This window comes from Elgaria multicarinata, chromosome 10, assembly GCF_023053635.1.
Source record: "Elgaria multicarinata webbii isolate HBS135686 ecotype San Diego chromosome 10, rElgMul1.1.pri, whole genome shotgun sequence".
In the NCBI taxonomy this organism is placed as follows: Eukaryota; Metazoa; Chordata; class Lepidosauria; order Squamata; family Anguidae; genus Elgaria; species Elgaria multicarinata.
Genome location: NC_086180.1, coordinates 22,646,470 through 22,699,981, shown reverse-complemented (window position 1 = coordinate 22,699,981; position 53,512 = coordinate 22,646,470). Strand labels below are relative to the sequence as shown.

Sequence of the window (53,512 nt, the reverse complement as noted above, 5' to 3'; positions counted from 1 at the left end):
TGGCCAGGGATTTGTTTGCCAGACAGTCCAGCAATGTCAGTGTTCATAAAGGTATCAAAGCATGAAAAACTACCCCAAATATATATACTTACTAGGTGATTTGGTTGGCAAACATGTGTTTTCTAAGCTACGGATGGTTTGAGCCTTCCGCATCTATCACCGTAGTTTTGCAAAGTGCATAAAATTCAGGAATGGCCTAAAGATTGCATTAAAAATATATATAAAAAGTCCTCTGTTTTAATCTACAAGGCTCTCAGTTTTTGGTTTTGGTATAATAATGCAAAGAAGCAGCCAAGAGACCAGATAGCTATTCTCTTCTATATTTATGACAGAAGCTTCTCAATTGCTTCAAGGAGGTCAGTGGTGGAGCTGAGCCTTCCTATGTCCAACAGGTGATTCTTCCCTTGAGAGAAAAGTAAATCAGCATTTTCCTCTTGTCCTTTTACTGGCTCAGCTTGCCCTTCAGAGAGAGTGGTCTCTGAGGTAGGAACAATGACAATTTGTGGGATGATAGGGCTTATGAAGGAGTCCAAGCTTCCGTTTATTGGGTTTTCTTGAGCTTCCACTTGAGAAGTGTCTGTACTCTCCCCGGTGCTATTATTCAAGCCAAGCGGAAGAGAAGATGTTCTTAAAGAACTGCTCATGAGAAGCAGTTCTGAGGTGTTTGCTCCGAGGGAACTCCCAAGCGAATTCTCTAGACTGAGGGAGGACAATGCCAGCTATAGGGAAGAATGAAAATATATATATATCAACAATCCATACTCAATCATCTCCAGCAAAAATCACAGTTCTCCTAGAAGAGTGGCCTCAGTCAACTTCAGTCAGCAGTGACAGTCCCTAAATCATAGGCTCCAGGATTTTATGGGGCCAGTGAATTTGCAACTGGCTGTGATGGCACAACTGTCGCTTAAAGAAGGACTATCCAAGCTAGATTTATTGTGCACTATGTGTGCACCAGCCACAATGTCATTGCCTGAAGTTTCCATGTATGAAGAGGAAGCCTTCTGAGAATGACACTGAACTGTGGCCAACTGGCCATCAGTCCTCTTTTGCATCAGCAAGGGATGCACAGAGTACTCACCATCTTCAGTTTCAGGAAGGTGGCAGCTGCCAGTCTCCCACTCTCAGTGAGAAACAGGAGTTTCTTTTTCATCTTCCTCCTCAAAGACAAGATATTTTAAATTTTTTTAAAAAAAGAAAGATGTGGGTCCCACCATTTTGTATCAATTCCCAAAGTGGGATTTGAAGCGGATGGAGGTAATGTAACTACTGCGTCTATGTAGAAGAGAAATGGTGACGAGGAAAACACACAGAGAAAATGACTCTTGGATTCACCCCTACAACCTTAGCTGTATGGAGCAGGATTTGATTTGCGTGTTAGACGTTTGTTTTGTTCTTTGGGGCAAAACAGGAAAAAGCCAAGTTGAAATGGATTAGAAGAAACAAATTTCAACACAACATTTATGGACCTATAAGGCGTAAGGTAGGGTTAGGGATGTCAGAGAAAACTACACTTGATTCACACGCGTTCAGATTTCAGTGAATCTGACCTATGGATTCTGCAGTGGACAGCCTTTTCCAAGTTGCATGGAGTCCATGCACTTGTAGAGCATTTAAAATAATGGGGCAGGGAGGAATTCATTTGCAAACAGGAACAAGATTCTCATACATTCTTAAAAACAAAACTGGAATGAAAGGCACCTGACAATCTGTGAAACACAGAAGGAACAAATTTTAAAACTCTAGGAAAGGGTGATCATGTGGCAATGATTCTGGATTGTCTGTAGAGGATTTGCTGCTGAAACATTATGATAAGGAGCAATGGAAACTGTTGTGCTTTTAACCTTTTCTCCAGTTGGTAGATTGGAGGTATCTGCCTTTATGAGCAACCCACTCTTCTCGTCTTCTGCTTTTGATGAAAGAGAGTTACTCTGATGGGGTTGCAGTTTCTTATGGACTGGCTCCACAGGGTCAAGCTCCACATCACCCCATGCCTAAAAAGGAAATTGGGATGGATCCATTTGTTAAAGTTAAAAATATTTTGCCTTTCAGCTATGGATATAAAAAACACACACGTTTGCACTAAGTTTGAACAAGTGGCCATGAACTAGTGACTATGGGTGCATAGAATCTCCTTGTAGCAGTCAGCCAGACTTACTCCAAAATAAGTGGGCACAGGATTGTAAGTGGAGTTTATTCATTATGGAGTGGGGAACCTATGACGCTCCTGATATTGGTCAGTGTGGCTGGGGCTGATGGGAATTGGAGGCGATCAATATCTAGAGGACCACAGGTTCCCCATCCCTTGTTTATTGGAATCGGGTAAGTGAACAATAGACAACGTTGATGTTATTAAACATTATCCACAGAGCTGAAAGGGAATTTGTTTCAAGGGAATTCAAGAGCGCCTTACTATGTTTTATGATCATCATTTGCTCAATGTTAAAGTCTTTGTGGTGAAGAATATAAGAAGCAAACGGAGGGGAGTGTGAAATAATAGAAAGAAAGGCAAGGGGGCAGTTAAGTACATCACTGTTCAAAAAGTTTTCCGACTTTGTGTTTAAAGCATCCCATGCTATGCCCACTGCAATTTATAAATGCTTAGCACTTTCAGAGCGTAAAGTACATAGCAATCCATTTCTCACCAATTTTCCAAAGAAACCGATGAGGGTTAGTTCAGATAAATGTCTCTGCCTAGATTTCTGTGTATGCTTCTCCATCTACATGCATGGATGTCTTCCTGCCAGACAGGAGTCCCCATTAATTTAAGCAGGAGAACATGAGCTTCATGTGGAAAGGGATAAATGCAGAAATCACCCCTCTCCATTGAAGTGAATGGAGAAGATGCTCCTGGACGGAAATGGTTTTGGATAAAACACTGGATAAGGACGGACACTGATCCTGGGACTGGGGAACCCCTTTCCTATGAAGGACTGTTAACCCATGATAGAAGTCAATCGGGGGCTGCAGCCAAAGGTGGTGAACACAGATCATATAGTGGGCAGAGCCAGCGCCAAAAGTGAAGCACTGCAGGATCACATGGTGCTCTCTCTCTCTCTCTGCCACCCCATCTCTCTCCCACTCCCACATGGGTACCATTCCACATTAAATTAGTCTGACGGCCACATATTTCCCATTCCAGTTATGCACTCTTACTTGGGAGTAAATCAAATTGAACTCAGTGGCTCTGACTTCTAGGTAAAGATGCAGAAGACTGGACTATAAGGGTGTTTACAGCAAATTAAACATTAGGCCATGTGCATCTCCTGGATGTTGCGCTTGAATGCTGCCTTATGTCCAGGATGGAGTCTCTTCAGTTCAAGAAAACATTTTAGAGCAGGCAGATGCCTCATTTACATTGTGGAACAAAGCTCCAGAGATCATAGAATCATAGAATCGCAGAGTTGGAAGGGGCCTACAAGGCCATCAAGTCCAACCCCCTGCTCAATGCAGGAATCCACCCTAAAGCATCCCCGACAGATGCTTGTCCAGCTGCCTCTTGAAGGCCTCTAGTGTGGGAGATCTTGGCAAGATGTCCTGATCCCTTTTATGTGATCATTCTCCCTTAAGCAGACACAGTTGAAAAGTTATAACAAGAGTACAAACTTGGTTTCATTTCATATTTCTGTTATTTCAATACATATTGGTATAGTTTTGCCTCAACTGATGTATTTAAATTCCAGGATTCAGGAGCTTTGACTGCAACCATTCACATTATAATCGTGCACTCAGCTATGGGTAAAGTCATTGAACTCAACCCAGTGCAGAACTGCAGTCTTAGTTCACAATGTGGGGAAGTTATTTAAAAAAGACATTTATTATTTATAAACTATCCATAATTTTAATATCTCTCAAAGTGTATTTTTGGGTAGTCTCCTCTGCTTGATGGAGAAGGTTTTGTTTAATTGCTTTTCATGTACCCTTCCACCTGTTTTTAAAGTGATAGCTATTTTTAAACATCGGCCTTTTCTTCCTTAATAAAACTGCACTGTGATATTTTACCAGTTACTGGGTAAAGGCCATGTAGTGTTTCTGGCAGAATCCAGCTGTGCAGAGTACTGATTGGATGGCTCTCGTTGCAGTCACATGGCCATCCTCTGCCACTCCCCCCCCCCATGTTTCAAATAAAATCACCACCACTCTGGACTGGCTTTTTAAAAAGAGCAAAATAAATGTTTAACCAGAAAGATATGCCAGGCATCTGACTATTAAAAACAAAAGGTGTGTCTGTGCGTGCATGTGCATGCATATTTATGACAAAGAAAATCAGCACTAGATTATGTAAGAAGACCCTTGCTGGATCAGACCAAAGGTCTATCTAGTCCAGTATTCTGTAGTCAACCAGATGCGTATGAGAAGCTCACAAGCAGGACACCAGGGCAACAGCTTTCTTCCACTGTTGTTCCCAGCAACTGGTATCAGAGGCACACTGCCTCTGATACTGGAGGTAATATACAGCCATCATGTAGCCACATCCTTCATAAGTTTGCCTTTCCCCCTTTTAATGTCATCTTGAGGCAGCAACTTCCATAATTTAACTATGTATTGCATGAAGTACTTCCTCTTGTCTGTCCTGAATCTCCCACCATTCAGCTTCCTTGGATTATCATGGGTTCATTATTATGAGAGATGGGAGATGACAACACTTCTTCTTTTCCAATTTCTTCACACCTGACACAACGCAACAGCCCTTGTGGATAAGTTAAGTCACAGTGGGCTGTCGTGCCATGTGAACTACCTCTATGCCTTACAGCTGAAAAATTTTCTCAAGCGCCTATAGGTAGGTATGTTTCTATGCACCTTCAGCTAAGACAAAGCATGTGACCATGTGAGCTTGCTATCTTTAATGTGTGAAGCAATGATGTTAAAAACAAAGAAACCTGACTTTTAAACTGCAACATCTGTTCATTATGAATAACAAGCTATAATACCTACCCTGTAGGATTGACAAGGTATAAAGGCTGGAAATTTTCCATGCAATTTTCTGATAACAACAAATCTTATATACAAGAATAGTTGTGATTCACAAAACAATTTTTCAAAGAATGTAACTTAGTTTCTGGGTGTTGCTCCTCTTTCCTATTTTAACTTGTTTATTTTGAATTGTTATAGCTTCTGATGAAGGACTCATAGTCCGAAACGTTGAGCACCTTTGGATAGAAATAATTTTTTTAATACAAATTCTCTAAGCACCAGAGCTATTGGTGCTATCTTTTGCGCCCATGCTATTTGGTGCATTTCCCCCCTCACAGACACACCCATGTGAGCTTAAGCCATTTGGCTCCAGAAGGAAAGGAAAGACATAAAAGCCTAATTTCTACCAAGATTGGCTTGTCACTCTGATTTATATATTTTGTTAAAGATTGTACAGTACAATACTTTCTGAATCCACACATCAACTTTTGCATCCTATGCTCAATACAGCAAGTTCCTGAAGATAGCTAGCTGGTGCCTAAATGGAGAAACAATATTTAGTTTAAATTGCATTTGGTTTACTTCCTCATATGAAATGACCCTATACTTCCACAATGACCTGGTTTGTGCATAAAATTGACGCATGGTATGGGTTGTTGTATTCTGGATTGTCATGGTGTGTGAACACGGCTGTGCTAACAAAGCATGGTTTGTTTGTTTGTTTGTTTATTAAATTTATATACCGCCCCATAGCTGAAGCTCTCTGGGCGGTTTACAAAAGTTAAAAACAGTGAACATTAAAAAGTATACAAAATTTAAAACCATCAAAAATATAAAAACAACAGTATAAAACAGTATCCATTTTAAACAAACTTGGGGTCCATTAAAAACAAACAAACTTAGCATATGTTGTTAAATGCTGTTAAATGCCTGGGAGAAGTGAAACATCTTGACTTGGCACCGAAAAGATAACAATGTTGGCGCCAGGTGAGCCTCATTGGGGAGATAATTCCATAACTGGTGGGCCACCACTGAAAAGGCCCTCTCCCTTGTTGCCATCCTCTGAGCTTCCCTCGGAGTAGGCACTCGGAGGAGGACCTTAGATGTTGAGCACAGTGTATGGGTAGGTTCATGAACAAACCAGAAACAGAACCCATGATTTGTTCATGAGTTGTGGACTTGCTGTCATGATTCTAAACCCTCCTGCCAAGATGTGAGACAATAAAGAGGTCTGCCATGCAATCCACAAAGCTTTATTCAGTACATAGACATTTCTTCACACCTGAAGGAAGTGTGAATGCTAGGAGCTATCCTCTAAGCTTAATTAGCCTAACAAAGCAAGGCAGTTGCCTATCAACTAAATGGACAGTTTCCTGCAGTACCCAACAAGCTTTACCCCTCCCTCAAGGCGGCTCTTCAAGTTGTAATCTCTGGCAAGTAGCTAACTTAACGGACCACCTTCCACCTCCTCTAAAGTCTGCCCACATGACCCTGCAGCGGACTCTGGGATCTGTCAGTCCTGATGTTCCCTCCCCATCAGAAAGAGACTGAGTTCCTACAGGCCACTTGGGCCTCTTGTTTGATAAACTCTTGGGAAGATTCCTCTTTGACTCCTGGAAAAGCTTGAAGAATTTCCTCCCCCGCTTCCTGTCTTACCTGGTCTTCTTCAGCCTCCAGGGACACACCAGCGAGTCTGAGCCTGATATTCTGAGTTGTTTCCGTTTTGGTTGGTCAATATTACATGTAAACCCAGAACAGTGGATTGTTTCACCAGGCTACAAAGTTGATGATAACCCCTCCTCCCAAGCTGGCAGTGCTATAGCATAGCAAAAGCTTTTAAGATACAGGGAGGGAGCACGCGAAGGAGGAAAACTACAAAGGGATTGAGAAAACAAAGCCTGTTGTATCTGATAGTCAGTGGAATGTGCCCAGTATACACCATGGCAGATTGTGGGTAAATTAATTAACTCACGATTTGCTGTGGTGTGTGTAAACAGGCCCAACATGATCTGGAAGATTGTCACCCATACCACCATGGAAACAAAACTTACTGTTCCTCCAGTAGAAATGGAAGAAACACAACTGCTCTTGTTCCTGGAAGCAAAAGAGTGACGGCTTGACACAGAAGCCCTGAATGATGACTCGTTGACAGAACTTGTCGAAAGATCACTTTTTGATACCCGTATAAGAAATCTCAAGCAAGGAACAGCACTTCGAATGGTTCTCCTGAAAAGCAGGAGGAAAAATAAAAAGTGTTTCAAATGTGAAACAGACAAGACAACCCAGAGAATATGTGATCTTGGCAAGACAGCTTGCAGAAATAACAACAACAACTACTACAATTTAGCATCTTGTATGTATATGGTGATTTACAAACAACAGGTCCCAACATCAAGGGGCCCTACAACCTAAAACATATACAGGGAAACAGCAAAGGAAGAGGGAAGAATATGTGATTACTTCAATTACACATACTTGGGCTTAATTGTAGTAGGGCATGGGGAATAAGGTGTTGTGCCAATGGCTTCATGAAAAGGTGAGCTGCAAGGAGGAACTTAAAGATAATAAGGGAGGTGATCACACAGAGGCATTCTGAGAGCCATTTTGGGTCTCATAAGGGTCAACAGCCTTCGAATTCAAGAATAAAAAAGCCCTTCAGTGGGTGGAAGACACCTTCTGCATGTGGGAAAGGACCTTTAGAACCAACCTAATATTTATATTTTTGTTGCAAGTGTCCCAATTCTTCAAAGAACAGAGAAGGGCAAAAATTTAAGTCTGCAGTTCTACAGCTAATGGTGTGCTTAATTTCCACAGAAAGCTGTGAGACTTCAGCGCTACGGGCAACCTGGCTGCATTCTAAGACAATAAATACAGAAGCAGGTCAAGCATTTAGGACATTTCAGGCTCTCACAATTCAAATATCAAATAGAGATGTCTTGAACACAATGAAATTTATGTGGCTGCCGTAATTCATGCTACAGCATCGAGTAACTTCTACATGCAGTATGAGTAGGGTGACCATATGAAAAAGAGGACAAGGCTCCTATATCTTTAACAGTTGTATAGAAAAGGGAATTTCAGCAGGTGTCATTTGTATATATGGAGAACCTGGTGAAATTCCCTCTTCATCACAATGGTTAAAGGTGCAGGAGCTATACTAGAGTGGCCACCTGCACCTTTAACTGTTGTGATGAAAAGGAAATTTCTCCAGGTTCCCAATATATACAAATGACACCTGCTGAAATTTCCTTTTCAATACAACTGTTAAAGATTCAGGAGCCCTGTCCTCCTTTTCATAGGGTCACCTTAAATATGAGGTTTGGGTAGTCTGACCCAACAGTTCTGCTATTCCACTGGATCCTGTGATAGCATAAGTCTGGTGCTATGCCAGTTTAAGTACTCAAAGCTGGTATGGCTTTCAGCTCCACTTGTGCAAGGGGACTGAAGCATGTTTACAAATGTGTAAGCTAAATTTAACTCTTTGGGATTTACTTAATGGTAAATGCCTTTGGATTGCACTATTCGGTTGCATTCTATAGCCCTCCAGCTGGCCTAAATTGTGCATAGGATGGAGATGTAAGTATTTGTTTCTCAAATTCAAGAAATGTTAGTATACTACAAAAATCTGTATCCCTCACCAGAGGTAGCTTTCTTCCCAGACAAACTTCAACTAATTCTGACCCATTTGCTGACAAAGCTAAAATCACACAGATGGTTTACACTGCCACCAAGTGGTCACATATCTTTAATATTTTTTTTAAAGTATGTCCTTTTGCTTAAGAAATATCAAGGATACCAGCTGCACAATCCAAAACAAGAGTTCTGGATGCTTGAGTTCAATTGTGGGATATTATTTGAACCTTATTATTTGTAAAATATAGTTTCTGAAAAACTTTGTCAGAAAATTCATCTCTCTCTCCCCTTCTCCCTCCCTGTGTTAACACATAACAGGTCATCCTTCCTATTAAAAATGGATAGGAGGGATAAATTAAGTGTTTGTTTGCACAACCTAGACTATTAAAATCTACAATCTAGATTATAATCTAGATTTTGTAGGTTATTTACAAACAATCCCTAAAACACCTCCTCCTTTTTCATTACAATAATCATCACAACCAAATAAGGAGAAAGAATAAAAGGAAATGAACAATCAACAGAACGATCTGGCTTTTGTCACAGCACTCTAGCCTGATGGGAAATAGGTTCTGTTCCACTGCATGCTAAATTTTCACAATTGTTTTCATCTTAGCCTTGGAGATAAACTTGATGTAGACAGTAAGCGAATGAACTCAACACCGATCAGAGATTAATAGACCTGAGACAAAATGGAATCAATTATGGCATGCATAATAGAGAGGCTGGCATTGCATATCCCTGCAAGGCATTTGTCAACGGCCAGAGGGAATTCTTGGAAATAAGGTTTATTTTGATACACACACAAAACCAAAGTATCCTCCCTTCAACTATGAACTGCCGCAGTGCTGTTATAATCTTCAGACACAATTATCATGTAGCAATGATCTTGGGACTCAAGAGCTGTCAGTTGCTATCAGTGGATGCACGAGCTCTCTCTTTTCAATGTGAATATGTTTTTGTTCTTCCTGCTCAATTCTTTACTGCTTCAAGGACACCTATGTAAGTGGTCCCTATGGAAAGCTGTAATGCATACAAACTATTGCTGAATACCAGGCGAGAGTCAGACTTATCATGAAAAGAATATGCCCCTTTTCAGTGGTTGCATGTTTTAAGCTAGGCCTGGTTGATTAGGAATAATACACTTCAAAGAAAAGCAACAAAAATTGACACCAAGTTCTGCAAATTATGCAGATTAAGCAGATATGCATATATTTAATTGTTTTACATAACGGCTTCTGCTAGTCATGGCAAAGAGTAAATAATTATGCATGCCACTGAAGCATTGTCCGCTGCTCACCTACTCACATCATCTGCACAGGGCAGAAGAGACTCTTGACAAATGCGTTATAGTGTTCCTCTCATTCCGCTCATAAAGATACCAACTGCAAAATATTTTAACAGAATCCAGCATAAGGCACAGGAAAGGCACTTTCTGGATACACAGAAGCCCTTTCACATAAAGCAGGGAGCTTCAGTTTGCTGGATCTTGACTCTACAAATGTATTCATGTTACTTGTTAATCCAACCTTGGTTAGTGAACTGAAGGCGGAATGGTATCATGCAGAAGCAAAAGGATTCAAAGCAAGAGGTTTCAAAGAAATAGTGGTGCAGGTAGGTGAACAAATACATATTTAACCCACATATCCTCTGCATATGCAGGAGCACTCCGAGCCTTAAAGCATCATGCTCCCATTTACAAGAACATCCAGGGACTCAGAGCCTATTATGGTTCCATGGAGCAAACTGTTGTCCTTCCCAATACCTCCTGGCAGCAGAATGAAATACCATGCAGATGATACAAAGGCTTCTAGGCCTTGGTATGTACTGAAGATATCACCAATGTGTGCCAGCCCATAGGGTAGGGGTGTATAACCCCTGACCAGAGGGCCTACTCCGACTCACCAGGGTTCCCAATCTAGCCAATGCTGCTCTCTGGGTTCACCATGTCCCTTTCCTGACATCTGCCCACTTGCGGCTTGATTTTGTATCAGGACTGGCAACCCAATTATTTATTATTGATTTATTCATTTCATTTAATTGAAATGAATTCCAACTCTACTATTCTATGATTCTGTGTTTTCCATTCTGGCCCAATAGCTGAAGCTCTCTGTTCACAACAATCGACAAGATAAAATACCGTTGCCACCCAGCGACTGCCACTTTCCTCCCTGCCCCCCTTTCCCTGTTTTTAAATAGCTGGAACATGATCTGGTATGTTTTCCATGTACTAGCACCCTTGGGTCTTTCCGGAGACCTTTGGAGCAAGCTGAAAATGTGTGTGTATGTGGGGAAAAAGATCGAATTCCCGTAACCCCATTAACTCAGCTCACTTCCTTCCCATTAGTGCTTCTCCATCCACTCCCATCTCACTCCTTCACGAGCTTAAACGGCAGCCTCAGAAACTCTTATTTTCTGTGAGGCTTGAACACTTCTGAATGGGGAGGGGGATAATCAGGGTGAGCTTTACTTTACTGGAGATTATTCTACTTTACTTGTGAGTAAAGATACTATCGCCATGCAATGGGGGGGAATTGCCTTGCTTCTGAGTAAACAGGCAGTCACTGCACATTTGAGGAGGGGAAGAAGTAGCTTGTTCCGTCCTAGTTGTGAGCTGGCATGCAGCTGCCATGGATTCTGAGTAACTAAGCATAGTACTGAGCTGCTCCCTGTTGCTGTCTTACTTCTGAGTAAACATGCCTAAAAGTGAGCTCGCAAAACCAAAACATAACATAGATGGGTAGAACTAAAATAAAAATTAATTCGAAAGACCTTTGTCCCCTTTGACTGTAGCCCTTCAATGTAGGCCCTGACCATCTCTGGAACATGGACCACAAGACCCTTCCAAGATTATCCTGCAGAATGAGTTTATCCACTTCTATTTATTACTATGAATGCTGCTTAAATTCATGTGAACACATGAAGCCAAATGGAAGATTTAAGTGAAGTGATTCAAGTGAAGGTTTTTTCTTGACCATCCAAATTCATTTAAAACCATACCTATTTCCATATAAAATTACTATCACAAGTGTGCATTCACCGTACCTGTATCTTGGGTGAATGATTGCATAGATTATGGGATTGTAGATTGCAGAAGCTTTGGCGATGACGGCAGGCACAGATTTAGAATATGGAGTTAAGGTCCTGGCATAGCTAGAAATAAGAAAAACAGAACCAGAAAACTATTTTTAATGTACATTTTCATTAGCTAAGCACAAAACTGTTTGGATTTTTCCTGATGTATGTGAGGCAGCAATGTTTTGACAAACATCTTTCGGGTGGGGGGGAAACATATTTCTTAAGTATATATTTTTTAGATCAAACCTCAGGTTTTCTGAGGAAAGGTTGATTACTTCAGTGGGAGGAAATCACGTCCAGCATCAAAGCCCAGACTTCAAGACTCTCATCACCTGCTGTTTTTCAGCTAATGTGTGTATTTTAGATGCCTTTAATTATCCTAAATGGCACATCATTTTCATGAATAGGGCAGGTGCCAAACAAACATTGGAAGAGTTTTATGTTGTGAATATTGGGATTTTGAACCAAAATATGATGGTTATCCACAAGTGATTATCTGTATGCAAACAGAAGGGTGTGTGGGTGCCAAACCACGCATGCATTATTCATCTGAAATGTGTAGTAGAATAGTGCACCAGGCTCCATTTTCTCTGCAGAAATATTTCAAGGGGGGGGGGGAATCACCTCTAACTAGGTGTTTATTTTAGCTTCTGTATATAGATGTTACTCCTTGCAGATGACAGCATGTATTACAGTTAAGTCTCATTCACAGAGCAAGCAAGAGAGAAACATGTTTTCACATCTCTCAAGGGAGTTGAAGTTCCAGGCTAGATTGATTCTCCACCCCCACCCCTCATCTTGATCTGCTCTTGACTGAACTGACTTCACTGGCAGCCTGCCACTTACCCTGCCCACGCAATCAGAGTAACGCAAGCGTATGGAGACCACGACAAAACAAACACTACAATGGCCACAAAAGCAATTTTTGCTAGCTTCCATTCACTCTTCATGGAATGGGAGACAGAGGATTTCCTATTATAGGTTGATCCTAATTTCTGGACGTTCCTGTGATAGAAACAGAAGGAGATATTTCAATGAGCGAGATTGTGTTCATCCACATCTGGTGTCAGCATCCAGTATGGTGGGGCAAATGCCAGGGCCTATGGGCCTTAGAGGGCCCACGCCGGCTGATGCCAACCTCTCCCTCTTTAATTTTCATTTAAATGTTTAATGGTTCAGCATTGTCAAGAGAAGGGGCTGCAGGCTCCAATAACTTCCTTATTCCCATTGCCTCTGGGACCCACCCCTTCAGGGTCAGGGCCCTGAGGCATTGAGGATAAGAAAGATAAAGGCAGTAGCAGCTGAAGCTGCTTCATTCAGCACTTCTCTCTGGAGTGCTGGGCTGAAGGAATTATCAGTCAGCCAGAGCTGCATGCTTTCAACTCTGTTGCCCCCATCTCCATAACTGCCCACCTCCTGTCTTCATATGCCCTCTAGTAAGCTCTGTAGGGGCACATGAGGGATGTTCTAGTGGTCCCAGTGGAGGGCACCTTGCGTATTTCACCATCAAGCCTATAATTGCCCTTGTATTCAACATGTGACTGACATTGCTAACAATATACACAAAGGACATTGTTTCTCTTACAGCTCTTTAGAAAGAGAAAGAGAACATGCATGTGTATTCTCTAAATTTGAAATCAGTTTCTTCCCTATCCTTTTAAATATACTGATCTCATCCCTCCCCTGTGAGGTGGCTAATGGCGGTAGTAGTTTTGGATGTTATATCAACGCAAGCGTGTTGGGACAGACAGGGCAGGAAAGGAAGTGTCATTGATTTGCACTTCCTATTCTCCACATTCTTTGCAATATTTAAAGTTAAACTTTTGCATCCTCCTTCATGATGAGAAGTTCAATGTCCAACACATATTGCACTATGAGGAGAGATACCAAAGTTCCAATTGGACATTACAAAAGCTGCATGCAAAAGAAGACGAAGCGAACATGACATTATTTACATTATTTCAATCTAGTTTTATGAAGCTTGAATTTCTGCCAGATCATGCCTCTAGATAATGGTTCAATGAAAAATATCACCTAATTTACCCTGCATCTTCATTCTCTTGGATCAACACAATAATTACCCAGCTGGCTATTGCAAACCTTTGTTTGAAAAATGTTACTGAGTTAAGAGCCAAACATTATCAAGGAAAGGCCAAAAAAGACAAGGAGTGTTCACAAAAACAGACATTTCCTTTTATGTGTCATCTTATCTCATTAAGCAAGTCTTGGATAGAGGCGAAATCTCCAATTTAGGTAACACATGATCACCTATGAAAATATATTTGACTTCCGGACAAAGAAATATGTTTCAGCGCTCTGCTTACCTGCCAGTACTCCTAATTGCCAGAAACATGAATATATAGCAATGGAAGATTACGATCAGAGGGATGAAGAACACACAGCAACATAACATCATGGTATAACTTCTGTTTGCTGGAGAATAGGTTACATAATCCCATGTACAAGAGATCATCAAACCCTCTGGTATATAGGAGCCTAAGAACAATTAGCATACTCATTAAACAGCGCATAAATAAGGATTGACATAGGAGCCTGTCAGTTAAGAAGAAAATGGCAACACTACATAGGAAACAGTGTGCTAGTCTGTTGCAATAAACACAGTTTGTCTTGCAACACCTTAAATGTTAATTCATTTATTGTGGCATAAGCTTGTGTGAGCCAGAGGCTACTTTTATACTGTAGTTTAACTAAATATAACTGTCTCAGTCTTCCCAAAAATTTTAACAGTTTAAAATTGAAAACTACTGTATAACAGTAATGCTAAAATAAAAGGAGAACTAAAGGTTTCAACCAGCATGGCTAGTGATCAGGAATGCTGGCAAGACATCAAGTTGAGGAAGGATGAACAATGCTTTTAGCTATCTTGTGCTATAATGTACTGCAACCTGATCTTATGCATTTTACTCAGAAGTAAAGGTCAATAGAAGATGCTCCCAAGAAAGTGTGTCTAGGGCTCATTTCTCACTGATATGGGCTCCATCATTTCAGTCAGAAGGTTGGGGGGCTTTTGTGTTTGAATGTTCTTCCAGATCAGTGTCCCTGAAAGGCTAGATGAATTCTTTCCTCTAACATCTAGTTTTCTATGCGCAGGGTTTCTGTTTATTTTAAATTCAGGAGCATTTATTTATATATGAACCTATACAAATATTAAGGTCATGTCCTCTGGCTTGTTACTAGAGGTTATATTGACAGTACCTTTTCACTAGTGGCCACCATAAATGCATAATTCATTTCCCAGTGATCTATGCCACATCCCCTTTATATCAGTTATGAGACTGGATATGAAAAAGTTTTGGACTGATTTTTAAATTGGTTTTGATGTTTTGTTAACTGCTGTGTTTTTAATTAGTGCATGTCTTACTGTAACATTGTTGTTGTTTTGTTCTAGCATGTGTGAGTTGGCTTGCAAGAACTTGTTCTTTAAGCAAGGATATAAATAATCTAAGTGTGCAAACTATGGTCCCTGGAGGTGTCCTAAAGGTCAGAATAGCGGCTCACCGCCGCTACGTTCAGAGGGAGCAGGGATGTCTAAGGGTGGTGGTGGTAGCAGATGACATCAGTGTCTGCCGCCAGTGCTTTGTCCCTATGTGCCCTGGCATTAGTTAAGAAGATAAGAAGCACCATGCTGGATCAGACTGAGGGTCTATCTAGTCCAGCACTCCATTCACACAGTGGACAGAGTGGTCGAACAGTGACCAACAAAGCAGGACATGGTACAACAGCACCCTCCCACCCATGTTCCCCAGCAACTGGTGCACACAGGCTCACTGCCTTGGATACTGGAGCAAGCCATCACTTGCAATCTGTGGTAGATACCACATATAGGCTTACACTGGGAGGAGCAGAACTGGGGTTGTTGACCTAATTGCTATACAGCTCAAGTCTTATCCTGGAACATGCTATATGAATTATACTGGCTAAAGCAAGTAAGTAGCCCGCCACCCAGGTGGGCGTATCTTATTAAGAATAAATGTATTATGCACAGATAATCAAAAAACTGTCAGTCTTCCTTGAAATTCTTCAAACATTCATACTAAATTCTTCCTGGGGTAGCAAGAAATGCTGTAGAAACAATGATGGCAAAGAGCAGAGATACAGTTAACTACTTTTACTCATACAAAATTGATAACCTTTATTAATAAGGTTTATCTGCATGTAGCAGCAGGTAATGCCATTTTAATTAAGAGTCTTTCAGGGCTACTATATCAGGGTAATTTCTTCTAAATGGAATCATAAATCACTTATTCAGGTTTCTATCAATTCTATCAAAGTTACACAGCAGTAGCAATTTCAAATAGCTTATAAAATATTCCAAAACTGTAAGTAGATTTTGTTCAGTGGAGGTTTGTCTAAAAAACTTGGTTCAATTCCTTATTTAGCTATGGATAACTTGCTTCTGTAAATGGATGTTATTATACAAATATATCTCATAGGGTTATTGGAGGGGAAGTAAAATGAAATTGTGAAGCATATTGCATATTAAAAAGTGCCTTGCAGTAATTTTTCATGGTATAAATGAGCTTAATTCTCATCCTTACATAAATAAGCTTTCAGACAGCTAGTAGAGCAACAGTCTCAAGTAATGTTCCCTTTATCACTACCTGCACATAGATATACTGTACATGCTGTTTTTTCTACAACAATGTGAACCTAAGTTCCTCCTTTTGCCCCAGACCTTCACAGTTTGCTTGACAGGTGTACCGGCAAGCTCATTGAACAGGCTCTGTAGTGTGTCTTCCCCCTTCACCCATGCCTGGAGCTGGGCTGTCCAGTTTTCCCCCTAATTTTTAAAGTGCTTTATGTATATTCATTAAATTCAGAAGGGAAAGGAAAGAATGATTTCGATGATTCAATGGTTTACAGGAGGTCTGGGCAATTTTGCCCCGCCCCCCGACCTACTGGAAAAAAGGGGGGAGTCTGTTTCTAAGGCTCTGTAGCAGCTACGGAGGCTTAGAATAGATAAATTTAGCTTCAAAAATGTAACCTCCATAGCGCTTTGCAGCAGAATTTTGGTGCCAACTATATCTTACTCCCCTTTTTCTGGGAAAAATACTAATGGGGCAACAAGGGCTACACTAGGGGGGCAGCAGAGGTCACATGCTTTCTGTGGGCTGTGTTTTGCCCACTGAACTACAGCCAATCAGTGCTGCGCACAGTGGCTTCTGATGCAGACAGGAAGATTGTGTTTCTCTTGAGTTTCATCTGGGAAGAGAATGGGCTTGTTCAGACAATACACTATGCCATGGTTAGGCCCTTAACCCTTTTGCAGGAAATGGTTAGAGAACATGTTAAACCGTGGTTATGTATCCACCATGGTTAGGAATGGTTCACATGACATACTAAGCCATAACGTTTAGCTCAAAATGTTTATCCGCTGCAGCTAAGTGTGTCATCTGAACATGGTCACTACCGTATTTCTTCGATTGTAAGACGCACACTAATTTCAGTACCACCAACAGAAAAAAAATCCCTAAGAAACACCCGCGATTCTAAGACGCACCCTATTTTTAGAGATGTTTACATGGGGAAAAAAGTGCGTCTTAGAATCGAAGAAATAGGGTATTATACATCTCATCAAAATATAGTGAGTGCAGTTCAATTGCAGGCTCCCTACTAAAATAATGGTCATCAGGATGTTCCCTCGTTTTTCTAAAGGGTTTCATACCAGGACCTCGAATAACTACAAAAATCATTGGCAGACTCAGCAATACAGACTTCAAATTTTATGCTTTCCTAATGTCTAAAGGTAAAGCAAAAAGAAGAATAAACCTTCTTCAACTGCTGTTTACAAATAACAGAGACACTGCAGAAAATCCCTTCTTTTAACCCAGCACCAGATGTTTACATACTGAAAGAAAGACAGAATTAATGAGGCTCTATGTAAACTCTGCTGTTGGGGCCTGTATTCAGAACTGGGCCTTAGTCATTAAATGCCTCACAAGACAACCCTGATGACATTTCTCTTAATCTTGCCAATGTTTAGTAATGTTATTGGATACCTTGATTAAAATATCTTGTATGTGGATACACAAGAAGCTAAGCACTGGAAAAAAGTTCAGTTTAAGGCTAAAAATAAGATGCCAATACTAATTAGGAAAACATCAATAGATAAGACAGAATACTTATCTAAAGACATTAAGTGCAGTTCTAGTTAACTTCGTTTTTACTGCATATAAAATGAGGTATCTGAAGCTTTTAAGTGTCACAAAATCCTCTTTGCTTGATGAAATCAATTCAGTTAATGTGTATATATGCACTAATCTCAGTACAATTTAGAATATTCAAAAGGAAGAGCTGTGTTTTTAAAAACAAGCCAGGAAAGGAATTTACAATTTAACTGGAGCTTTTTTCTTGTTCCTTTGACCCACATTACTAATTATTACCACTTATCCATCACAAATTATCCATCTCCATTTTGGAAAGCAGAGAAAAATCAAATCAAAGTGTAACATTTGATTCTGGTTCTTATAATATTACACTGGCCTGGTTTGCACATAACACAAACCCATGATTTGTTTTCTCAATCCCTGGTTGCTTCTTTCCATCCTACCTCACCTGAATCCCAAATGCTTTTGCGATACAGTACTACAGTTTTTTGACCACTGCCTCTGTAGCCTAGTGAACCATGGTTCTGGGTTCACATGTAACAACAACCCATGGTTTAAACAACCCAGTCTTTATAACCCAACAAGAAATTATGGGTTCTTTTTCTGAGTTGTTTGTGGCTAACAAACCATGTTTTTTTGTTAGCTTGGCCGCTTTCACACATCATGATAACCCAGAATTCAACAACCCATACCATGGATTAGCATTATGTTTGAACCAGGCCACTGAAATAGTGATCTATAGCTTTCTAGCAGAAAATCCCACCCCCGCCATACAAAACACGCACACACACTTTTATGTTTATACCACATCACTCTATGGCAAGGACAATTCAAAGTGGCTTCCTAATAAAAATGTATATTTTCAAAAAAATTCTAACAACAAAACCAAAACAAACAGGAATGACCAATAATTGATTCTATTGATATAGCAGCTGTCTTAATGGGAAACATAGGGAATAACTACAGCTGACTGATGATGCCTTCCCTCCTTTGACAGGATAGGTATTTACACAGACCTGTTAGTCAAGAAGCCAATTTGTTCACGCTGAACATACCTGGAAAATGAGAATACTCCCACTACAATAGAAATAGAATTACCATTGACAATAAGGTCCTAGAAACATTAATTTAGGGTGCATTTGCTAACGTCACTAGGCTATTCCTGTCTAAGGAAGCAAAAACAATGTACACAATATAGCATACATGGTGTAAAAAGTAAAAAGAAAGAGAGTAAGTAACATACTCCACCCAAACAGTGGGCACACACTCCATCCCAGTGAGTAGAGCCAAACAAAGACAAGGATTATGCACGAGCGCTTCTTTGAAGTCCTTTTTATGGACTGCAGAGGCTTAGTAATAACACAGTAGCGATCAACTGAAATAGCTAATAAGGTCATCATCGAGGTTATTCCAAAAAGTGCCCCACAAAAAGCATACAAGTTACAACCTAAAGCAGAAAAAAGAAGACATAATATTTTTAGTTTTCAAAATAGGAAAAGTGAGGAAAGACAAAAACAGAACAGACCATATGTATCCTTTCAGATCTGACATGCTAAGGGGTTATTTGGATATAGTGGTGAGCAGACACTATGGCCTTAGCTAGACCTAAGGTTTATCCCGGGATCGTCCCTGCCTGCTCCCGGGATATCCTGTGTGTCATTTACATGAACAGGGATGACCCTGGGACAATCCCGGGATAAACCTTAGGTCTAGCTAAGGCCTATTTCTTGTGATTCCCTTTTCACATAATATTCTTTGGTTTATGGTTACATTCCTCCTGCTTAAGAAGGTGATACCAAACCACTTTGGGTAAGGTCAGAGCACCACTTTAAAGCTTGCCGACTACGGCCATATTCAGATGATAATATCTTGGCTTAAGCTGAGATAATCAGGATACTTTTACCTCCACTTGTAGCCCCTTCATGTGAGCTGTGATTGAACCAGGATGGCTGTAATTAACTATAGTTTCCCAATTTAACAGGGAACTATGGTTATCACCTTGAGAACAAGACAGAATATTAAACAATGGTTTGAAGTCGTTCAAATTAAGCCACTGTATTTAAAATAATATAAAGCACGAGTGTGCGGACTTCAGGCTTATAATTTTACTTGTTTTTTTTTTATATATATAGAACCCCATGATCCACTGACTACAGCCAGGTGCAAAATACATACACTTTGAATTAAAGAGAGTCTCTGAGCACATTGTGGTACTTTTTTTTCATTACCAGCACTGAACTGAGATTAACAGTCCTTTCACAGTCTATTCCTGGTTACCCCAAGTATCAGCAGCCTAATTAAGGTAGGAAACGTAATTTTGTTACTATTATTAAATAATTGGAAGTCGCAAATCCTTGCCAACCTATTGCAAATCACGCAGAAATCTACCTGTAAATTCCAACATACCTTCTACCTGCCTCCAGACATATAAAATTAAACAAAGATATATTTAAACAGCAAAGTATTCTGTACCTTAGTACGGACTGCAACTGAGCTCACTTTGTTAATGGAAAAATGCCGCAAAGAAAATCCAATACAATTAAAGTTACATTTTTCCTGGAATGTTGCCTAGTGTATAATGATCTTAACCATTTTTTTTTAAAAAAACATGTTAAATATTCTGAAGAGAGATTACTAAACCACAGCTTTGATATATCACGAATATAGAAATTATTGATATTGTTGCATTTCTTGACAGTTTTAAAAATAATGAAGATAAAAAGCAGCCAGTACTGTTTATTTTCTGGTTCAGAAGAGACACAACTTACTTTTATTTAATCTAAAATGTGTAAGAGACAACAAGTTGTTTCTCAGAGTCTATGGAGTATCATATAAATGGCATATAGAAGAAATAGCTAAGAGTTTGAATAATTTGGTATGGATAATTGCAATGTTGATTCTAAAGAAGGACAGAATTCTTATAGCCAGTCTATATATGCAGCATTATGTTAAAACAGGGATAGCACTGACTACCTAGCAGGCATACATGATAAATTAGTATGTAGTAATGCTTACAGATGGAAAATTTGGGGGAATTTTGAAGCTACGGGGAAAAACTTTCCCCGTTTTACATGGAGGATGGATAAATCGGTTGATTTGTCAGCAGAATAGGGAGCTCTCTTATACAACTTTCTGTCTAAGACAATCCAGTCACCAGACTTGATGGATGGTGTCAGTCCAGGGCCTGAGAGATCTTCACTGCCTAGGTAGATGCTGCAACCCACAGTTCAGGGGCTTGCCATATGTGGCAGCCACACACAGATCCCAAGACTATGAAGTCTGGGTAGGTTCCCATCTGGCCTATAGGATTCTTCTGCTGTTACTTCTGATCTGAAATTGGAGACAAGATAGCATTTAAAAGCCCAACATTTGAGCTGCCTTTTGCAAGCATGAAAGCTATTGCATAGAACTGAGCTGCTGTTTGTACGCATGGAATCTAGCACTGGGCTTACTCCTGAGTAGGTATGCATACCTACAAAGAATTGAACAGTATTTTGTATGCTTGGTAGGGAAAAAAAATCCAAAGTGGGAACCATTGCAACTGCCCTTGCCACTTCGCTTTCCTGTTGTTGTCCTCATACCATGCCCTTAGCCCTGCCCACTGCGGGAATGTGACCCCTGAGGCCCTTTCCAAATTGGAATTCAGCTCTCAGATTGAAAAAAAAAATCATCATCCTTCTGTGTATATTAAAAGCATTCTTTATAACCAAGGTGGTGGTGGGGAAACAATCCTGCACCTGGCTTAGTAAAAAGGAAAACTTTTATCCATCATCATTGATGGTAACTGGTCTTACACAATTAAGTAGGTGTGTGATCTTTGTGTATTTCTTAATGCTAGTGTTAATTCTATTCATTCAAAAGAAGCAACAGAAAGGAGGAACTGAATTTACAGGCACAAGAGGCAAGGTGTTCAGTATCTCTTGAACAGGACCTGTTTGTCAGCAACCTTGTCATGCCCACAGTTAACTTCATGCCCAAGACAAGTTTCATACAATGGGGAGAAGCTCAAATGCAAATCAGTACTGGAAAAGTACCTATTTCTCCAAGTATCCATTCTTTGTGCATGCTGTTGAGAAAGCAGATGGGAGCCTGAGTTGCAGACATCAGGAAATCACTTACTGCTAAATTCATTATGAAATAGTTTGCTGGAGTCCTCAGCCTCTTGTTGCTTAATGAGCATTATCATGATGTTTAACATGGAGAAGAGAAAGAAAAATTCTCAGTTAATTTCTCTTTAGTTATAATACAATTCATAAACTGAATTGACTCTTTAAGCTGTAGTTTTAGCGTTTGTCAGAACAAAATGTGTATATAAACCTTTTGAAATGAAAGCTGCAAAAGAGAAAATAATTAAGGGACCAGTTTCTTCTCATTTTACAAGTGGCTCCAAGATGTTTTGGATTAATGAATATCAGTATTTTCTACTAACTTTCAGTTGTGAGATCATTTTTTATTCCTTCCTTTTTGTAAATTAGGCTTGTAAATAGCCAGTCACCTGTAACAAGTATGTATTGTCTGTAGGCAGTCAGGCAGAAAACGTTTACTGAAGTTGTCTTTTCTTTCGGCCACAAATGCATGGACATGCTGGTATAATCATGTATTAAGATTAATAAAGAGGATAAAGTTTACGATCTACTTAAGCCAAGCTTATGTGACTAGTTTCTACAGAAAAACATCACCACAATATAAACCCCACTGAATTTATTTCCCTATATACATCCCACTCCCACTCCTATAAGATGGTCAATAAAACTTACAAGAACAAAATTGAAAATGCAATCTTCCCTGTGTCCAAGTCAATTATCAATGAATTCATATGTATAATGGATGTCCTCCTGTAGAGGCTTGGAATAGACAGTGGGCTCATCTACACCAAGCAGATATTCCACTATGAAAGTGGTATGAAAGCAGTATATAAAATGCAAGATCCACACTTCTGCTTTATAGTGGTATTGAAGTGCACTGACAACTGTTGGGGCCCATTGACATCTACCATATACCGCTTTCATACCACTTTCATAGTGTTATATCCTGCTTGGTGTAGTTGTGTCATGGGCCCCACCAGTTGTCAGTGCACTTCATTACCACTATAAAGCAGTAGTGTAGATCCTGCAGTGCACTTTAATATCACTGTAAAGCAGTAGTGTGGCTCTTGCATTTTCATACCACTTTCATAGTGGAATATCCTGCTTGGTGTAGATGAGCCCTATCTCCATGAAGCAAAACAGCGTAACAGTGATTTTATATAAACTCTATTCCATGCTTCTGCTTTAAATTCAGAGTAGCAATAATTTTATGTTAGTTTCGGCTTATAATTTTATGCTAGTTTCACAGCAAATTCCATTTCCCCCCGTAGCCTGGGTTATGTCTCACCCCATGTATAGATAGGTGCATAAGTGGCATGACCATTTCTAGTAAGAAAGAGAAATAAATAAATAAATAAATAAATAAATAAATAAATAAAATACCATGCATCCCCTGCTTTTCGTGTGATATGTCTATGTCTAAAGTAGAACTGAATGGAAATTTACACCTTTGCATGTGTGCCTGTACGTAACTTTGGGAAAAATAGGGAGAAAACAATAAAACTACCCAGGTATGTTGTAGTCATGTATGAATCTATATTTACATTTTGAAGTATTAGTGTACTATGTAGTTACAGTTGAAATAATAGAACTACCGATGGATTTCACATTAGTATTCCTATGTAGTTCCTCAAGTTCCCATTGATGAAAACTGAAATGGCAAAGGTGATCTCCTCCCAGAAATTTAAAAACCAAATGAAACTAATATTTGTCCAACTGTGACCTTAGCTAGACCTAAGGATTATCCCAGGCAAATGGAGGGGTCATCCCTGCCTGCTCCCAGTATCCCCTGTGTGTCATTTGGATGTATAGGGATGATCCCAGGATGATCCCGGAATATAGGCCTGGTCTAGCCATGGACTGTGACTTTGGGCTCATCTACACCAAGCAGGATTTTCCACTATAAAAGCAGTATATAAAAGGCAGGAGCCACACTACTGCTTTATAGAGGTATTGAAGTGCATTGATAACTGTTGGGGCCCATGACACATGCCATATACCACTTTCATAGTGTTATATCCTGCTTGGTATAGATGTGTCATGGCCCCCAATAGTTTCAGTGCAATTCAGTTCCTCTATAAAGCAGTAGTATAGATCCTGCAGTGCACTTCAATACCACTATAAATCTGTGGTGTGTCTCCTGCCTTTTATATACCGCTTTCACAGTGGAATATCCTGCTTGGTGTAGATGAGCCCCTAGTTTCTTGTGCATTTTTTCCTCGTAGCAAATCTGTGCCAATCACCTTTTTCTGCCAGTACCAGAAAATTGGGTAAGCTCTGAATCACAGCTTTACAGTTACTGGCATGATATGTTAGTCTTTGGAGTTTATAGATCTTGAAGTGTTAGTGGGCAAAGGCAAAATGGATTGACTAAGGAGGTAGGAAAAAGAAATATAAAATCTAATACTGCTTCTTTGGGTCACTAGGTCAAAGCAATCCCTATTTAGCATGACCAAAAGTCATTATTATCTGACTGCTGTTCAGTGATCCATTTGGAATTACTCAGCAATTTCAGTTCACCTAGAACTCAAAAACACTGCTGGCAACATCCATGGAATGTTCATCAGAATATCAGGGCACTGAGTATGAAATCCTTTATGTCCAAAAGACTGGCCATCCATAAACAAACTTAGGGTGCAATCTTATGCACGTTTAGACAGAAAATGTCCTACAACTCTCAGCATTCTGTTGAGTGCAGTGTTATTTTATTTCAAGTCCAATAGTTTTTGTATAGTCAGAACTGTCAATTTTCATTGAATTTATCAAAATCCATGACCCACAATGAAGAGTTAATGGCTATAACTTAAGTGAACTACAAATCTGCTGGTATAGAAAATGAGAATAAAGCTTTAGTTAGCAGCTGGTCAAAAAAGGTTAAAATTGTAATGGCACAATGCCCTTTACCCTACACTGTCTGTACTAATTTATTTCAGTAGGAAGAAGTGAAACGTAAACATTCAGACTGTATTTTTTCTTATGCCTGGTATGAACTAGTATTAAACAGGCATGCAAAGTTCATCAGCAATACGATTTCCCAGTAAAGGGTACTCTGATAATACTGTATACAAGTAACTCTATCTTATGTCAGGTTTCCCAGAAGAAAACATATTAACTCAGAATGACTGCCTCTGCAAACTGCAATGCTCAGGTATATTTCCAAATGCCTGTCTTCTCATGGCTCTTTTAAAATTTAACCTGGAAAATCAGTGTTCTGAATCACATGGAGAGCCTTCATCAGGGGAAGCCGCTGTCTCCAATTTCAGTGAATTTATTCAATCAGAACTAGCCAGAACTCTAGAGGAATTATCTAAGGTGCTGAACCCCCATCCCCAGATGGCTTTTGCACCTTGGAGAGCTCCTTTAGAGTTCTGGCTGGTTCTGAAAGAAACCCAGAATGGATCACAGACCTACTGAAATCAGAGCCACAAGTCTCCACTGGCCTCCCTGGATACAGGAGACTCTTGTTTTTGGAAAGACACCCTCCACAAGGGCAATGGAAGCAATGACATAGAGGCTTCTCCTCCTCATGGGTTTAATCACATGGTTTAGGAATGCCTGAATAGGGCTATCATCTGCTCTGAAAATATGTGCCTTGGAATGCACCAACTGAGTGTTCACTTCCCATACCTTAGAAAAAGAGTAGGCAACCTGGCACCCACCAGAGATTGCAGACACAACAAAAATTGTGGAGTACAACAGCAGGTCTGATGGTCAGAAATTATGGGAGTTGTAGTCAAAATATCTAGAATGTCTGTCGTTACCTTTGATCACAGATAGATAGCAACATTAGGCCTGCAGGTTGTAGAATATATCATCCTGTGAATCCCAGGGAAAGTGTTTTGGATTTTTAATTTCAACAGTTAATTTTATACTATATTACCACATTCCATGTTATAGTCTGAAACATTAAACTAAGGAGGTTTAGATCTGATCAGTGCTTGGATGAGAAAGCATCTGAGTACTTTCTGTACACCACCTTGAGTTCCAGGATGGAAAAATGGTGGCAATATAAATGAACTTAAATAAAATAAAATAACTGACCTTTTTTCCCAGGTACTGAAGTAGGTTTAAGAAATTAGTTACAGATGAGATGTTCTTATTCTCCTCTTCCCCCAACATATCAGTTATTAAAACAAGCAGAACCTAGGTAATGAGATCTCCCACACTAGAGGCACTCAAGATGCAGCTGGACAGCCATCTGTCAGGAATGCTTTAAGGTGGATTCCTGCATTGAGCAGGGGATTGGACTCGATGGCCTTGTATGCCCCTTCCAACTCTACTATTCTATGATTCTAGCATTCAGTCACAAAAGCAAAGCTTTCCATATGTGTCATCACTCATTTTTTGTCATAATTTTAGAAACAAAATAAAATGGATTCAGCACACGTCTAACGCCAGGCTTTCAAGCACATTCAACCACAGAAATGTATGGGCTGTTCCAACTATAACATTCCAAATCTCATCTCTTTGTGAGGTGAGATAAGGGAAACCCCTGCTTTTGAACCAGGAGATTCCAGATTTGAGTATGAGGTGTCCCTGGTCCTGCAGTTGGTCAGTTCTATCTCCCGCCATGTGGAAGGCCGAAAAGGGAAGTATTGACTGAACAGCTCCACAAGCCGTTTATTTCCCCTTCTTCAAAGAAGTATAAAAATGTCCTTCATGCTTATCACCAATCTGTTAAAACTACCTTACCTGAAAAATGCATAGAGAACAAGGAGGTTTCCTGTAATTCCAACAGAGCCAATTACAAGAACACAAGAGCCGACAGTGTAAAGAACATGATCAGGAACATCCACCTTTGTTCGCTGCTGAGTTCCTAGATTCTGTGTCTGGAAGAAAAACAGCAGAGGAAGCAAAATATGGTTTTCTTCAATATGGTTTCATTTAAGACGTTTGTTAAAGCATGCAATACAACATTATTTACTGCAGCTATTGTGGTATTTGAGTAAAAGGTAATAATTACAGCATGTAATATATAGCATCCTTCTTTTTTAACATGAAAAGGAGAATTGATATACTTCTAGAGACTCAAACAATGTTATACTTGCATCAACAGACTTCAAGAATTACTTGGGATCTGGATCTGGAAAAGGCCACAGGGCTGACACGGTTCCTCCTCACCCTTCCTCACTTCCCTTCATTATGCACAGGGTTGCTTGAACTCTGGATCTCCTTATCCAGGATGTAACATAGATGCAAAATGTAAAATATCTCAAGTTCAAATAACTATTGTGTGTGTTGGTTTGGATATTGCTTTCTATGTGGGATGAGAGGAAGGGGGCTGTGTTAGGAAGAATCACGAAACCCAGCTTCCCACACAACAATACAAAGGGAAGAACACCTAATTAATCTGTTCATTGGTGAACAGATCAGGCATTGGCCTCCCTCTCAAATAAAATAAGTAATAATATAAAATGCCATAAATCGATGAAGTGTTTTGATTATGGTGATGCTGCTGATTTAAAACATTTGTATACCAGGCTTAAGTCAATAGATTCTAGGGTGGTAAACAGCAAAATATTTCATAAAACAATAAAATATACAAAACCATAACATTAATGATAAAATGAAGCACTGACTAAAATATACAGTGAGGGAGGAAGCAGCAGCCAGGCACCTCTCCATCGTGCCTGGGTCCAGCTCCAGCTGAGAGCCCCCTCCCTCCTGCTACCGTCACTGCAGAGGCCACCAGTGAGGGAGGAAGCAGCAGCCAGGCACCTCTCCATCGTGCCTGGGTCCAGCTCCAGCTGAGAGCCCCCTCCCTGCTGCTGTCAACTGTCACTGCTGAACTTTGTAACTAAGATTGTAATGCCTGAATTTGCTTTCCTTTTCCCCCTCCTCCTCCCTCCCAATCCCCTTTCCTTTTGTGTCATGTCTTTTAGATTGTAAGCCTGTGGGCAGGGACTGTCAAGAAATACTTTTGTAAGCTGCCGTGAAAGCCTTTTTTGGCTGAATGGTGGCATGAAAATGCTTAAATAAATAAAAATAAAATAAAAAATACAGCAGCCCACAACATTTCTTAAATAAAAATAAAAATGTATTACGTCGGTGTTGAAAATAATATAATGTAGGCATCACACAAATCTCTTTAGGAAGGACATTCCACATCTGGGATGCCACCACTAAAAAAGCCCTTTGCTTCTTAGTGCACTTCCAATAAAGAAGGCACTTGGTGGGAAGCTTCTGCAGAAGGACTCTTCTGATTAATTGGCTTGAGCAAAAAAAATCAATAATACGTATATCATTTATTCCAGTCATCTTAGCAGCAGCCTCAGGTGCAACCTGAAATCATCAGATCACCTGGTGCAGCCTAATTTGAATGTCTGCAGCCTCTTAAGACTCTAGCCCAGCCTTCCTCAACCTGGGGCGCTCCAGATGTGTTGGACTGCATCTCCCAGAATGCTCCAGCCAGCTGGCTGGGGCATTCTGGGAGTTGTAGTCCAACACATCTGGAGCGCCCCAGGTTGAGGAAGGCTGCTCTAGATGATGATGACTTCATGATTTCAACATCAAATCAGCATTTCCCCCCTCCTTCCCCAGCCCCTGACCTGCTTTTTGTAACATCTTGTCTTATGAAAACATCTAGAGATCTCAAAAGCTTGACCTTGAGTTGTCCTCATAAAGATATTACCTTACTATGGATTTTGGCATTTTTCATATGGCTAATGTGGTTCTTTTGCTTTTTGTGTAACTTGGAGTTTTAATAAGACATATTATGTTACATAAAAACAAAGGAAGATTAACCTTTATCACACAAATATCTTTGGAAAGAAGTTTTAGGATCAATAGAAAAACACACACATATAAACTTAATAATATTGAAAAATCTTATATGTAACTACTGCTTTGTATTTTAAAAAAACTCACCAATTTCTTTGCTCCTAAATACGATCTGATCATTTTTTAATATTTGTTATTTATTTAAAATGAACTAAAATGATATTTAAAATATGGTATTATGGTATTATATATAGCACAGATAAATTAAGATTATATTATATATACTCATATACACATATGTTCTTTTGAAGAACCTGCCTACAAATGAGATTTTTGAGTTACGGGAAATTGCATATTTTGAAACTAGCTTGTCAAAAATTTATTATGGAAGGCTTTACCAGACAGCATAAAGCCTCATTCAGTATAAGATCAAATTTCAACAGGAACAGCAAGAAAACGGAAACCTTGCAATCCTTTCTTGTCCCTCAACTAGGACAGAACCTACACAAGTGTTTCTGCTGAACCCAAACTGGAAAAGAACAAAAAGTAAACATTTCAGATTATGTGTTCAGAATAAGTGTTGAACTAAAATAAATAAATAAATAAATAAAGTTGTTGTGGTACACTCACAAGCCTCACATAGACTGAATCTGGGACACCCCAAAGCAGTATCCAGATATTATAACATTGTGGTTTATTTTGGCTTCTGTAGTCAGGTCTTTAAAAGTCTGGGAAGCAACAGACAGAAGGCTACTCTGTTTCAGGCTGGAATTCACTTCCTAATGTGAAGATGTACAACTTGTTAGACAAAGGAGATGACAGAAAATCCATTAAGGAGGGAAAGACAGAACAGCTGCACAAAGTCTTTTGATTTGTAGCATTAGGAGTCATGCTTCTAGAGGCAGCACCAGCCTCTGTAACAACTACTGAATTTGTTGATGAAACACTTTCTTTCTATACTTCGTCCTAAACATCAGAACAGATGTACTTGATTAACCAATTGAAATAAATAAATAAATAAATTTATCTCAAGTCAGCTTCATAAATTCAAAATATTTAAATTAAGCCATGTAAGCTAAACTATTCCAGGTGTGCCAAAGTACTTACTAAACCTTAACCAATATCTAACCCCAAACCTAATTTTAAAAGGAAACTCACTTTAAGAGAGTGTTTAGAGCTGAGAAGCAGGGGAAAGAAAGTGGTGTCTAACTCTTTCTCTGCCTGCCATTCCCCTGCTCCGTCATTATTCTCAGTGGTTTAGCAGAGCCAGAGTTCACATGGATACAGTGCCAACACTATTTTATTAACATGGTCACTGATGACATTGGCCACCCCTCCTCGGGATTCCCTGTTCCCTCTGAACTTAGCTACAATTCTCACAGTAACTAGGAGGACATGAACTTTCCCAACAACTTGAACCAGTTAGCATGTAATGTTGGCAAATCATGGTTCAGCAGCCAGTTTGAATATTGAGCCCTATTGTTACATGACATCTGAACTAGGACACTATAGGTTGATCATGGATTAAACAGCCCACAGTTAATCTACAATTAGTAATTAGTTTAACTGTGGGTTGTTTAACCCACAATTAACTTATGGTGTCCCGGTTTGGATGTCACCTAGCAATCCCTGATTACTGGAGAACACAACGCGCATGCACTGCTACAAATTATGGGTTAATTAACCCATGATTTTCTGCAATTATGTATAAACTTCCTCTATATTGTTCTCTGTCGAAATGCAAAATGTTCTGCTGTTCCCTGTTCAAATGCAAATGCAAAATATTTTGCAGTGGCTTGGGCCAGTTCTACACCAAGCAGAATATTGCACTATGAAACTGTATGAAAGCGGTATATAAGAGGTAGGAGCCACACCAAGCAGGATATAGCACTATGAAACCAGTATATGGTATGTGTGATGGGCCCCAACAGTTGTCAGTGCACTTCAATATCATTATAAAGCAGTAGTATGGCTCCTGTCTCTTATATACTGCTTTCATAGTGCTATATCCTGCTTGGTATCGATCTGGCCTTGGTCTTGAATGATTAATAGTAGCTACTGGAACTACTTTGTAGCTTTGGATCTACATAGCTTCATGTATTTTTGGACTCTTCTTGGTGTCATGCCTATGGGGCCTGTTATGATGAGTGTCTGCATTTCAGCATTTAACACTACCCCACTAACTATACCTAAGTAGCTTTATATCACGATTGGATTGCAAACATCAACACCCAGAACGTTCAACCAGGCACTAGAACTCAAAAACAGTCATAGAGTCCACTGACATTGCTGCCTGCTTAGACCCTCATTCCCACCAATTGTCCTGGCTAACAACGACTGGGCCATGTTAGATTTCCTACAATGCTATTAAGTGAGCAGTTTCTCAAACTCTGGTGCTGCTGCCACCAGGTTAGCCCATGGCCAAGGACTAATGGGACCATCCCTTAACAGAGACCCTATCAAACCTGGTGCCAGTCCTGGTTTTCAATGTGTGGCAGCTGAACCTAAATTGGAATCAAATGAAACCAAGTCACAGTTTGACTCCCTAATCTGCAAACTGCAACCCATAACAGAATAGAAAAATATGCTTTATAATACTTATGTTGCCTGATAATATGCAAAAGTGGACTTAACAGTAACATCAGAAAAATGCCTATCTGGCAGTGAAAAACTGAAGGGAAAATAACCCATTATATGATGCAGAGGTTATAAAATTTGTAATCAGTCCCTGAACTGCCACTTTATGTTACAAGATGGCAGCGGCTGCACTGCATTAATGGATATAAACATTTTGTGTCAGTGGACCATTGTGTCACAGAACGTTTTACATGCTCCAGTCTGTCAAAAATTAAGTTTTATTTGTTTTGTTTTTGGAATGCTGTTTTGCTGGCAAAACTTCAGGTTTTGAGACCACAAATGGAAAACTCGTTATAATCCAGTCATATAATAGAAGTGAATCTGATGTCAGAACAACTTGGTTTGTGTTGTTCTGCAATTCCTTTCCTGAGGTGTGGGGCCTATTATCAAGTAAAGAAGTGGAGGGATGGGTGGGGGGTGTTTCAGACTGAGCAGAGGAATGCTGGGATCAGGAAGCATCTGTTTATGCATTTGAAATCACCTTGTCAAGGGGCTGTCTAAACATTGCCTTTGCCCCAGAGTGGATCCGAATCCATGCTGCTTTGGTTATATGATGAAGCCGCCGATTCAGAGCCACCCTGGGGCAAAAAGCTGAAGAAGTGCATTGGAAAAGTCGGTGAGTTACCCTGAATTTTCCTACCCAAATGAGGTCAGCTCTTCTGCTATCTGTCATCCGGTGCAATGCTTCTTCACCAAGGAAAAAGGAAAGGAACCTCTCGTGCAAGCACTGAGTCATTACTGACTCTTGGAGGGATGCCAGCTTTCACTGAAGTTTTCTTGGCAGGCCTTATAGCGGGGTGGTTTGCCGTTGCCTTCCCTGGCCGTTATTACCTTTCCCCCAGCTAACTGGGTACTCATTTTACCGACCTCGGGAGGATGGAAACCTGAGTCGACCTGAGCCAGCTGCCTGAAACCAGCTTCTGCTGGGCTCGAACTCAGGTCATGGGGAGAGTTTCAGCTGCAGAAACTGCTGCTTTACTGTTCTGTGCCACACGAGGCTCTTCTTCACCAAGAGGCAGTGTAATTTGGACAATACTTCAAATCCCAGTGTTCACTGGACTGGTCCTTAGAACTTAGGACACAGCTGTTGTTCTTTATGCTATTTTGTTGGTGGTGGTGGGAGGGTGAGTTGGCTTGTCAGACTTTAATGTTGAACTGCTATGTTTAACATTTCTGTTTTTATGTTGGCCACCTTGAGCTTGGGAAAGGTATAACAAAAAAGAAAAAGAAGCTTCAGTTGTATTTCAGTTATTGTATTTCAGTTCCTGGTCTGTAAAATGAGAATAATCATGATCTTCCACAATAGGTGTAAAATTAGAATCTCTATTTTGAGACTGATAAAGTGAAATAACTTTAACAAACTATCTCATTTAATGCTGCATTACAACTTGGCAGTGCCGAAAGAACAGCTTGATTTATACACCCAGCATTACCTAGCAGTCACCCCAGGATCCCTGGCATATTGATTCTCATGAATCAATGTGAGTTTCTCTCTGAATTCCACTGAATTCAACTCAGGAAAGGGATTCTCTGAAACTGCATTTCTACTGCAGAAAACATACACGTTGGGCCCTGAACAAAACATTGCAGCATATCTGCTTTGAATATATTTTTGCCCCTTACAGAACAGTGGGATAAAAGTCTTAAATAAACCCCCAGCCATGAATAAGAGTGCTCTTTTTAGGGCTCCAAGCCAGCCTGGAACAAAATCTTTGTAGGGTTTTGGAATTTAATGGAGGGGAAAGACTTCAGGGTTAGGGTTAGGGTTAGGGTTCATCCTTTCTCCTTTCCCACTGTCCTGAAACTTTCCACCACTGTGCTATATAGGCCTATGTGGTGCTTTATTGCTATATAGCATGGGAGGGGAAGCAAAGTTAAAAACAAACAAAAAACCCACCAAAAACAAAAAACCCTCCACAGCTCTCCCCTTGAAACCTCCCCATATCATGTGGGGAAGGAAGTTTTTAATCTGATGACATATCCTTTAGTGATTAGAGTCTAATCCCTTCCTCAAGGATACTTATGAAGGCTCAAACAGGACAACTCCCTCTTTCCTTGTCCCAGAGATCCCCCCTTTCCCCCAGTGGACATTTTATATGTCCTGGAAACTGACAGACCGTTTTGTTTTGATGGCCCTGATTCAAAACTGATTGGCATGGGTCTATCCAAGTTTGGTATTAGAGGGAATGATGAAATTATACCTTCTTCCTTATCTGTTATATTGTCTATATAATCTGTGACAAATTTGATTAATTTTATTAACTCATGGATTCATCATGTTTTGCTCATTTTAAACCCTATTATTCTTAAGAAGCCATAAAAGTTGAAGAGCTTCCTCCTCCCATATCATCTTGCCTGCATCCCAAGCTCTGATGAGGAGTCTCTTGTCGTCCCAAGAGTTGCTGATGTAAGACTGTTTGGGTTATATGACAGTCAGTGCCTTCTCTATGGAAGCGCAACTAGTTGAGGAACAACTTTGCATGGTGACGCCCACTTAGCCCCCTTGCTTTTTTTACTCCACCACTGGTTAAGTCAGTACTGTTTAGGTGTGCATTTTACTGTTTTGTTTTGGGTTTTTGTTTTAAACACCCTATGCTGCATTGTTTATTTTGTGATTGGTTGTGACTATATGATTAATTGCTTTAAACACCCTATGCTGCATTGTTTATTTTGTGATTGGTTGAGACTATATGATTAATTGCTTTAAACACTGTGAGCTGCTGTTTCAAGTATTGGTGTTGTGTGTATGTTTTTTCCAGTAAAAGAGTGGGATATAGCTTTTATAAATACATTTTCTGAACAAACACCATCTTGGTTGGGAACCTAAAGGGCCATCTGAGCCACCCTGTCTTCCTTTCCACAGTTGCCTGGGAACCATCAAATGGAGTAAAGCTGTACAGCTTCTTCCCATTTGCCTGGTACAAGATCTGTCCATGCGCAGCAACTGAATTGACAGCACAGGACCAGAGGACTCATCAGAATAGCCCCACTACTGGTGATGCACTACACCTAATCATGTCAAAATGATAGCATAAAATTATTGGCCATCAGAACCCCAACCCCACTTAAAAATGAAAGTGTTTCTAGACTGTATAAGTCCATACATTACTTGCACAATTGTAATAAAATAATGACAAACTATTAAAAATAAAGTAGTAAAAGTTATCCAAATTTATTGTTTTTCCATTCTTATGATTTCAGAGACTTGATTTTGAAATATATGAAATTTAGGGCAATAATTTCAAACTGTGGAATAACTGCAATTCACCTATCAAAATCTGCAAATTACCTGCTCCCTTCCACCTTGTAGCTCATTTCTGAATTAATTCTTGATATTGATCCCACTTTAGGATCCAGGGGGAAAACTCATTGGAAGGCAGTATAAAAATATATAAATAAATGAACTTTGAATGACTGTTTTCCAAAATTACACCAGTGTAAAACAGACACACACCATTAAGGTTTTTTTTTAACTATCTTGGAAGAAAATTAATATTTGCTGGTATACATTAGTGATATTAGTTACTCAAAATCTATTGCAGATGAATGGTACAAACACTTATATGTGTAGTGTGCCTGTATAGGACTATGATCTTAATGGTCTCCCTAGCTGTGAATGTATTATCTAGATCAACAATAAATTCTATTTACACTTCTTTACTACAGGTTGACATTTGGAAAGGTCTGCTGTTTAATCATTTATTTCCCCCCAATTCCTGTCAATCACAACTTCCCAATATGGTCTTCAGCAGAACTTGTGCATTCATGAATTTTTATGAGGGCGAACAGGAAGGATTTTGGATTCAGCAATTAAAAACACATTTTGAAAGTACATTAGAACTAAATTGACAAATTCTCAAACGTGAGCCTTCTTGTTCAGGTTTAGAATATATTGAAATCTACCTTTCTAAAGATGAATGCTAAAAGTAGGCCACTTTTAGAAACTCCATACAGGTATTTTTACAACTCAAGCAAGAACACGAATATTTAGAAGTATGTCCCACAGACCTCAATGGGTTTTGATTTTCTAGCAAGAGTGCTTAGTGTGATATATCTGAAGTTGCAATTCTGATCCTATAGTTTACAGTAAGAGGTAAGTATAACAAAATCAAATGCAACAGTATTTGAATCAGTGCAATATAACAAATGGTGGCATTGCATGAACATAGCAAAACACCTACAGTATTGCACAGATCCAATCATGTTATGTGGCTGCACCATGCATAAACATGTACGAATCAGATGCAGGTCAAGAAGAAGGATCCATCGGGTTATGGGCATTGGAATAGCAATGTGACCTGAATAAGTGCCCTTTCTTGGTTGGTCAATGCTTGAAGACTATAGTAAGGGTAGTCACCATTTCTACAGTGGTCGCCTTTTGGGTTCCTTTTGTTTACAATGCTTGAAGACAGTAAGACGAGCAAACCATTGAATACTGACAGAAGCCAAGCAGAGATGAACAGGAGGTGGCAGACTGTAGCGACCAGAGGTACAGTTAGAGATGGTGATCATTTGCCAGGAAATCCAGCATAAAGAGAGAACAGGTAGCAGTAATCAGCAGGTCTGTGAGAGTACCCAGGCAGTAGCATACAGCTTATTCCAAACATTTCCAGAACAAAATAGAGTCCCATATAGTAATGCAGCCCCTGAATATTGCTTTAAGCCCCTTCCCCCAGTGCTATAAGAAATTGATCTCTTAAAGGGGCACCTCTTGAGCCTGAAGCCTAGCAGTGTTTGGCATTTTGTAGTTTCTTGGTAGTCTCTTGTCATTCCTAGCAAGAAAGGACAGGTGAACATGTGGGTTTAGCCAATAAACGCCTTGAACGGTTCAGGCTGCACACTCAGGCTGTTTAGATTTCTGGATCCTGGGTCTGCATCGGACTGGAAGGGCTCTGCAATACAGGACCCTATCTGCTTATTATTGGACTTGGCTTTCAGGCCCCTGTAAAGACACAAGCCCTCTGTTTCTATGACCTTTGGTTCAGAGTTCTTGAGGACACTATCCAGGTCTGGGGTCATGACAGCAACCCCCTGTGAGTTACTATCTGGGTCCAGGACTTGCTGAAAATTTAAGGGGGACCCTGAGAAGATGTTATCTGGTGGATCTCATCACTAGTTATGTTTCTTCCTGTGACATCAGCAACAGCTTTCTCTCCATTACACAAAGGAGAGGCAGAAGTAGCTGCTATTGCATGTCACTGGTAGGTAGTCAATAATGGCTGGTAGGAGCAGCAGCCACTGGAACTGCAGCTAGAGGAAGGGGGCAGTTTACTCATTTATCCAAGTGGGTGAGTGAATGTGCAAGTGGCAAGGAGCACCATCAGCACTGGTTGCCTGCCAGCTCCCTTCAGGCAGAATATGAGCAGAGTATGAACCTCCAGATTGGACAAGTTCTTATGGATGTTGGACGTTGTAGTCCAACACACCTGGAGGGCATCAAATTGTGGAAGACTGGTCTAAATGAGCAAGATGCTGTCAACTGCCATGCTCCAGTGCAAGTCATAGGAGAGAAAAATCAGTGGAGGCTGGTAGCTCTGATTTCATTGGGGATGTGAAACCAGCCATTGGGGATGTCAGAACCAGCCAGAACTCTAAAGGAGCTATCCAAGGTGCTAAATCACATACCAAGACTAGGTTCAGCACCCTGGGCAGAGGAATAGCAATGTGACCTGAATAAGTGCCCTTTCTTGAGATCTGGCTGGTTCTGACTAAAACCCAGAATGGATTCATAGCCCCACTGAAATTGGAGCCACCAGTCCCCACAGGTAAAAATAGAATCATCGAATTTTAGAGTTAGAAGGGACCCTGGAAGTCACCTAGTCTAATACATTGCAGGATACAAGCACAGCATCCCTGAGGGATGGCTGTCCAGCCTATTTAAATACCTCCAGCAAAAGAGAGCCACCGATTCCAAAAGCAGTACTTTTACCATTAGGAAATGTCTCCTAACATTTAACTGAAATCTGCTTCCTTGAGATTTCTAGTCCTGCCCCCCTTGGTGCAACAGAAAAAAAGTCTGCTCCATCTTCTGCATGGCCAGCTTTGAGATATTTGAAGACAGCTATCATGTCTCCCCTTAATCATCTCTATTGAATACCTTCCTTTCCCCCAGTTGTAGTGCCAGAGTAATTCACTGCTCACATTGCAAGATAACACATTTTCTATATTGCCTATTATGTAAAGAGTGGGCACAACAAGGTGATGATCAAAGCTGTTTGTTCAGCAAAGACCCGCTCATCAGAACTGGGACATGTCACTAGAATGAGGGGTCATCTTCCACAATTATGCTATTTGTAAACAGTAGGCAAAACGTCTGTGAAGCTCCCTTCCCCACAAAAAGCATGGATTTACAAACTACACTGCAAAAAGGGAAATCCACTTCTCAGCCCCCAGCTTTTCCCATAATGCAATTACCACAGCAAGTGAACAAAAATAACTCTGCTTTCTAAACTGGAAATGCTGGGAGGAGGAAAGGGAGGGGTGAGCGAAGACAGAATCTTGCATGGTCATTGCAAAAAAAGTGAAAGGCATCACTTTGAGAGAGATGCTGAGATTAACAGGAGCGCCATGTAGAGACAGTTACATTTTTATAAAGGCTATACATTCATAACCCTAGTTTTGTCTTCTTCTTAATCTGTAAGTGCTTCTCCCATCATGGCCTCTTATTTTCAAGTAATTATACACAGGATCAGGTTGTTGGTCTGTTATGTATTTTTAACAATCATGGTACATAATGAGCAATCCAGTGTTGAAATGCTCAGTTAAGGCTAGTGCATGTTCTGAGCCAGTTACAATTTTGTGTTCTTTCTTCTGCAGTGCTTATACTAATTAAAAGAACCTTATTAGTGCTTCTTTTGCTTTTCTTTACAATGCTTGTGCAGCTCTTGTGAAAGCATATTTTGTAGTCATTTCATCTCGATTCACACCTTCCATTATCGCACTTAGAACCATTATCACTTTTTACATCTCACCTGCAGTACTGCTTCAGTTGAGATAAACTAACAGCACTAAAATGCACTGGAATGGTTCCCATGATCACCAGAGCCTGCTGTGGCTTATTAGCTATGTTGCCAATCCAAGCCCCTGCTGCTGTTTGTTAAATCTGAATCGAGCAATGGTGGGTTGTTGGGGTGGTCACTCAGAACCCATGGGCTCTTTTAGGTTTGTGGGTAGCTTCTCAATCACCCCAAATATACATAATGGTGGGCACCACGGAGTCAAGCCCTGCGGGAAAATTCACCCAGTGGCTTGTTGTGTCTGAACTGGGTGACTGTATTCATTGCATGTTTCTTTAACTATCCACAGGCAGCGCAGTTACTTTACACATGGCTGTATAATAAATGCTCTAGGTAAAAAAAATGGCAAGCCATCCTGGAAAGCCCTGAAGTGGTAGATGAAGTGGTAGATGTTCTCCTTTTCATATGGTCACCCTAATAGTGTGATGCCTTGTCTGCAAGCATTTGACTCACTGTAAGCGGAACATAAGTCTTTCAGCCATGCAAAGTAGCTTGCCAAGTGTCTGAAACCTGTCATGTTTTTGCAATTCCAGTTAGGCAGCAAAGACAGAAGGTTGATCAAGTACCTGATGACCTGCCATAACTGAGTGGTTGCAGTTTGACTACATGGGTCACAAATTATTCTGGCCTATTGGAACATATTCTGTAAAAAATATCCTGTCTCTTCTGTTCCCCAAGGCTGATAACTGTACAGTTATTTATTTTCCAAATACAGATAAATACAGAACAACATCATAACTGGAGGATTCATATCAGAAACTCAGGACTAATGCTTGAATGAAGACCTGATTTCTGCAATATTAAAGAGAGCATCCCCCATGATCATAATTCCATACTGAAAGCACAAGAAATGGATCCACATGGAAATAGCTTGCAATAAAGGAGGGAAAGGTATGATCCCAAGGAAAATGAAAATAATTTAAAATAAACAATGCAATAGAGTATTTTAAGAACTGGGAACACCATGGTATGCACAAGAGTAATGGAGCAAACTAAGATGTTATGCTGGCATTACAAAAATGTTATTCCAGCACTGTAGGCAGCTACTGCTGGTAGACAAATATTTATTACTAGCTGTACCCTGCCACACGTTGCTGTGGCTCAGTCTGGTTAAATTGAAAAGAAAGAAAAGACAAAGCGGATGTTTCTAATATGTTTAATTTCACAATTCTTGTGGATATACAATATTTTTAGTTGTTCCATTGTCTGTGTAGATATAGAGATTGTCTGGTTTGCCGACTCTAGAACACGCAACATATAATTGTCCATGCGAGAAGCAATCTGTGTCTAGATCTAAACCGCACAATTCTAAAGATTGGCCCTGAGCTTTGTTGATGGTGATTGCAAACGCCAATCGAATTGGGAATTGCAATCTCTTAAATTGAAATGGCATATCTGTTGGAGTCATAGGAATGCGAGGAATGAGGACATCTTCACCTTTGAAAGGTCCTGTCAAGATTGATCTCCGACTATAACAATTGCCACTTCGTCTATAGTTGGAGCATTGAATCTTCGCACATGTTCTCCAGCAGGCGTTTTGTCAGCATGAATAACAATCTTGTGTGTATCAGATGGCATCATGTCAATTGCTGTTTTGAACAAATGTACTAAATTGTTTTTTTCGTGAAGTAGCTGTTGCAGTTTTGAAACGATGGACCTTTTTATGCCGGTATAAATTCCGCAGTGTGCATTCAATTCATCATTGCCATCACCAATGAAATACATTTGTAGGAATTTATGTTGACTATCTTGAAACGGAAGGAAGGAGCCAGCTTTATGATAAATTTGTCCTTTGACTTTGAAAGTTGGCATAAATGGAGCTGTGATGATTTCTGCGCCGAACGACGTCATTTGGAAGCATGAGTTGTATTTCCTGATGTTAGATAGGAAATGCTTTGATTCTGCGGTATATCCGGCAAGCAAAGTTTGTAATGGCTCTGGTGGTCCTCCAAGTTGAGGCAGTTTAATTTTTCCAGCAGCGCAACACATTCCTTTTGTTTCTCCATTAAATTTAAGAGTCTTGCAATAAGGACACACTTCAGTCATAGTGCCGATGAGAACATGCCGCCTCAAACTATAATCATCAGCTGGGTTGTACCGGAATGCAAGGCGATTGTAATCGTGTGATTGTTTACCACGGAGTCGTGTTTGACGCTGATGTGCTGTTTCTCGTTGACGTCTTTCAGCCACTCTCAGCCTGTCGCATTCATTCTGTTGAGAACAAAGCAGATCTGAAGCTGTAGAACGCGATTGCCGTGCTCTCAATCGTGCATCCTCAAGTCTGGCTGAACGTTGCTTGGCTGGTTCCTTGGCACGTATTTGAGGCATTCTTTTTCTTTTTTTCTCGTGTGCTGATGCCCGTTCTTCCTCAGTCTGATTTGCAATTTCTCGTCGCAGTGCTTCCGCTCTGCGAGTACGACGACCTAAGTGTGATCTTCTGTGAGGCATTATTTGGATGAAGTAAAGCAGATTGTTTGGTTTTTTAAAAAGGATGTTTTTACGGTGAGAGGGTTAGCAGAAACTCCTGGCAGTTACCTTTCTTCAGAACGTGTAACTGTCACAGGTGTGACATCTATATTCACTCAGCCAATTGTGAGAAAACATGCAAATAGGAGAGGAGGCAGAGGCAGCGGATTGGCCTACTGGTTGGCAATGTCACAATGATCAGCAGGACTGGTTTTGAGGAGGCCTATTTCTTCGATTTTAAGACGAACCTTGACCCCATAGAGAACATAGTTACATAACAACGCTCGCGTATTCGAACGCAACGCTGTGTCAAAATTTCAAAGCAATTGGTGAAGAACTTTCGGAGATATAAAAGCATGTTTTTACGGTGAGAAGGTTACTGGAAACTCCTGGCAGTTACCTTTCTTCTGAACGTGTAACTGTCACAGGTGTGACATCTATATTCACTCAGCCAATCGCGAGAGTACATGCAAATAGGAGAGGAGGCAGAGGCAGCGGATTGGCCTACTGGTTGGTGATGTGACAATGATCAGCAGGACTGGTTTTGAGGCCTATTTCTTCGATTTTAAGACAAACCTTTGACCCCATAGAGAACATAGTTACATAACAACGCTCGCGTATTCGAATGCAATGCTGTGTCAAAATTTCAAAGCAATCGGTGAAGAACTTTCGGAGATATAACGACAGTAACGAACGGTCTTTTTCATTTTTATTTATATAGATAATTGTGATGAGATAACAGAGGAATGTTTGAATACATTAATTAGTACTTACAAACATATGTTACTATTTTGGTCATACTTAGCTTGTCAGCAGTAAATTGCAAGCACAATAGAAATAGGGTGTTTTCTGTTTTTTAAAAAAACGCATTCTATTTCCTAGTTCTGAGAGGCAGGGGAAATGACAGGTAAATTCATCATCAAGTTTTAAAAGCAGTGGTTGGTTATAGGCTTCCAATTAGACCAAGCAGCCATTCTGAATGTTGACTTTTGTTTGTAGCCAGGCAAATTTTCTCAAAACCTGGAGAATCTAAACTTTCTGGCACTGCTTGATCAAGAAGGATGAAATTGCACTCATGCAATTGCACTCATGCAATTATTAGATTGTAAGCCTATGCGGCAGGGTCTTGCTATTTACTGTTTTACTCTGTACAGCACCATGTACATTGATGGTGCTATATAAATAAATAATAATAATAATGGCAGTTTTTTGTACAGCTTTTCTTCACCAGTTGCCATTATATTTAAGAAGGAATATTACCAACATCCATTTGTGTAATCAGACTGCAGTACTGCTGCTAAAAGTAGAATGTTAAGTTTAAAAAAGCAATACCTGTGTTGAAGCTTAGCAATTACTTCTTTTTCTGCAATTTATGTTTCACAGATAAATAAATTTAACAGCAAACTCCATGCCACGTCCATTCTATCACATCCAGCATAATCCCAGCACAAAATATGTTTTGTGAAATGTAAAGACTGGATTTTCCACCAGCTTTGACTAGGGAGTAGAATTAGTGTAACTGTACTAATAAGTATTTTGTTGAAACGAAAAGAAAAGCTTTTTCCAAACTTCTTCTAAGAACATAATTACCTTTACTTAATGGAAACTAACAACAGCAGATTTTAAAATTGTTCAAGTTTATTTCAACAAGTCAATTTATAATCCTGGAATAGAACATTAAGAATAATCTACTGAGCAAACAAGCAACGACCCTGTTCAGACAACACGCTCAGCCATGGTGTTTAAGCATTTTGAGTAAAACATTACGCTTAGTGTGTCATGTGAACCATGACTTAGTGTGTCCTGTGAACCATTCCTAACCATGGTGGCTACATAATCACAAGCCAGTATGGTGTAGTGGCTAAAGTATCAGACTGGGAGTCTGGAGATCCAGGTTCTAGTCCCCACACAGCCATGGAAACCCACTGGGTGACTTAGGGCCAGTCACAGACTCTCAGCCCAGCCTACTTCACAGGGCTGTTGTTGTGAAGATAAAATGGAGAGGAAGAAGATTATGTATGCTGCCTTGGGTTCCTTGGAGGGGAAAAGGTGGGATATAATGTAATAATAAATAAAAATAAAATTTAAACACGCTCACTAACCATTTGCTGCAAAAGCGCTAGCCGTATAACCTTGGCTTAGTGTATTGTCCAAACAGGCCCAATATTTTCAGCTTTGAAAAGAAAGTGGAGAATTTTGAAGTGCTACTGTTTTATGACATGTAATTTAAAATATCCATAGTGTGAGGCAGAGTTTTTTTCATTAATAAATATCAAATAATTTTTATTTCTTTTCCAGGGACATCAAGAGACAACAGCTGCACATGGAATAAAACAAGACTGGAACATTTCCTTGTTCTGGTGCTGGGAATGGCTCCTAAACTGGATCAATGTCAAGCACCAGAGTCTCTATGCCAGTGCTCTGGGGATGCCTTCACGTGGTGCAACTGCACCAAGCAAATTTTTTAGGATGAGGGTGTAGTGAAGGGGATGTGAAGCGATTTGTACCCACTAGCAATGATAGGAAACTCAGTTCTGAGTGCCACTCTTTATGTTGCCAAAACAGCACCACCAACCACAGATAGGTATGAGGAGAACTGTTTTAACTCCAAAGTTTGCAGATATGCACACACAAAAAAGACTTTAAGGGGAAAAACTTAATTAAGAGGAGGGAAGGACACTTCCTAAGGATCCCAATGATATCTAAGCATGTTCAGTGGGCATGAAATGCTGACTGTAGCGGGTGGGGGTGGGGGGAGAAGAAAACCAGGAAGTAGGAATGGAATGGAAAAGGGCACAGCTGGAATCCTGAGCAAAAGCACACTGCAACATTTTGTTGCAGGTCCTACTCGTGTTCCCTAAGGGCCATCAGTGTGGGAATACCTTGCTAGTTCTAGATTAACCTTGTTCTAAGCAGTTTAAAAGAGTGTATAAAACATCCAGAGAGAGATGTTTTATATTTGATTCCTCGCTCTCCTTTATTCCTCATATTGAGGCAGTAGCTAAATCCTGTTGTTTTTTCCTGTATAATATTGCCAGGATTCGATCACTTTTGTCTGTCTCTTCTGCCAAAATGCTTGTTCATGCACTGGTTATTTCTCGGTTGGACTACTGCAACCTTCTTCTCTCTAGCCTTCCTTCTTCTCACATCAGTCCGTTGGTTTCTGTCCACCACTCTGCCGCTAAAATCATCTTCTTGGCTCGCCGCTCTGACCATGTAACTCCACTTCTGAAATCTCTTCATTGGCTTCCAATTCACTTCAGAATCCAATATAAACTTCTCCTGTTGACCTTCAAAGCTTTTCACGGTCTAGCTCCTTCCTATCTCTCCTCTCACACTATTGCCCCGCTCGTGCTCTTCGCTCCTCTGATGCCATGCTTCTCGCCTGCCCAAGGGGCTCTACTTCCCTTGCTCGGCTTCGCCCATTTTCTTCTGCTGCCCCTTACACCTGGAACGCTCTTCCGGAACATCTGAGATCTCTTCCGGAACATCTGAGATCCACTTTAAAAGTTCAATCACAGCTTTTAAAGCTCTGCTAAAAACTTTTCTTTTTCCTAAAGCTTTTACAACTTGATGCTGTTTGGACTTTATACTGTTATACTGTTAGTTTTACCCTACCCTGCGCCTGTTTACCCTACCCAGTGCCTGTTTGCATTCTCTTCCCCTCCTTATCGCTCTACTATGATTTTAATAGAATGTAAGCCTATGCGGCAGGGTCTTGCTATTTACTGTTTTACGCTGTACAGCACCATGTACATAGATGGTGCTATATAAATAAATAATAATAATAATAATAAAGATGGGTACTGGGGGAGGGGGAATTAAAGGATTTTGATGCCAAAGGTAATGAGATGCAAGAGTTATCCATAACATATCTATGCGGAACACAAATGCCACAGGCCTACTGTTAGCTCTTAGGAAAGCTTTTTTTGTTTCTGGTCACAATACATTTGTTAGATGTTGAATGTGCTGCAAAACTGTATTGTTTTTTGCTTCAACAAACTACTATGGCTACCCCTTTGGAATGAATAACTATTTCTTGCCTGTTACTCAAAAAGAATAACAATGTTCTCTCTAAAATGGTGTTAAGACATTTTAAGAGGCAGTTTAGTAACCCCTCAAATTATAGCACATATATTAGTGTCTATTATCACTGTTTGCAAAACCATATAAATATTAAGCATACTGTTATATTATAATCTATACACCCCATGCCTAAATTTAGGGGGGGAAATCCAGTGAAAACACTTATACAGTGCAATCTCATGTCAGTTTACTCATCAGTATGTCTTACAAAGTTCAATGGACTTATTGGCAGCTGCTTTCAGTTGGGGTGTGTGTGTGTGTGTGTGTGTGTGTGTGTACACATGTATGCACGCACGTACATAGGGAGATACATAACACTTTTTGCCACACTGAAAAAAAAATCACTGAAGAGTATGACAACCAATTTAGCATCACCTTTAATTTCACCTTTTAGGCTTGTCTCTAGAAGTGATGGGTGAAGTTCTAGAGCCAATTAACAAATGAATTTTTAAAATGAGCAAGTAACTTATTTAAGAATTTTTAAAGAAACAAGAAATTCTGATCAAAAATAGACTTATTGTTATAATGATCACATTACCAAGGACCGAAGGGTATCCAATTTAAAAGATTATTATTTTTCAAGGATTTAGAGGAATGTTTACAAAATTGCACACATATTGGCCACAGTCTTTCCTAGATAAACTGGTAAAAAGCATTATTAAGCTAGAACGTTAAATAAAGAGTTTTTAAGGCTAGACAACTGAACGTTTTCATTTTGGAGGAAAGAAGCAAGCAGTGGAATCCCCAAAGCATATATATTGGAACCAGAGCAATTGAATGTAGTGTCTACTTGTTGGCAAACCTGGTTTTATTTGATACAATTCTGGGTTTGTATGAACATCTCCTCCAAGTCATTCAAAAAGTAACATCTATCTCTTTCTCTTTTCATGCAAAACTGAGAAGATATATAAAAAATAATTTGGTCCTTGTCACAGGGCTGTGCATAAATCCAAATATTTATTACTATTTAAATGAAACCAGTTATCGAATGTAAATAAAATACTCACACTCATATGTATACATATACACAAAGCACATGCATATATATTTACATCAATTTGTGTCATTTGGCAAAGGTACCCCAGTAACTTTTCCCATTGTTTTGAAAATTCTAAAACACATTAGCAAGTGTATTCACTATAAGCTAAATAATATTTTTCTAGATTGTTTAATTTAACCTCTCCATTGTAATTATTAATGACTGCTCTATAATGGATCAATTAATGCAATTCCCAGCTTACACTTCCATCAACATTAACAACTACAACAAGGTCACAGGAAAGTCTAATGGTTACATATCCTGACAGTAAACTGGTAGAATCATAAAATAGTAGAGTTGGAAGGGGCCTATAAGGTCATTGAGTCCAACCCCCTGCTCAATGCAGTAAGTAAACAGACAGACAGAGGAGTCCCTATGCTGTAAAACATGTCCATGTACCATCCAAGTTTCAATACTGAGAATTCCTCAGTTATAACCATATCATATAATCACAGCTCCTTATAAAAAAGGAGAGCAAACTGTCCTTTTGAGAAGTTCAAATTAAAAGCCCAGAACTGCAACTGTGTAAACTAATTAAAGCAAAAACTGATCATATACCCTACAAACATTCATCCCTGTCCCATTCTCAACATAGTGCAGTCACTTAAATAGATCTTGCACTTTTGAATAATCTTTGGAATACTTTAAAAAAAAAGCCCACATGAGAGTTCATATAGGAGTGTATCTGCTTTGAATAATTTTCTTGCTCCTTTTTGTCTATCTACTTTTAATTCATGTGGATACCATGGTCAGACAGCTGTCTGGTAGACCAACTCAGTGGCATCAGCAAACATGCAGCATGTCCCTCCAACACCAACCCCAGAAAGTTCTGAATACTCTTTTAAGAAGAAAATAGATCTAAAATTAATTGAGGTTGCAGTCCAAAATCCTCCTATAAAAATAAATGGAAAATGCTGAGCTCTGAAACCAAGCTCCAGGGGACCATTGAGCCCGTTTCTAAAGAAACTCCCGCTCTCAACAATCCAACTTCCCAGCTCAGGTGAGGAGACTTATAAGATCCACACAGGGATGAGAACAGCTGGACTTTTTCGAAACACACATGCACAGTCATTCAGCTCCTTAAAGATTAGGGGTGCTTCCTGACAGAGGGCTCCTAGCGCTACCAAACAGAAGGTATCCTGCAGCTGTTACGGGTTTCTTAACAGATTTTCCAGAGTAAGAAAAAAGATGGAAGAAGAGGTGGGAAAGCACGGCAGCAAAAGAGGGAGAGGACACTGCTGCTTGGACCCCTATAAAATTCTGAGTCGGAAAATTCCGATTCCATAATAAAAGCCTCACCTGAAACCACTCTAACAGATTAATCTGTACTTCTGTACTCATTTACTGAGAGAAATACCTATTGAGCTCAGTTGGGACTTACTTCTGAGTAGATACATGTAGGATTGCACAGTAAACAAGCAAAAGTTTGTACTGTCTAGAGAGTTCTAAACTGGCATTACTGGGATTTTAGTAATTTTACATTGGTCTTATCGCCACTGTGGCATTTTAATGTTTTGTTAGCTGCTTTGAAACTCTGAGTAAGGAGAGGGGCAGCAGCTCCCTGAAATACACAAATAAATAAATAAAACCTTTCTTTCTCTCCCCCCCCCCCCCAAACTTCCTCTTCTCTCTCTGGATACTCTTTATTTTTCTTTCTTTCCCCCCTCCCTTCTTTCTGTCTCTTTGGCTCCCCTTTCTTTTACCTATCCTTCCTCTCTCTCTCTCGTCACAAGACACATAAAGAAGTCAATGGGGCAAAACCGCCTGGATCAGGATAACGCAAAGTGCATGCCTCAAAAGGCATCTTCCTCGCCCTCCCTGCAGGTGCCTCGCGCTGCTTTACCCTGAAGCTGCAGGACGAAGGGCGTCCGCCGCCGCAGGACCTCTTCGCCCTCAACGCCCTTTCCCCCTCCTTTCCCAGGCAACCTGCGTGCGTGCTGCCTCCGTTACCTGCTCGTGCGCCTCTGCCATGCCGCTCGCCGGGTTCCCTCCGACACTGCCGGGCTAAACGCGCGCGCACGCTCACCGGAGACCCTCACGCAGAGGCTGAGGAGGGGGGAAAAACAAAGGAAAGCAGCCAAAAAAAAAAGAGAGACCCTCACGCTGCCCACGACTTCATCCCTCGGCGGGACACCGCGCTTTGATAACCCGGCGGTTTGCCGCTGCCTCCTTGAGTTATTCTACCAGGGGAAAAGTGGCTGAGGGAGGGAGGGAGGCAGGGAGGGGGCGAAGGCAGCGAGCGAGCGAGCGGCTGGGCAAGCTGCGTGCGCCTAGGAGCAGCTGTTCGCTCCCGCCCGGGCAGGGAGGAAGGAGGCGGCTGCCAAGCTGCCAGGCCGAGCCTATTTAACTTCGCCAGCACGCTGGTCATCATAATAAATGAGACCCCAAAGCGCGCGCGACTGCTGGAGCTTTTGCCCCGCCTACAACGCGCCCCCACCTCGAGGGCTCATCAGGCGGGAAAACGAATGAGGGCAGGAGCTCGGCGGGGGCGCATGGAGAGAAAGGAAGGCGGCAGCGGCAGCAGCAGCAGCAGCAGCAGCAGCAGCGGCGAGGCAGAGCACTGGCCATAAGCCATTCATAGTCCAGCATTCTGTTCTCAAGGTGGCTAACGAGTTGCATGTGGGAAGCCCACAAGCTGGAGGTGAGTGCATGACTACATGCTACCTCCTGTACTCAGACGCAGTATGTTGATGTATACCAGTTGCTGGGGAACATGGGCAGGAGGATGCTCTCACACTCCTATCCTGCTTCTGGGTTGCCCAGTGGTTGGCCACTGTGTGAACCGAATGCTGGACTAGATGAACCTTTAGTCTGATCCAACATGGCTTTTCTCATGTTCTTAACAGCACACACACACACACACACACACGTGCTCCAGCAACTGGTGTACATAGGCTTCAACGGGCTGCCAGTCCAGATGCTTTTATGCTACCACCAGAAATCAGAGGCAATATGCCTATTACACCAATTGTGGGGCAACGTGGGCCAGAGGGTGCTGTTTCACTTGTGTCTTGCTTGTGGGTTCCCAGTCAATAGCTTGTGTGTTGGCCATGGTGTGAACAGAATGCTGGACTAGACGGACACTTGGTTTGATCCAGTATGACTCTTGTTAGGTTCTTCTGTGATGTTCACACGTGGCTTAAATGGGTTTTTTTTCTTCCTGTAATGCAAATGGCAAACCTATCTGGCACAAATGCACATTCTATCCTCTATGGAAGAATTGCAGCTCAATGGTAGAGTATATGGTTTGTATGCAAAAGGTTCCCAGTTCAGTCTCTGGAGCAGGCTAGAAAGAAGTCCTGTCTGAAACCCTAGAGAGCTGTTGCTGTCTGTGTAGACTACCCTTCCCCAACCTGATGCATTGCAGATGTTTTACACCACAACGCCAATCAGCCTGGTCGACATTCTGCACACAAGAAGGAAGTATCAGCTGCTTAGGGGAATGCCAAAGTTTGCAGAACAAAAAAAATCTTGAGGGGAAAATACTCTAAAGAGAGGGTGGCAAACTCACTAAAAAGAGCTCAGTATGGACTGAAAATGCTCAATTGACTGAATGTTGGGGCAGGGACGGGGTGGGGTGGGTGAAACCAGAAACCAGGGGAGGAGGCATAGAATGAAGTATACTGACCTGGTTCACATGACACAACAACTCACTGGATTGATTTACCCTCGGAGGCTGTTGCATTGTGCTTGCATCATCTAACCCTCAAACAACCCCTGCTGCCTGGGTTTGCATGATATGATGATAACTAATGGCAAGCTGGGTGCCTGTGGGCGGCATGCAAAATGGGTGCATGGTGTGATGCAACAGCCCTCATGGTTAAATCAAACCATGGTGGGCTGTTGTGGCGTGTGAAGCACTCTATTGTGCAAGAGGGCATGAGTGGCTGGAAACGTGAACATTCCACCCTGAATATATGACTGATATTAATATAGTCCCTGTTCTGCAGCATTCACACAGGCACACAAAGTAGACTTGTACAAAAACAGAATCAATCCACTTCCTCTCATCTTGCTTAAGCCACATCAGTAGGCATTGTGTGGCATAGCTGCCAGAATAGTTTAATATATTTCCACCTGAGAGCAAAGGCTTATAGAACAATGGAGAAAATATACACTTAGACTTTTAAGTGGTAGTTTCCAGTGAATCTGAAGAGTTCAGACGACAAGTTCTCTTTAGAGTTTATGGTAAGAAATCATCAAAATGAACTCAGTCCATACATATGAAAAAGTTAAATAATTTATCCTAACTCCAGCTCAAAGTTAATCATGAAGTTCCACTTGCATGGAAAGCATTACTTCAGCCTTCCCCAACCTGGTGCTTTGGCAATGATGGGAGTTGGACTGCAACTTCCATCATTCCTAACCAGCATAGCACGTTCTACTGATTCCAGAAGAACTTACTTCCAATCAATAACAAGGAAAGGAGGACAGGGATCCTGTATCTAACAGTTGTATAGACAAGGGAATTTCAGCAGATACAAAAGAGGGCAGGGCTCCTGCAGCTTTAACTGTTGTGATGAAAAGGGAATTTCACCAGGTGCTGCATGCATACAAATAGTAGCTCCTGAAATTCCCCTTTCAATACAACTGTTAAAGGTACAGGAGCCCTGTCCTCCTATCCATATGGTTACCCTAAATAAAGTACATACTCTGTATCATACAGGTCCTGTTCTAGCTTTTTCTGGATATATTATATACAAAGCAGAAACATCAGAGTAACTCTGCTCTAGAAATGTGTTTCTATTTCTAAGGCATTTGCTCACCATCTTATATAGAGATCCAAAGATGGGCCTTGATTTATATTTTGTCTTCATTAACATCCCAAAACTATGGAGGAACAAAAAACAACGTAGTCTGTAAAGCAGGGATGCATAACTTGTGGCTTTCCAGAAGTTTTGGCCTTCAGCACTCATCAGCCCCATCCAGCGTAACAAATTATGAGGGATGCTAGGAGTTGTAGGTCAAAACATCTGGAGGACCATAAGTCGCCCACCACTCCACCCCTGCTATAAAGACTGCAATCGTACACATGCCTATTTGGAAGTAAGCCTATTGGGTTCAATTGTATTTGCAGCCAAAACAGGCATGACTTTAATTCTTTAACTAGGAGCCACATTTTTGTTGTTTTAAACTAGAGTAGTACAGGGCTCCAATCTGGATCTTAACACAACCTCCTAGGATTATGCCCCCTTGTGCCTAATCTAGGTAGATTGTACCCCCTTGCACCTACTCTACTGTAAAAGTGTGGAGGCGGGGAGATAAAGTAGCTAGATACAGATTTAAAGTAATGCCTGTTTTGGTCCTTAGCTTTCTCCCAGGAAAGTGTGTATTCCACCTAAGTGTGTCATATTGTCAGTTCCATTGTAATAAGTTGAACAACATGCACATTTCTGCATGATGCAGCATGAAAAAGATCACAGGATGTGATTCTTAGCAATACAGAAAGGAATACAATATAAATTCACAAATACGACACTCATCAGGAGTGAAGGCATGCAGAATTACTTGTCATTATGTTCCTCCACTTTTAATCCTTATTTAAATTATTGACTAAGCAGCTTATGATTTTAAAATAATGTTTGTGGTGGGCCATATCGTTAACTGGCTGCCCGATCTTATTAATCCGCTTTAGCTGTGGCAGAGCGAATTCTGGCTTGTGCCACTATCACTGTATTGGAACTTCCTCTAGACTGTTGTCTAGGTAAATTAAAAAGGGAATCGGAAAATGGCCAGGACACCCCCATTCTTCTGTCTGAGAAAAATGGACATTCATTTCAAATCACTGTAGAATTTAATTAGAGTGAAATGCACACAGGATAGTCCATCCAACAGAATTACACTCAGACATTTTCCAAATAAATAAATGTAGCAGCTGTTAATTCTGAGGAATACCATTTTAATTTCTCCATAGATTTGCTTCTTCGTTTGTGTGTAGTTAATTCTCCAAGTATAATAGTTTCATTCCTTTTTATTTTATATTATTGAACATACAATTAAACATACAATTTCTGATTGCTGAAATACAAAAATATCTAACAGTGTGATCCTATACACACATATATTCAGAAATAAATCCCAATAAGTTGAATGGGACTTGCTCCCAGCTGAGTGGATACGAATAGGACTTGCTTAGTTTCATTCTTATTAACTGCATGAAATACACACACACACAGAGAGAGAGAGAGAGAGAGAGCCATTGCACAGCATAAATGACCAGATGTTAAGCAAATGTTCAGTGAAATGTTCTGTGATTTTCTTGGCAGAACTGGTATTTCAGCCATTATTTTTCTTAAGTGAACTGCACTGCAATGATCTGAATCGGCAGAGAAAGATTGCAGCTGTGAAATTAAAAAGTCATGTATTAATAATACTCAACACCCATCCACTTTCTCATGTAGACACCGATTAAGAAGTTTGCCCTCTTCATAAAGCTATGAATGATAATAAGTAAAATTACAGATCACATAGAATTGAGGGAGAGGCAATCCTCCCCCCTACAGACAGGAATTTTAAGAATAACCAAAATGAAGAAAATATAGGCTTCTTGTTACCTGTCAATCTGCAGTCTCCCTGAGCTGCTCCAACACAGACATATAAACATTGGATTTGCCAGAGTTTTAGCTTCAATTCATTCAAATGAACAGGTGGAAATTTTAATGCCCACCTGATGCAAACCTGGAGAATTCAATGATGAGGGAGAGCCAGAATGCGAATTAGAATTCCAGTGGTTCACTTTTAATCCAGTGAGAGGGAACTGGCTCCCAGCCAGGATGTAACAAAAATTAAAACTTCAGGGTGCTATGAACACCTTTGAATTTACATTTATCCCACTGCACTATTGGTAGCAAAGCATCCTGTAGCATTCCTGTAGAATGATATTATGTTTTTGAGGTATATGTTCAGATCTTTAAAAAGGACAGAGTGGCTACAGTTTGGTAATTCAACCTACTTCCCTTTGGTGACTTGGAAAATCAGACATGTTGAGGAAGCGGGGGGCGGGTGGGGACTTAGTTTCCAGATAAATACACTAGGAATATTTACCATGAGATAGGGGGTGGAAACATGACAAAAAACACACAAGAGTGCCTGTCAACACCACTGCATGAGCAGTTGAGGGCCATCCCCATCTCAAGGTTTGAAAATACAAGTAGGGAGCAACCTAGAAATAGTGAAAGAGGCATGTCTTCGTGCTGAGAGAAAAAAACACAATTCTAAGCCACTCCAGCGATCCTGAAACTTCTCCATAATTTTTCTGGTAGGATTCAACTGTTGAAACTAATAGTGTGCAGGGATGTGCAAGTGTCCAAGTGTGCATAAGCGCTTATGTGGAACAAAATTCTGATAAATCAGATTCCGTCAATGGGCTCCAACACACCAGCAATTTATCACACTCTTATCATGCCTGTTTTGCTGTTTTGCAGCGTGGTACTCACATGATGGCGTGCCTGTCCTGCAGTCATGCTGCCTCTTCCCCTCCATTTTCTGTGTTTAATAAACGTCCCGTTTATTTCCTCCATGCAGGAATAAAGCGTCCTTCCACCCGCTTGTATTGCTGTCCTCGCACTATGTCCTTTGTTGGGGGCGTGTGCTTTGAAGGGAGGTATTGCTGACGAAAGAGGAGGGCAGTGCGATTTTCGTCCTCCAGAACTCCCTGTCGAATGAATGGGTTGTGTTGACTCAGTTGAATGGACTTTTGCTGCTCCAACC

General features: G+C 40.5%; 1 protein-coding gene across 1 annotated transcript; it reads right to left on the bottom strand.

Moving 5' to 3' along the window:
* Positions 1 to 218: 218 nt before the first annotated feature.
* On the bottom strand, positions 219 to 28,096 carry LOC134405029 (melanopsin-like). The gene is made up of 10 exons (XM_063136088.1): positions 27,903 to 28,096; positions 26,531 to 26,686; positions 21,788 to 21,921; positions 18,997 to 19,200; positions 13,950 to 14,121; positions 12,472 to 12,630; positions 11,593 to 11,700; positions 6,966 to 7,140; positions 1,845 to 1,994; positions 219 to 719 (listed from the first exon to the last, which is right to left on the bottom strand). The coding sequence occupies exons 1-10, from the start codon at positions 28,094 to 28,096 to the stop codon at positions 324 to 326; spliced, it is 1,848 nt and encodes a 615-aa protein (XP_062992158.1). The 3' UTR covers positions 219 to 323.
* Positions 28,097 to 53,512: the final 25,416 nt, after the last annotated feature.

What these genes read in the sequence shown, in the direction of transcription:
- LOC134405029 (XM_063136088.1), bottom strand. Translation starts at nt 28,096, where the DNA reads ATGACTGGAATAAATGATATACGTATTATTGATTTTTTTTGCTCAAGC. An exon ending in ATCATTCACCCAAGATACAG is followed by an intron (nt 7,141 to 11,592) that starts GTACGGTGAATG and finishes CCTGCTTTTCAG; the next exon opens with GAGAACCATTCGAAGTGCTG. An exon ending in CCATTTCTACTGGAGGAACA is followed by an intron (nt 1,995 to 6,965) that starts GTAAGTTTTGTT and finishes TTTCCTTTTTAG; the next exon opens with GCATGGGGTGATGTGGAGCT.